The sequence below is a fragment of the Akebia trifoliata genome, chromosome 2 (genome assembly GCF_017979445.1).
Source record: "Akebia trifoliata isolate Shusen 1 chromosome 2, ASM1797944v1, whole genome shotgun sequence".
In the NCBI taxonomy this organism is placed as follows: domain Eukaryota; kingdom Viridiplantae; phylum Streptophyta; class Magnoliopsida; order Ranunculales; family Lardizabalaceae; genus Akebia; species Akebia trifoliata.
Window position 1 is genome coordinate 23,766,454 of NC_141376.1, and position 72,089 is coordinate 23,838,542.

Here is a 72,089-nt window from a genome sequence, read left to right on the forward strand (position 1 = left end):
ATTGAATGCTACTCATATATATGGGAACTGTTCAGCACCCTAAGTTTTACCACACACTTTAACAAACGTTTTTTGTCCTACATGGGTTAGAAGTTTTGGAATGGGCTGATTTTTGGTGAGGATGATCTCTATGATTAGAGAGATCATCCTCCCCAAAAATCAGGCCATTCCGAAATGTTTAGCCCCATGTTTACACGTTGAAAAATTGTGGACCGTCCATTTTTGTAAATCACTTTGATAGGGTTAGAAGTTTTGGAATGAGCTGATTTTGGTGAGGATGATCTCCTCACTATAGAGATCATCCTCACCAAAAATCAGCCATTCCAAAACTTCTAACCCATGTAAGACAAAACACATTTGTTAAAGTGTGTGGTAGAGCTTAGGGTGTTGAACGGGACCACTTCTAACCCTATCAAAAGTGAATTACAAAAAATGGACGGTCCACAATTTTTCAACGTGTAAACATGGGGCTAAACATTTCGGAATGGGCTGATTTTTGGGGAGGATGATCTTCTAATCATAGAGATCATCCTCACCAAAAATCAGCTCATTCCAAAATTTCTAACCCATGTAGGACAAAAAACGTTTGTTAAAGTGTGTGGTAAAACTTAGGGTGCTGAACATTTCCCATATATATGTTCAGCACCCTAAGTTTTACCACACACTTTAACAAACGTTTTTTGTCCTACATGGGTTAGAAGTTTTGGAATGAGCTGATTTTTGGTGAGGATGATCTCTATGATTAGAAGATCATCCTCCCCAAAAATCAGCCCATTCCGAAATGTTTAGCCCCATGTTTACACGTTGAAAAATCGTGGACCGTCCATTTTTTGTAAATCAATTTTGATGGGGTTAGAAGTTTTGGAATGAGCTGATTTTTGGTGAGGATGATCTCCTCACCATAGAGATCATCCTCACCAAAAATCAGCTCATTCCGAAACTTCTAACCCATGTAAGACAAAACGCGTTTGTTAAAGTGTGTGGTAAAACTAAGGGTGGCGAACGGGACCTATATATATATATAGGGTCCCTTTCAGCAACAAACATTTTGGCAAAACATTTTTCAAAACATGGGTTAGAGGTTTTGGAATCGGCTGATTTTTAGTGAGGATGATCTCTACGGTGAGGAGATCATCATCACCAAAAATCAGCCAATTCCAAAACTTCTAGCCCCATGTTTACAAGTTGAAAAATCGTGGACCGTCCATTTTTTGTAAACCATTTTTGATGGGTTAGAAGTTTTAGAATGGGTTGATTTTTGGTGATGATGATCTCCTTACCGTAGAGATTTTCCTCACCAAAAATCAGCCCATTCCAAAGCCTCTAACCCATATTTTGAAAAATGTTTTGCCAAAATGTTTGTCAAAATGTTTGTTGCTGAACATTTCCCATATATATATGGGGTCCCGTTCACTGGCCAATGGATTAGCCTACGCTTTAGCAAACGTATTAAAATCGTTGGATTAAACACGAGCGGACGGTTGAGATTAAACCTAAACGCGATCTGCGTTTAAGTTATAAACTATAGATTATTTAAAGCGCTGTCCTTATATTTTTAAATATTTAATGTTACCTCCCTGAGTTGAATTCAAAGACACAGAGAGTTATTCTCTCTCGCCTGAAACCCTCTCGACCCTCTTCTCACTCTCTCCTTCTCTATTGCTCTCGCTGCAACTTCCTCCCCTCAACCACCTCCCTCTCGTCCCTCTCTCTCATTCTCTCTCCGTATTCTCTCTCGCTCTCGCTGAAACCCTGTTCGAACGGCTTCGCAACTACCTCCCTCTCGACGAAGATAGGTACGCACGCTCTCTCTCTCTCTCTCTCTCTCTCTCTCCTCCCATCACTCTTTTATATTAATTTGATTTCCGATTTCATTTTTTTGGATTAATTTGATTAGGTTTTTAAAAAATATATATATTTAGGGTTTTTTATTCTGATTTGAGAATTATTTAGGACTTTTTTTTATTCCGATCATGAACTCTGTTTGAGGGCTGTCTATGCTCTCCATCGGCAGCAAAGTACTTTGGAGAAATCGAGGAAGGGTTAGGGTTCTTTGCATTCTAATAACCAAGGGTTTAACCAATTCGACACTCAGAGGTATGGAATAAGATGACTCTTTCTATTCTTTCATGTATTTAGGTTTACATATATGATTTGCTTTTTCTGCATTGTGAATTGTTTCAGTTCTTATTTTAAATTTTTTATTTTTTTTCATTTAATCATTCTTGATTGATTATGTGATTAAAAGCAGTGACTGTTACAAAATATTTCTGATTATTGCAATTAGGAGGAAAAATAGTGTAATACTCTTTAAAAAAAAAAACTAAAATATTCTGATTATTGCAATGTTGTTGATGTTAGTCAAGCCATAGTGGGTGGGTGACAAATAGTGTAATACTCTCTCATGCACTGCAACTTAAAATTGTCATCCTCTTTTTTTTTTTCCAGGGCCTTCCCGTTATTGCTGTTGGTGTAGGGCAGAGCACATTTGATAAAGCTTCTGTAAGGATTCTGATGTTTCCAAGTTCCTTTCATGTTTTTCTCTATATCTTAATTGAAAGGCAACTTGGTTTAATGTCTACATGGATATATCTTTCATGTTAGGTCCACTACTATGTCCAGTCACACATCCAAATCAATGGAATATAGAGATTGTGTTGTTTTGGAGAGTAGAATGGCTGCAGAGTGCATGCTCAGGAAATTCTTTGGATTGGGTCCATGTGGAGAGCTACAGTACCCAGCATATCCTGTAAAGCAGAGGTGGAGATATCCTGGCATTGGTGAATTCCAGGTTACCTTCTAAGTTAGTTTCTAGTGTCTCTCTCTCCTATTTATCTGGGTTCTTTTTCTTGGATTGTGTTATGTGTGTCTTATTTCTTGTGAGCATATTTTGTTGGGATTGGGGTGCAGCATAGGGAGCTTGGGGGCCAACCAAAGTTGATCATCACCAAACAGGGGCCAACCAAAGCTGATCATCACCAACCCCAAGCACAAAATATATATGTATTATATATGATGCTTACATAGTGTAATTATCCTTCCTTGCATCCTATGGTTAGAAGCTTAAAAACTATCAATTGACTGATTTTTGCTCAAATGGGAAAATTGTGGCAGAATAGACACATTGCGTTGAGGTGGGTTGAGTCTGAAATTTCAGCCACATTCTGAAATCTCAGCCCAAGCCTAACCCTGGGCTAGGAAAAGCTCAGCATGAGATCATGTTGAGGCTGGTCATGTTGCTTCCCTAAATTGTGAATCTTGGATTTAGTTTTTGTTGTCCATTTTGTTTTGTTCTGTACGCCATAATACTAAGCTGCGGTTAACAATGTTTGTGAAAGCGCCCTCGATCCGCGGGGTGCGCGGATCCGCTTTTGACCCTTGAGGTTTGGGAGTCGCCACCTAGTTTAGGTCTAGGAACCATAAATGACTCTACAATGGATAAAAAAGAACTAATCTGCATAGAAATCTGAATCCGGGGATCATGTTACGGGGTTGGAAGGTGTTAGGCACCAACCCCGCCCGGCCAATGCCGGTCTCTACTTATTCCAAATAGATCTACATCGCTAATGATAAACTAGATTTAAAAAAAATAATAAAAATTTACCTTTGATCTGCAAAGGTGCTATTCCCTCAGATCTGAAAATAAACAGTTCCTTGTACCGTACTCCTTGCTTCGTTTTGTCTCCGGATCTGATTCCTGATCTCCGAGGCAAGGTGTCTCTTACTTGGATCTGGATGCTTTGAATTTGTGGTGGATTTTTGGGGTGTTTTTGAGAGGTTTTTGGGTGTTTTTTAGGCTAAAATCGGAGAGTAGTAGGGGTGTTAGGGAAGGAGTTGGGGCTCCAAAATTAGGGTTTTGGGGAGGTTATGGAGGAGGCTTCTTCACCTACTTTTTCTAGGGTTTTTTCTTTGATACGAAAATAGGGTGTGGAGGCTCTTATTTATAAAGTTTTTAGAAGCATTTTAGGGTTTGATTAGGGTTTCTTTTAGGGTTTCAATTAGGGTTTTGACTTAGTCTTTAGGGTTTTAGGGTTTTGACTTTAGTCTTATGAGATTGACTTGATTAGTTTTATGTGTTTGAGTGGGTTTTCCTAAGCGTAATGCAGGCTCTAGAGTTGTTTTGATGTTAGGGGTATTTTGGTAATTTAGTGATTTTTATCGTGAAGCTTCTTTTTATTTGCAAGATGATGATTTCTATGTTTCTGGGGTCGTATTTTCCTACCTAGCGTAGCGTGGTTTCTAAGTTTTGTCAGTTCGAGATACCTCATCCGGATTTCTGAAACATATCTGGTAACAAAATAAAGCAACGAAATACACATCCATCATTGGGAATCCTTGTGATCGGGTTGACAAGTTGATTAATCAGGCGGATGCAAAAATGGGGTGTCTACAGTTTGTAATAATGTTATCAATGAGAAGCCACTAGATTAAAATATTAAATTTTGGATTTCAAATATGTAATCCAAAATATGCTTGTTGGGTATTAGGATCTGCTACAGGAGCTTATAACATGCTTGTGCGTGTATATAATCTTGGCAGTCTCAACACAAACAAACCTGGAATTTTTTGAATTTCAACAAGTCCATAGGTATATAAATTATCATCAGCACTTATCTCCAAAGAAAATATCCCTTTATCAAAGGATACCAACAGTCAACAAGGCATAAGACCATAATTGACTTTCCTTTGTTGCTACTTTAAATAATATAAAATCCCACCATAAAGAAGGTCTAGTTGCTTGGGGCTCTCCATCAACATAACCCTTACAATTTGAGAAAAAACACATATTTCATTGAGATAATTCCAATCTTCTAAGGATTAATACACTTTTCCAAGGAATCCTTGCATCCCAACAGTCATGCTGACAGAGCACGTCAACCTGTTAGTCAGGCTAGCATTTCCCTATTCAAATAAGCATTTGTTTCACTTGCAGTAACATGATTTTGTTCTTTCAGGATGAATTTTCCTCAAAAATGGATTAGGTGTAGACCACATGGAAGAAAAAGAGGCTTTGAATTAGAGTACAATACTAATGATATGTACGATAAATAAGCAAATGAGGCACGATCTTAATACAACATTGGGGCAAAAAACAATAATTCAAAGCCTTAACAAAGTTTCTCTCATTTCGACCACTTGCAATACACATAGAACCTTAATAAAGTTCCTTGAATTTATCAGGGTAATAATGAATGGAAGAGGAGAAAATGTAGTTGCCGTTCCATCCCAAAACAAATTAATACTGCAACCAAACACTTTTAACATTCACAACCCGAGGATCTTTGTTGTCAACCTGAACACTCCTTGCTATGCACTCAAAAGCTGCTTCCACATTGAAACCTTCTTTTGCAGAAGTCTCGAAGTAAGGGATATTTCCCTTGGAGGCATACCATGCCTTTGCCTTCTTCTCAAATACCTGAAAGTCAAGAATGTCATTGAGGTTCATACACATGTCTATATTAGCCTACTAATTCATAATTGGATACTTGCTTCCATTCCCACAGCTATGTTGACGAAAGCACGCCAAGTATAACAGTAAGATGGCAAGACATACTAACCTCTAGCTCATTTGAAATAATGTCCACATCAGCGGCATTGATCTTAACAGTGGGCAGTTCTTTCTCCTTGCAGGACACCCATTGAAAATGTGTTTGGAGCAGATTTACTAGAAACCGAAAGTTTGAGAGCTGCTATTGGCACCCCAACTTTTACTTATCACGCCCCAATTAAAGATATTAAAACACACAATTCAAGCATTACAAAAGTCTGGTTCAAGTTATTACCTCGACATTAAAAAGGATTATAACACTTTCAAACAACTCCAGCACTATAAAAGACTATCACTGTCCTACGACTCAAACAAAAAACTATTAAATAACTTCAATTGTTGCTACATTCCATCCTCAAACATTACAAAAGTTTGGTTCAAGTTACTGTATCACTTATTAAATTGAATTATCTGAAACTAAAATTTTATGCTATTCTAAAAAATCTAAAAAAGATAATTGGTAATTTTTTTATATTTTTATTACACTATTATTAAACTTGAAATTTTCCATAGAGCAAGTTTACTCACCGTCATAATGACCGCATCGAAAGATTGGTCTAGTGAATGTTCCTCATGGTTTGTCGACATTGAGTACCTGCCAAAGACAGAAAGACCAACAATGAAAGCTAGATGAAATATTCTCAAATCGGAATTGAAAAAAATCCTAAATAATTACGGATTTTTTATCTTCATCAAATCGGAAATCAAATTAATATAAAAGAGTGATGGGAGGAGAGAGAGAGAGAGAGAGCGTGCGTACCTGTCTTCGTCGAGAGGGAGGTAGTTGCGAAGCCGTTCAAACAGGATTTCAGCGAGAGCGAGAAAGAATACGGAGAGAGAATGAGAGAGTGAGAGAGAGGGACGAGAAGGAGTTGGTTGAGAGGAGGAAGTTGCAGCAAGAGCGATAGAGAATGAGAGAGTGAGAAGAAGGTCGAGAGGGTTTCAGGCGAGAGAGAATAACTCTCCCTCTTTGAATTCAGCTCAGGGAGGTAATATTAAATATTTAAAAATGTAAGGACGGCGCTGTAAATCATCTATAGTTTATAACTTAAACGCAGATCGCGTTTAGGTTCAATCTCAACCGTCTGATCGTATTTAATCCAACGATTTCAATACGTTTGCTAAAGCGTAGGCTAATCCGTTAGCCAGCGAACGTGACCCATATATATAGGGAAATGTTCAGCACCCTAAGTTTTACCACACACTTTAACAAACGTTTTTTGTCCTACATGGGTTAGAAGTTTTGGAATGAGCTGATTTTTGGTGAGGATGATCTCTATGATTAGAAGACCATCCTCCCCAAAAATCAGCCCATTCCGAAATGTTTAGCCCCATGTTTACACGTTGAAAAATCGTGGACCGTCCATTTTTTGTAAATAAATTTTGATGGGGTTAGAAGTTTTGGAATGAGCTGATTTTTGGTGAGAATGATCTCCTCACCATAGAGATCATCCTCACCAAAGATCAGCTCATTCCGAAACTTCTAACCCATGTAAGACAAAACGCGTTTGTTAAAGTGTGTGGTAAAACTTAGGGTGCCGAACGGGACCCATATATATATAGGGAAATGTTCAGCACCCTAAGTTTTACCACACACTTTAACAAACGTTTTTTGTCCTACATGGGTTAGAAGTTTTGGAATGAGCTGATTTTTGGTGAGGATGATCTCTATGATTAGAAGATCATCTTCCCCAAAAATCAGCCCATTCCGAAATGTTTAGCCCCATGTTTACACGTTGAAAAATCGTGGACCGTCCATTTTTTGTAAATCAATTTTGATGGGGTTAGAAGTTTTGGAATGAGCTGATTTTTGGTGAGGATGATCTCCTCACCATAGAGATCATCGTCACCAAATATCAGCTCATTCCAAAACTTCTAACCCATGTAAGACAAAACGCGTTTGTTAAAGTGTGTGGTAAAACTTAGGGTGCCGAACAGGACCCATATATATATATATATGTGTGTGTGTGGGAGGGGGGGTGCGGTTGGCAACCAATGTTAGGGAGCCAATGCCTTTGTCCTAGATGACTTAAAAGTTTCAGATCGGGATGTTGTTTTGTGAGGATGATCTCTGTAATGAGAAGATCATCCTCACAAAAAATGAGTCGAATCTGAAACTTTTAACCCCATCAAATTGGTTTAGAATTGTGGACTGTCAATTTTTTATTGTTAATTTGTAAATCACTTTTCATGGGTTAGAAGTTTCTGATTGAACTGATTTTTTTGTGAGGATTGTCTCCTCACCATATAGATCATAGATCATCCTCATGAAAATCAGCCCAATCCGAAACTTTTAACCCACATAAGACAAATTTTTGCTCCCTTAACATTGGTAGCCGAACACTACCCTTTACACATTGGGCTCATGATTTTGGATATTTGATTCAAGAAATCACTCAATTTTCGGGAAATTTTTTTTTTTTTTTGCAGATCTCCAATGAGAAATTACAAAGTTTAGAAGAAACGTGAGTAAAAGAGATTGAGAAGATCCTCAACAATCTGAGATGGATTAAAAAAAAAATTCCTCTAAAAATCCTATTTATCTTGAGCGATTGTGGTGCCAAAAGAACCTCATTTTTTCATCAATCGACGCACATATCATTCGATATTCAATAGGACAACCGGTTATGAATTTAAACTATTATTTTTAGAATATCTGTCAGATTCCAATTCGAATTCAGATATTAAATAATATTTTCGGATTCGGATTTAGTTTTATTCGAACAGATTGTTATCCATTGAAAACCCTAAATTTATATTAGCTTCAAGTTGATTTTGAGTTGATGTGGTGTGAAGGTAAATAAAGATTGAACCAAAGAAAATAACTACAAGAAGATAGAATAGAATTTTATGAATTTAGTTAGTCTATTTGGGATTACCTTTATGGGTTGCAAACTTTGTTGGTTGTGCCTATCATGTGTGGCCTCTTTAATATTTTTGGCATATTACTAACTGTTTGCACTTTTCTATCACAAACCACCTTTTAAGAATTACAATATTTTATGGAATAAATGTTTCAGACTCTATGATTTTCTAATATACTAAGAAATTAATCCAATTTTCCTTCTAGACTAGATAGAGCTACAAAGCCGAATTATTAGAATCATTAAAATTTAGTTTTATGCAGGCTGCTGATTTTTATACTTCTATGGAAAGCATGGATATGGATCGTCTTCTCCTCTCAAAGGATATCATCTACGCGATCCTATTGAGAGTCCCTGCAGAGTCTCTCATCAGATTCAAGACTATGCAAGTTTTGGTACCACTTAATATCAGATCAGAACTTTGCCCGTGCCCAACTCGCCCATCGTACAATGAATTTTCAGCCAAATGTGATCTTCACGTGGTTAAATAAATTCAAGTGTACAAACTTCTCTATCAACTTACAAGAGATAGTTGTGAGCCCAAAGAAATTCCAGTTTCACCTAAAAGACTACATGAATGATGTTAGTATACTATTTGAAGCATCTTTTAATGGTTTGCTCCTCTTTCGATGCCCATCAAATGATAACAAATTCTTCGTCTGTAATCCCCTCACTGGCCGGCATACTATGCTTCCTTATCCACCACATTGGAATTGTGTTTGGGATTTGTTCCATGATGCTTCTATTGAAAAGTATAAGGTGGTTGGATTCTCTAAGGATTCAATTTGCCAATGCTTTGGGCTTACGGTCGATAAGAAAGAGGACAATCGATCTTGGAAAGAGTTTATCACCCCACCATACAACGGACGATGTCTTCCAATAGAACCATCAATTTTCACAAACAAGGAGTTGCATCAGTTAATGGAAAAATCTACTAATCAAGAATCAGAGCAGATTGAATTGTGCCTTTATTCAATGGATGTTGCAAAAGAGAAAATCAGAGAGACAAAAGGTCCACCATCATCATGCAAAGGATATCACAAACTATTAGAGATGAAAGGATCGTTGTGGATCACAGATAGTATTTCGCATGACAAATTAGATATATGGGTTTTGGAAGACTTGAATAACTGCATATGGAGCAAGACTTGCAGCATTAGTCTTAGTTCCATGTTGAAACGACCTACTTCTCTTAAAAACTGGCAATTGTGTTCTTACCCTCTTTCCATACCAAAGAATCATGGTAACTTTTACGAGAGGAAAGTTCTCATCCAGTATGAGAATCAACTGTTTTTTTATGATTTAGCATTCGAAGAGTACAAAATCAATGGAGGGATGGCTTGCTATTCATACAATTTTCTTCATGTCCATAGTCTTGTAAGTTGGGAATGAGGGGCATTGGCATTGAAGTGTGGTTGCTCTACTATCAAATTTTTAACCAAGAACATCAACTATGAGGTAAGGTTCAGTTATTTATTCATCTAGACTAGATTGGTATCCTATTATTATGATCCCTTTATTAGCTTATTTTCATTTTGGTTTTTGTTTTAATTGTAGAACTCAAATTAATTTGACAACTCATTTGGTGAGAAATTTTGGCCTAATATATACTGTTTAATCCTCAGGCCTTGTTGTTTATCAATTTGCTTGTGTGTTTTAAGTCATTCTTAATGAGAGATCTCATTCACTTCTAGGTCAAATCTCATTGTTTAAAAATTTAATAATTTTTTTTTTCTTTTGTAATTTTGAGCATTCTATGGAACTCACTCGAATAGAGTGATTCTTCTTTGTGATTTGAAGAATTGATCCTAGTAGAGTATCATCAATGAGATTATACCCAAAGAAGATTTGATCCTAGTAGAGTATCACCACAGGATGTTTCAAGTATGTTTCTATTACAACAGCTTACACCCAAAGAAGATTTAAGCCTTCTGACCTAGACCTGGATTTCCCAATGAACTGCCATTGAAATTAACCTTGAGCCAACAAAACAAACTTCTTTTTATTTTTCTCCAACAAATCATTCTAGGCAACTGAACCTAAACATAAACATTTTTTTCAACAATTTCCAGGTAATACAAGCCTGATCTTCTTTCATATTATAGGGATTTTTTTTGGGACTGTAAAGAAATCAATTTCTCATACCCATGAGACCACCCTCTTTTTCTAGTGAGTTTGGAGACCCTACATTCCTAAATTACACGTGGACCGATGGGAATGTGAGATCTCAGGGGGGGGTCTACGAAATGCCGAGAACTCTTCTATTTTCCATACCTGTTTACTTACACCTTCAAATACGGCTAAATTCTCTGCCAAAAAAGCTCCTATAATATTAGCAACAAGACTTCAAATCTAAGCTAATCAACTTGAAATTTGCCACCAATTTTTTACTACATACCAATGAAATATTCCAATCACATGTGTTTTTTAATTTGAAAGATATTGGAAAAGAAGACCCACAATCTCTTTACCAATTTATATTTAAAAATAAATTCTAGATTGATTGATACTTCCACAACCAAGGACTGGTGTGTTGTAACTTGTAAGTAAAAAATTGGTGTGGCAATAGAATTTTTTCTTTTTTTAATAACCGTACCCATTTCCATTTTTCTCTTCCCAGCCGCTCCCTTCTGTTTTCATTTGTTTCATAATCCCTTTTGGTGTGTCTAAACTCCAACTAAAAACTATGTAGTCCAGTTTTCAGAATGAAACTGACACGAAATTAAGCTTATAGACAAAACCAATACTTCTATTATCATTCAACCAGAATGTAAAACAGAAAGGTTGTCAAAGAGAAGCCAACAATACCTGAAAACAGAACAAATGTACCGATCTCATTACCAATAATACAACAACAAAGCTTATCCCAAGGATTTGGGATCGTCTAAATGAATTATGTTCCTCGATTTCCACTCTGTCAAAAGCCAAGTTTTCTGTTATTGAGAATGACTTTATATTTGCTTTCACCGTCCCCATCCTGATTCTTTTGGGTCTTGCTCTCACTCTTTTAAGACCAGCTTGAATATTTCTTCTAACTAGGGCTCAACCAAAACTCTAGAACCAGAAAATTTCGCCAATCCTTTTGAAATTAACCGTACCCATTGTGGCGTTACCAACATCCAATACCCATAATTTACCAATCAGACTTGCAATCAATCATTAATGTACTTGACTACATGAACCACCAAAAAAGTTTATCTAATAGTGTTAGATCAAATGGCTGCAATTTACCAATCAGTATGATTTTAGTTGTAGTACCAAGCATAACAGTGATTAAGAATCGACCATCATATATGATGTAAAATGAACATCAATCATCACAAATGCCAATCAGTCTGAAGGAAAATGACTCATGAAAAACACATGATCCCAATAGGATATTATTTGTATCCCAGTAATATCTCAGAGTTACTTACCTAAGGGTAAATACCTATACATTTATAATCTATCATTAGTGGTGATGAGATTAAGAATGAAGGTGGAGACAAGCATCTTTTTCTTTAAGTCATCTCTTTGTGATTTTCTTTGAAATTGTAAAATTGAATAATATAGCAAATACAAAAGAAATATAACAAAAAATAACGTTGAATAGTCCAAAATTATCTGATCCGAATCAAGTAATTTGGTAAGTTCGGATTCGAATCCAAATTTACTGTAATTAATATGGTTCAGATATAGTTTTAACTAATAATATTCGAGTTGGATTTGGATACGGATCCGAATAAATTCTTAAGCTCGGAAATATTAAACATGGAAATTTCTTAGTCGAATTTAAATGAGAATTACAAAATTGATTCAGAGGTTTGCAAAAATTTGAAAGATAGTGTTTCGTAATGAAAAATCAGGATCAATAACCGAACAATAGATAAATTAGTTTAGGAAATTCAATGAAATAATCAAAATAAAATGAAAAATATACAAATCGAGATCCGAAGTACATTTTCACAATTAAATTCAAAGTTGAACAGAAGTGGATAAAAAAGAAAGATATTGAAATTGAAATGATGCAAAATAAGAATCTTCTACCAATTTGAATGATTTTCTTCTTCCTTTTTAATTGATGAGCAGAATATTTCAATTTTACAAGACTTTCCTCCATAATTATTCAAAGAATTCCTCTCAAAACTAGAGAGATATCTCCGGATCTCAACTCACTTCTCTTCTCTTCTTTTTATAAATAATGGACCTCTCTTTTTTTCTTTCTCTTCCCCTTCATTTATAGAATCATAAAGGGGAGGAGATTTACAAAATTCAATAAAAAATCCAAATTAAACAAACTTGAACTAACTATTGTCGTAACTGTTATTGGTCCTGCTTGATGTGTCTATCAGCTCAAAATCACCATTTGCTAAATCGTTATTTGAGTAGCGTTGTGAACACACCAAATCATTATATAGTGGTTTTGCTTCTTGTTTTTTGATTTTCTTTCATTTCTTCAAACTTGGGATCTTTATCTCCTTTGGTGATCATTTCATTAATCTAATTCTCGATTTTTCAATCTTTGACCACCTCCATCCCTCATCATCCTTGGCTTCATAAGCTTTTAATCGATAGATTAATACTCAATTATCAACTAGACAGTTTAAATTATGGACATGCCCATTTTGGGGTATAAAAATTGTGAGCGTGCCGAAGTATTAAGTGCCAAAGTTGAGTTTCATCCTTACTAGAATGTTCCTCTGTGAATATTGTAACTCCACTTAGAATTGTGTTCCTTGAAAGCTTGTAGAGGTTATTTGCAAACTTCCACTACAACATTTTTGATCTACAGCGGCGGATTTTTCCACCGCTACAAGGTAACTTTTCTGCTGGTAAAAGTTATTGCGGCGATGAGCAGTGGAATCAAAGATACGTCGTAGTTGCCTCCGTCGCTAACTATAGTAGCTTATAATATATTCTGCTGTTGCAGGTAGTACATTTAGCGGCGGTTCTCAATATCCGCTGCAATAGGTTAATTTTTTTAACTAGTAGCATATATTACATATAGCAGCGAATCTTACTAGCCGCTGCAATATGTCGATTTTTTTAATGAATAGAATATTCTACGTATAGCGGCGGATCCTAATATCCGCTACAATATATCAATTTTTAATTAATAAAATATACTACATATAGCATGGATTTTACTATCCGCTGCAAGAGATCCATTTTTAATCACTAAAATATTCTATATGTAGAAGCAGATCTTTATATCCGCTGCAATAGATTAACTGCCTATAGTGGCGGAACTTAATATCTGTTGCAATAAATCAGTTTTTAATTAATAAAATATACTACATATAGCGACGAATTTTACTATCCGCTACAATAGATCAGTTTTTAATTAATAAAATATACTACATATAGCAGCGGATATAAAGATCCGCTACAATAGATCAATTTTTAGAAAATAAAATATAATACTTATAGAGGCACATAATATCATCCGTTGCTGTAAGTTGTTTTTTTTTTTTTCCCCATATATATATATTTTACATTTAACTTATATCCTCCTACCTACATCCATTGAAAACTCAAACAGGAGAGAGCATGCATAAAACATAACAGAGAAATGTAAAAGCCATTAGTATAATAGATAATATATATATAATATTATCCGCTACGTACATCGATAGCTCTATCAGATCAAATTCTCTCTCAAATCGATAGAAGCCTTTAGTAAGGTTATTGCCCAGTGTTCGTATATGTAAAACAGCATGCATAGAGCAGAAAAGACATACAACAGTCAGCAAGAAAACAATTCAAAGTTTGATACACTACGTGAAAATTTTTAAAATCCGACAGTCCAAAACCGTCGAATTGGGCCTTGTCGTCGACCCTCGCTATAGAGGAAAAAACCTGTCGCAAATACATATAGCAACAGCCACCCGCGTCGGTATATGGACCTATAGCGACAACCGTTATTGGCCGTCACTATAGGGTATTAAAAAAAAAGACAGACTTTAAACCTTAGTACCTTGGAGCCAGTTGGCCTTAAGTCTTCCTTGTTGATCCTATAGTTTTGGACCTTTTGATTTGCCACTTAAGTTTTCAAGTTCTTTATATCCAAAACTGATGCCAAATCTACAACTCTGCTTAAGAGAAAGTTGTTCACACTTACATTGGTAAGGCATGCATACGTCCTCATAAGGTACAACCCTTGATTGATGGGAAATTGAAACTATAGATAAAATCAAAATCCCCATCTAATGCCTTGGATGATGGACTGGCATTTGTGTTTTGATGGGTGGTTTAGGGATTTCATGTTTGTTCACTTTCAAGGGCTCATGCCATGTGGTCTAGTTATCAAAACTTAAAAACTGCTATCAATTGTTGCATGAAAACTATTTATTTTAATTGTTTGAATAGAAGCAAAAACACTATGCACAGCTCTAATAGATATCAAAAATTTCATTCAGAATATTCAAAAAGAAAGATAAGAAAAAAAAAAAGTATCCCCTTGTTTTGAAGAGTTTCAACTTACTAAGTGTAACATGCTTCACATGAATACTACAAAGCATTGCATCTTCAAACATCTGAACCAAATAATCTTCAGCCGCCTACAGAAATGGTCACCCCATTGAATGTAACATGTCTTTATGTACATTTTAATAAGGTATAGCAATAGCATCTACCTACATCCAATCAATAATTCCAACATAAAAAATAAAAAAATTTGGAGGTTTTTGTGTACATAATGAAATGTTGTCATATGGCTTTTGAATGCAAAACTAAACCTGTAAAGTTCACCGAACACTACAAATTGTACCCGAATATAAAGCATATTAAGATGCTACACATACATTCAACAGATATACCTCTAAGAAATGATAAATGCCCATATATTTTCAAAAGAACTACGAATGCAACATATGTCTGACCTAAACTAAAAACGCAGTAGCAACAGCAAGCTATATAATGGAATCAAAGCCATGATTAGTCAAAATCAAAGCTTCAAGTAAAGATCAATGTTTGAGAATCAATCTTCTCTAAACAGAAGTTAGTTTTTTTTCCCCTTTTGCCTAACCAAGACTATGCTGCTTAGGTAGCACACAATAAATCAAGATTTTTTTGTCAATTTCATGGATTTCTATACCGACCATCGATTGCTCTTATGGGTCATGATTGCCATACTTATGTTTCAGAAATATCAGCCCATGTTCGGATGGTACCAAGTCTTGTCAGGATCATGAACAAGGACACAAAAATTAATTTTGAAAAAATCTAGAACATCTGGAAAATATTGAATTTACCATGGCAGAGATCCAAATCATATTAGCAGTTTGTTGAAAGCTACATGGTCATCCTCCTTTCATTAGAACTCATGCTGCAAAATCTACTAGTGGTTCAACATTACCAACTTAAGTTGAAACCCATGGTGCAAACCATAACTGAGCCATCTCAAGAGGGATCAAAATCAGAAAACAACAATGAGGAGGGGGTTTGGATAGAGCCGGGGGGGGGGGGGGCAGCTAAACTCTGGTTAGGTGGGAATAAGAAAATATTTACAATTACTAGTATCTACAACAAGGACACCTTGAAAGGGGCACAAGAAAGAGGGAGAATCTAAAAGAGAAAAAGAAAATGTATTACAAAATTTGGCGAGAAAAACAGTTGCTCTATTTTTCACGCACCAGCCATGAATAACTTCCAAAAGGTTGAAATTTTCTTCAAGGAAATAAGAATCTTGCAAGATTCAAGCATAAGTTCTAATGCTATTTCCATTGACCATTGATGCAAAAGTGACATAGGACAAGACAATCCTAATTTGAAATTTTATTTAAAAGATGTCTAAATCTCAATATGGACGATAGATTTGGAACAAGCATAAAAGCAAAGGCTATGGAGGTCCCAAGATGGTCATGAAAAATAGCAGCCCAATATAGGTCTAGTCAATCTTGTGGGTATATAATCATAGATTTGGGCATGATGTCCTAACATAGACCAAGGTGAATACCATTGAAAGTATGAAAAACCAAGACAAAGTTGTGTCAAGGTATGACATCCTGAACAGAAAGATACAACTGACTTACACATGATTAAGATTGAACGAATTCTTACCAACCCAAGCACAAATTTTACAACACTCCTTTGTTTTTTGAGTGTAAGATGAGGTTGAACCCACAACCTCATGGCTGCAATGTAGAAGGTCAATCAATTCATCTATAGGTTCAAACACATATTTGACATCAATTGCAGCATCCAATAACTTCTTGAACACCAAATTACTCTAAAGATATATGAAACAATTAAATAAAGCTAACTTCATTGACATATAAAGTACCAATATTACTCAACCATTCCATTTTTATTCAACTATAGTAACTGAAAACCACCAATAAAGAAGTCACACATATATCTTATTGCTTTAATACCTCTTGAAGTGCAACCAAAGCTTCAGCGGTCCAACGACTAACTACCCTGCTGAAGCCATTACTAATCTCCTTGACCTAAAATAAACAATAAGGATTTTTAAAATCAAAGTTATAAACACAGCACTATCGCCAAGATTAAAACTCTAAAAGTAAACAGAGTAACAGACACTGAATACTTTACAGCACATATGTTACCGAAGAACCAAATCCAAAATTTATTAACTAAATAACAAATACACCCAATGCTGCATTACTACTATCTCTATACCTAATCACAAGAACAAAATGGATGTAACTGAAATAAATGTTCTTCAAGAAAGTATTTGGTTTACAAGTTAACATGGCAAAGAATTTTGGGGTTCTATCTGATCTTAAGTAATTTGACTTGCTCTAGCTTAAATTAAGACTATAAGTCATAGTTCAAGTGTGATTAACACCTAGTAACTAACCCTAAAATTATATATCGAACTCTCTAATTAGATTATTCTACAAATAGTTCTGGTTTTGGATTCCAAATAAGCTTAAAACTCACAATTCTGATGAAAGGGGCTGCTGGTATGAGATGCTTCCAATTTTTCTGAAAATGTCGAATCTCACGAAGAGCCATTGTTCTTGGACGAAAGCGATGGGGTTTGCGTTTCCTTTGTGGTGGTGGTGGTGCCTGTAATTAATCATTCACCAAAAATGATCGATCGATTCCAAAAAATTGAGACAGAGAGAGAAAGAGATCAAAGTGAGGAGTTAAAACATGGTTGAGGCATTGGAAGTAATATATCTCAAAACATTTGAAACAAATTACAACATAAGTTGTTACCCAAAATCCAGTTATACTAAGGAATAAAAGTAGCATGGAGTATGTGAACCAGCTATGCAACTCATAGCCGCTGGACATTGCTAATCTTAGGAGGTTAGACCTGGAAAATGACACGAAGAGAAAGCAATTCACATTAGAAATAAGCTTATGTTTCAAAAACAAAAAAGCCATAGAAAATCCTAATCCACATTGTTTCTTATCTTTCATTAGCGTGTCGCTATAGCTCTTGGTTTTCTCCTAAACAAATCCTAATCCACATTGTTAATAAATCTGCCTTCTTTCCTTTATTTTGTCAGAAATTCTCTCACTTGGCCATGCTTATAGTACTAAGCATGTTATACAGAGGTGGAAAAAAAGGTAGCATTTATGAAAACATTAGCCTTGACATACTTTTTCTTACTAGGCAAGCAAATACCACTGACTTGGATACGAAGAACATCTTCACTCACTACAGTAACCACCAACTTTCTTCCCAAACATCAGCCTAGGGCTACATGGACACTAAGCTGGCTCATATCAGCAAGTATTCTAAGAATATATAAGTTAAAGTTGAAAACAGTTACAGCCGTACAAAATTCATACAACCTTAATTTAGTTAGTTATGCATCCAATCATTCACATATACCCATTAAAGCATCCATCTTGGTTTCACTCAAATCACCTAACATTCCCAAGTTGGTTATGATTGATGATGGTCCATGGATGATGAAATTCAAGAAGTTTCATATATGAATTTGTTCTACTACAGGGTTCAATGATGCTAGCCATTAATAAGCACAACTAACTATTTGATGATAATGCAAGCATGCAAAACTTGTCCCCCTCACCAACTATAACAAATTTCAGAAAGAAAAAAAAAACATGCTAGCAGCCAAACATATCCATGTTAAGTCTAAACTTGTGTGAAAATAACAACTATAAAATTTTGCTAATCAAACATACATGAATCTATAATGGCCAACCTCTTCAAAGAACAAATCTACTTAACTCGTTTTCGTTGCTTGTAAGGAAAACAAAAATGCCTCAATAAAAACAATACAAATTAATGAACATATCAAAATAGAGCATCATCACATGGAATAGTAGGTGTGGGTGTGGATGTGGAAGAAGTTTTCCCGTGATATTTCCGTAGTGTGTAATGCTCCATAATTCCATTAACGATGAGATGCTCCTGGACAACATCCTGTTTCAAGAGCTTAAAGTTGACACATTTCCTACATGCACATGAGATGAGACCGGTTGATGTATTGGCAAATGCGAAATCGAGGAATTTATTAACACCGTTTCTATATTCGCTACTCACCCTACATTAGAAAATAATGTAGAAGTTTTAAAAATAAATCCCATTGAGTTATAAACATTTACAATGGATCATAAGTAGTTGAGTCTACCTCGACTTTTTCATCCAACTCTTATCCATCACTTTCTTCCACACCTAAATTCAAAAATAACTGTAAGAAACAATACTATAACGTCTATAACAAATGTGAGGTTTTCTTTACAATCTAATTGGATTGAGAGAACATAAGAGAAGAGAAGAAAAAATATGCCATTTTCTCTTCATTTTTCCTGTTTGAATTGTTAAGTGGGGAGATAAGAGAAGAAAAATTGAGGGAAGAGAAGAGCAAAAACGTCAAATTTGGTTATTTTCAAAAGTTGAGATACGAGGAGGGAAGATAAGGAATGAAGTTTTACATTCCAAGTTTTTCCTCATTATTTTTTAATTTTCCAAAAATAGGTAATATTGGCAAGCCAGCTACTACTTACACCCCAAGTAAGCAAACATCCGATAGGCCATTGGGTAGGCCATCCAACAGACCATTGGACATGCCATCCGACATGCCGGGCAGGCCATCCAACAAGACATTGGGCAGGCCATCCAAGAGGCCATCCAACATGCCATCAGACAGGGCATTGGATAGGCCATCCAACAGGACATTGGGCAGGCCATCCAACAAGCCATTAGGCATGCCATCCAACAGGCCATCTAAGAGGCCATTGGGTAGGCCATCCAACATGCCATTAGACAGGTCATTGGATAGGCCATCCGACAGGTCATTGGATAGGCCATCTGACAAGCCATTGGGTTAACCTATCCGATCCATAGATCTTTTCATGCTTAGTTTTATTTCGCTAACCCAAGGCATACACCATAGAAACCTAAGTAATAGGTCATAATAATCATAAAATATGTATATTTGACACAATTCAATATTTTTTTATATTTTAAGATACACATATGTCACTATTGTGCTATATAGAGCTTTGAAAGTCCTATTGACGGAGCAACATGAGGGGGTGACGTGGGTAGCACCTTTTCCCAAGGATACGAGGGTGGAGCCACCAGTCCAAATATTATAAGGGGTTAGGAGAATAAATAATTTTCAAATTTATTTTCTAAACAATCATATAAGGTTAATAATCCTTCAAACGAAATCCAAGGTAAATTTGGTCCCAATGAGAACAAAGGTATGAGGAGGGAAACAAAAATAATAAGCAAATGTCATACCCAATTTGCGGTGAATCAATCTTCAATGGAATGTCACTGTGACTCCAACCCCTGCAATTACATGATGCAACCTCCGTTAGCGAAAACCATAGGTATTGGTGAAGTGCATAAAAGAAGCACTATTGTGGTTTATTTATGTCATTAAACCTTGGTTCATCTCAATTTTCATATTTGGAACTAATTTTTCAATTTGCATATTTGGAACAAATTTTTCAATTTGCAAATTGAATCTCAATTTGCATATTTGGAACCAAGTTTTCAATTTTGAATACTTCTTAGTTTCCTTTATGGGAATACATTAGTGTGTATTCAAATTAGTTAATAAAACATTAAACATCTTTCTAATCCTTAACCCCAATTAAGGTTTGAGAGCCATTGACATAGAAGAACGGAGTGACGTGGCAAACATAGGTATTTGTTTCGCATGAAACTCGACTCGGACATGACAGTTTATTTATGGAAAATGCTGGTATGACACAAATGGAGACAATCACGACTCATAAAAATAAGAAATTATATAACGACTAATTCATTAGTTTCAAAAGCAATGTATTAACCACCAACAAAGCAACGAATTCCCCACTTTTAAAAGTGGTGAATTCTCCATTGAATACATCTTCATGAAACACCCAAAATGCATATGCATTTGTGTTTGGATTGAAAGTCATACTCAAATGGAGGAACCAAATTTAAGGGTTCTGGTGCGAACATCTTGCGTACAATTGCAGGTGCTGGTGTGCTTGCTGGTTACGACGAGTTGCAGTTGATCATGTTTGGGAAGAAGTATGGATCCGGTGGTGGTGGCTAAGTTCAATCATGTGGCAGCAAAGATGATAATGACAATGATAATTTGGTACATTTCTTTTGAAGTTTTGAGTAATTTGACTAGTGGTTTTTCTTTTTAAAATTTTTCAACTCTAAAGCTTTTGATATGTTATCAATTCTTGAGAGGTTTTGAAGGTGATATAGTAGTGTCACCGTACCAAAATTTTAGGTGCTCGAGTTTGAAATGGTGTAGCTGCATCTGAGTTGTGCACAGTTTAGTTATAAGTTTGCTATTTTGGGAGAAAAGAATAAAAGAAGTATGTTCCAAACTAAGCTACTAAATAGTATTTGTTTTAGTAAAGAACAATTTTATGTGAATATATAGTTATTTTCTCTAATCAATATTTTACATAGATGTAGTCATAGTTCTCTATGATCTGGTGGTAGAACTTGTTTCGAGGTCTAGTTTCTTCATGCATTTCAGATATGTATTTTGTGTGTGTGTGGGGGGGGGGTCTGGGTCTGTAATGTAACATAGGTGGCGGTTCGGCCATTAGCGCAGACAGACAGTTACTGCCATTGTTTCAAAACATGGCTGGACAAATTTCAAACCAGGGTCCAGCAATCAGAGGGACTACAATTCCCTTTTTGAACAGCCAAGAAGTGACTCAAAAGATTACTTTTTGTGTCTGGCATATTTTTATTATAGCAACTATTAACTTAGCTTTAATAGGTTTTTTTTTTTTCCTGAAATTTAAGTTATAAGTATTGGCTGGTACAAATTTTTAATCAGTTGGCGAAGGTTTGTGAATAATATTGCAACTTAGTCATTTAATTTTTTACATCGATCATACACTGTTGTACACTCATCACCCTAACCTTGCTTGCAACATCAAAAGCTCCTAAAGCTGAGATCTAATACATCCATCACCCTCTCAAATCCTCATCAAGCAGTCCCATATAGACAACCACCTGGTTTCCTTATTTATTATCCCTTCAAAACAGCCCATCTCATCACACATTCATCCATTCAGAGTATCGTGACCTGATCCCAACCAAGACCTATTCATACACAATTTCTACCATACTATTAATGAATTTCAGAACATAGGTTATTGCTGAATGTTTGAGGGTAATGGATTTATGTTTCACTGAAAAACATGTCAATATCATTGTGTTTATCAACAAACTTAATGGCTATTACAACTCTGAAACTGTGCTTCAAAAAAATACTAAGGAATCGGAAAAATAAAGTTTAATTACAGACAAGTGTAACATCAGATTCTAAATGATAGATTAAGTGCCTAATCAAACCCGAATTGTTGTTAGTAGTTCATCGTGGGTTGTATTGTTCCACCATGTTCATTTGGGTACTTGAATGACTCATGACAAATAGAACCTCTAGCAAATCCTGTCACATTCAGCAACTCTAGCAGAACCTCGATTTTATTTTAAGGTATTGTATATCTCAAATATGTTTTCATTTCAACTAAGTAGTTAAGTACTATTACAGGATCATTTTTAGATGTCACAATAACTAACATCTTACCTATCAAAATAATGGCAAATCTCACTTAATAACACCTAACCATACAAAAGTCACTGAAATACAAATGAAAGGCTTATAACAAAAATATTAAATGAAAGGAAAAAAATGGTAACACATACCTGTCCACGATCAAACAGTGCTGCCAAGTTCAAACATCGGTTGTGTGATAATCATAAACATAGCTGCTTAGGCAAAAAAGTAGGGAAGCTCAAGAACCACCTATAAAATCAAGTTCATGTTAGCACAACAGATGGGAAGTATTAAAAATGCACAATGATGATGCTTACCTTGTATACACAATCATGAGGATGTAAGACCATCAAATTTGGATCAATGCATTCTTTCAAATGTATCATGTTCTTATAATCAGGATCCACCAACTTTAGTTTGCATTATAATTTAGGCCAATTCATTTGAAAATGTATTAAAATGGGGACTTGTTTAGTGATGAAACGACCTAACTGGTTTAAGTTGATAGTAACTTGGGAAAAAGCTCTTGTAGTTCAGTATCTCGGTTTAGCTGGTGAATCCTATAAAATAAAATGATTTTCAAGTCCAAATGATACATTGTCCACACATAATATTTCATCGTCAATATGTTTTTTTTGATAAATATATTTCATCATCAATATGTATAATTTCCATTCATGTGGAGGATTATTATTCATTGTAAAATAATAAAATATAGAAATGTTTAGGATTTTGTAATATTTTAGAGCACCTTGAGTCTACTTCTAAGTTCTAACTGAGATCAGGTTGTTTTCAAAATTCTTTTGTTGGTCCTGAATCTCAAACGTAACAACTTCATTTTCATATACTTAGTTTGGACATTAGGGTTGAATAAAGTATTCATCCACAAATTGGCTACTTGCAATATTAGGTTCTCTACTCAGTAAACACCACCAGTCCCATGTTATTGAATTTTTTTCAAAGTGATGAAGAGTGTGGGGGACTTGACCTGTTTTCAAAGTGATAAACAGGGAAATGCACATAGATAGATCTATTTTGACACTAGAAATTAGTAAGAGATTAATTATAATTAAAACCCAAACTTCAAATATAAGTAATTAAAGCCAAGTACAAGTTCTAATTTTGTAATATATTGTTTACTAGTTCAATTATATGTCATCTCTATCAACATATACTGATGAGGAAAAGTTTGTGTAAGTGTCATGTAATTAACCTCAAGTTATATATATATATATTCAAGCAAGGCGTAGATCGTTCATGAACACCCCATATATGATTTTTCCACACCTAGAGACAAAATCATAAAAATGGATAGCATAAATATAGAGATTGTTGGATGACCAACAAATACATAGTTATCTTGGCCTTCTACGCCATAGAGTTGAAAGCCTCCATATGATACATTTTTGGTACAAATCACCATGTAAGCAGGAAAGGTGAAAGCCTCCACATGATACATTTTTTATGAACAAGTGAAGGTGGAGTTTTGGTCACACTTCTCTGGTACTACTCACAGAAATGTATTACTAAACCAAACACCAACTTATGGGACTAATCCAATACATTCCAACATGCTGAATGTAGTATAACTATGTAGCAAAATCATAACACAAATGAAGGCCACCTTAGACATTATAATGATAATTAACTCACATTTCAGTACAAAATACCGGCCAAACAATCCATAATAGTCTAAGATAGAGATAAGATAATCAATAATAGTCTAAGATAGAGATAAGATAAGACCAAGAAAGCTGAAATGAGACATTTATGAAGTAGGAGCAAAAAAAAAAGCCGTTTACGGCAGCCAATCATATTTACAATTAAGATAAAAGGGAGATATAGAAAATTAGTAACATATACAGAGAAACAAACCCACTAGTCCTATGGACTATATGATAAATATGGGGGGTGGATGGCTTAACATGCAACTCCACAAGGTAGTTTCAAGTATTCTTCTAATCTATCCCTCATTAGCTTAATTCTCTCTAATTCTCTGTCTTTCCTTCCTCACAAGTTTCCCATCTTCAGCACTCTCTTTACAATTCTTTCAACCTCTTATATGAAAACCATTTGCCTATAAATCATTAAATCCCCAGTCAGTCGTCCTTTATTTCCTGAAACTGTAGAGATCTATAACCATCTCCTCTCTCCACCTAATTCCTCACATCATTTCTGAACTTTTTTTCATAGGTAAGCAAGATTATTGGTTAGTAATTAGTTGGTGAAGGTGGTTTATGAACACAGATCGCGGTACCAATCTCAAAGACTTAAAACCAAATTAGTATTAACAATGTTTAAGCAGTAGTTGAAGTAATTTTCTGAACAAAATTCAAAAAAAGGAAAGTGAGCTACATTGATGGTCTTTTATGTTACACATGCTATAAAATGGCGAGCTCTTATTGCCTACAGTCACCTTCGTCATCAATTGAAGGAACTGATCCCTTTATTGCCCATGTTTGTTTTGGGGTCTTTAGGTCACCCTAGCAACATTGATGGTCTTTTATTGAAGAAATACCAAAGATATACAGTTAGGATCACATTGACATACTACAATGCATAAAGCTGAAAATAGGACTACGGGGAAATATTTCTCCAACGTCAAACTTTTCAAAAAGCTGTAAAATGAAGATGGAACTGATCTTTTAATGAATTTGAGTTTGTTATAAGGATATCCATGTTGGCATTCAATTGGAATTCATGACCTCATAAAAGTGATGGTAACAACCATAATCAACATTGAACGAAATTGAAAAACAAATAGCCAAGACGTGGCAAGTTCAATTCATGGTAAATTTGCTGGATGAAACCAAACTCGTTCAATTCAAGTTTGGGGGCTCCCAAACAGAAAAGTTATTAACAATGACTAAAATAAGTCAAAAACAGATAAGTTGGTTTTGAGTTGGCCTAGTGAGCATTGAAAAGAGAGACCTTGTGAATTCAATATAAGGTAAATGTGGAATTACTAAGAAATAAGAATTGAATTTCTAGTACACCAAGTAACACATATTGAATTATAGTTAATGTTTACGTGAGCCAAAAGTACAATTATGTTCACTACAATAAAATATCAGAACATGTTGCCTCTATTGATGTTTTTAAAAGTCATATAAGGTGGTTAAAATATCACTAAAAAATCAATCCCTCAACTTAAAATCTATTACTCTTATTCTCGAGTCGCTCTTATGGAAAATTTCTTTATCAGTAGAAAGATTTATTGAAGAGGCATAAAAAATAAATTTTTTTAAAAAAGATACGAAGAAATCAAAGTAAGATTACGGATAGAGAGTCTCAAGGAGCAATGGCTTTAGTACATCCAAGACTCAATTACTAATTCAAAGATATGGGTATCAGTATGTGTTTGAACTGATTGATTAACTCAATGAGGCCCCGTTCAGAATTTAACTCGACCCTATCGAAGTAATTTCAGTGCACTTAAAATGGAAGTAGAAATCACATAAATCCAAAAACATATATAGATCAGATTGCTACATTTTATTCAAATACATGAAGAAAGCATATAAATCCAATTAAAAGAAGATCATCTTCTATTTATTTATTGAGAAAAAAAATTTTGAAATCTAAAATCCTAAAATTTTCAACAAGTACATTAAAAAAAACATGAATAACAAAAAATAAATTGAAATAGAAACTATTAATGAAAGATGAAATTATTCCTAAACATAAAGAAAACCTCTCTTAAAATGGTGACCTTGCCATGAGAGAACAGAGAATCGCATCTAAAAACCTAAATCATCAATCCAAATCCGAAGATATCAGATAAAAAACCTAAATCGCCAATCCAAACCCTAAACAAACCAATTTCTTGAACTTGTAAGAATACTTACCATTGCAAACTTGTAATCTAAACACAATCATCTAAAATCCAAAAAAATTTCATACATGAAAAGAAAAATAAAACTCTTCAACTCTCATTCCTCGCCAAATCTGCCATTAATGAGGAGAGGATGTGGTGAATCGACCACACATGTGCATATATATTCATAGAGAGAAAGATAAACAAAGAGAAAAAGAGACTTACCAGCTGAGGTTTAGGGTGGCGAAAAATGTCGACCTGGATCAGCGAATCCCCCTCGTCAACCCTTACAACAGCCACCACGAAATAGGTGCTACACAAAACGATGCAATCAGGGGCCGAATGAAGCTTCTAAAAAGAAGGGTCAATCGAAACTCAAATCGAGACTCAAATGATTAGCACAAATCGTTAAAACTCTAGGGATTTCAAAGAGATAGAGAGAATGCGAAGAAGAGGAGAGAAAATGACAGAGAGAGAATGAGAACGAAGCTTGTCTAAAATCCCCACGAAAAATTTGCGTGAATGGAGTGTGCGGGTTTAATTTTGATATGGAAATCTACTCTACAGCTGCGGAAACGCTCCTCCGCTGCTATAGTCACTTAAAAAAAAAAACCAAGGTGAACCCACGAAAATATAACTTTTTATATATATTAAAAATTGATTTTTACTAGCGGATAAATATATCTGCTGTTATATTTAATTTTTTGAAATACATATATATATATATATATATTAAAATTTGATTTTTAGTAGGGGATAAATATATCCGCTACTATATGTAATTAAAAAAAATTATTGATAAAAAGAACTCATTAAATTTTATATAAAAAAATTAATTTTTAGTGGCGGATATATTGATCCGCTGCCATATTCAATTAAAAAAATTGAAAAAGCGAACTCACTAAATATAATTTTTTATATATTAAAAAAATTGATTTATATCAGCGGATATATTAATCCGCTGCTATATTCACTTTAAAAATAAAAAAATTATATAAAAATTTGATTTTATAGTAGAGGATATATTAATCCGCTACGATATTCAATTTTAAAAAACAATTGATAAAGAGAACTCACTAAATAGAATTTTTTATATTTAAAAAAAATTTACTTTTTTAGTGGCGGATGTACTCTTCCGCTGTTATATTCAATTTAAAATTTTTTTGGCAAAGAGAACTCACTAAACCGAACTTTTTCTATAAAAAAAAAAAAAAAAAAAACCAGCTAATTATGGAGATGTGTTTGGTCCCAATAGTGGCGGATATAATTATCCGCTGCAAAAAATCTACCTATATGGACGAATAATCTTATCCGCTATAACAAATGAATATATAGCGGTGGATGAAACCATCCGCTGTTATAAACCGCCGATGTGCATCAGAAATGTTGTAGTGTTCACACCTCTAATAATCATCATGGCTCCTTTAGATACCTTTAGTGCTCCATCCTTTATTGAAAATGAACACCCATTTAAGTCGAATGTGCCCAAGAATTTCAAATTTTTCTTGAGTGCTGACACATGCCTCACACTACCCAAGGTTCTAACAACCTCATCATACATTCTTATATTCATGGTACCCATTCTAATGATTTTGCATACTATATCATTACCCATTATAACATCTCCACCGTCATGAGATTCATAAAAGTAAAACCAATTACGATTGGAATACATATGAAAAGTACATCTGGAATCTAAAATCTTAGAGTTAGATGTGAAATTATCTAAAGACGTCATTAATAGCTCTCTATCACTTTTTAATGCTAAACTTGTCATGGAGTTTGACTCGGCTTCTCCCTTTCTTTTACCTCTGCTTTGTACTTTCTACAATCTCTTTTGTAATGTCCCTTCTTCTCGCAATGATAATATTTCACTTCTTTCTTACTTCTAGATTTGGATCAAGATTTCTTCCTTTCGAATTTTTATCTCTCCTTTGATCAGCTGCAATTACTTAAACCCTTTACAATGAATCCTTCCCCTTGATCATACTTCTCACTTGACTTGCTCATGATACCGTGAAAGACAAAGTCTTAAAAGCACCTCCTCAAACTTGGAGGTCTCATTGCCAAACATGAGTACGCTAGTAAAAAAAAGATACTAGACGTCGGTTTAAATTCCATCATATATGACACTGATGTCTAAGTTTGATGTTTAGACATCGGTTTAATACCAATCGCTATAGTAGTAAGTAACCGACGTCTATAGGTTAAAATTGTTTTGAAAATCTCTTGTCCAAACTTGTTTTTTTTGTTTTCTGTTTTTTTTTATTTTTTATTATTTGCATACGCATCCATAATAGACCCAAAAGAATGATATTCAACATTCTCAGAAGAAACATCTCATTCTTTAACAAATCATTCTCAACAATGATCTTTTACAATAAAAGGCCAATTAGTAAATTTAAAGCCATTGTTCTACACAAAATGATCTTTTACAATAAGTCTCCATTTCTAGATTCTCTTATTCTTTCTTCATGAAAAGTGCTTTGGACGACTCTTGCTCTCCCAACCTGAGTGTTCGACTTCATATCAAACTAGAGTTATTTGTGAAAATGAGGTCCCCTCCTTTACCCTACTTTTCACCATCACGGACAAGAGAGGTGTCCCCTCCTATTCTTTTGTTATAGATCCCTCAATCTCATTGAGTGAAGGTTTACAATTAACAAAATCAACAAGAAACCAAAATAACCGTCGACCTGTAATAGGAGAATTGTGACCATAAGTACAAAAGACCTATAGTTCTCAAATCACAAAATCTATTTTAGAGAAGTAACTATTACATTCCGAGTGGTGTTGCATGAATTTATATATGATGACTGCACCCTTTATTGGCATCACTTTCAATGTTTTATTCCACATTATGTGTCCATTTAGGATGATTGTTACTGTTGCTGACTGCCAAAATAATACAAATAAAAGGCCATAAAAAAACCCAATATCTCCCATTAAAGCGATATAAGATCAAGATCAAGTAGAAACATAGAAGAACAAAGAAAGAAGAAGAGATTTGATTGCTTTGCTGCTATGGTGGTGATTGTCGTGAGAAGAGAAGAAACTCATTTTTCTTTCAACAATTAAATTCAAGAACTTCCTCATTTTTTAGTTACATTGAACCAAGGAGTTGAGTAATTGGTATATTTTATAGACAATGTGATGATGATCTGACTAAATTTTACTATTCAAAAGTTGACAGTCACTATTTTGTTTCTCCTTCAACATATCATTAATTCCCAAGCCTTTAACATCTATATTAAAGTGTGCCCAAACAAGTCATTTCCATAAATACTATTAGAGTTGTGAGCTAAAGTTCCAAGTTTGGTGTCTCTAAATCCACAAAGTTGAATCTATGGGTGCAAATCCCAAGGACCATATGTGCCATAAGATTCTAGTACCCTTATAGTTTTAAAATTGGACTCCTCCCACGTGAATCCAACGTAGACCAGCACAAAACATGTTTCAAATTGCCCTGCTAAGTGCGTAATTCAGTCAGTTCAGATTGGTTTAGGTGTTTCTCTTTCGTATCTATATTAAGGATCACCAACAATAAAATGTTTTTATGTTTTTCTTTCCTAAACTAAATCATCACTTAGATGTATCTATATTAAGGATCACCAACAATAAAATGCTTTTATGTTTTTCTTTCCTAATCTAAATCATCACTTAGACGTATCTATATTAAGGATCACCAACAATAAAATGTTTTTATGTTTTTCTTTCCTATCTAAATCATCACTTAGAAACAATTATATAAATTAAGCTACTTCTAAATTCTGAAATGAGGTCTAATTTAAAATTGAGACAAACAAGATATTTTTTGCTAAAGCTATGCAGAAGTTGCATAAACATTCATTTCGAGTTACACAACGGGATCATTGATATTCAATAATCACAGGGTCAGGTCATCATCATCCATTGACCCATTCGCTTGGCAATTTGTTCTGAATTTTGAAAGATGAAAGGAAAGAATAACTAGAGAATTTCACTAAGAATAACCACAATTCAATATAAGAGAAAAAAGTCATCCTCGAGTATTCCCTCCAAAACCCCAAAGAAAGAATGTCTGCCTTTATGGATGTATCAGTTTTAAAAAGAGGGTAATCTGATGTTTTCATGGATGCTTTAATTTCAAAATTCAAATAGGAACTAAAAACCAATTGCTATGAAAACTAAAAAAAGCAATATGTACAAAAGGCAGTTGAGATGAACAGCCTTGCAACAAATTAAGAACAAAAAAACTAAAAGACATACCGCCACGCAAGTTCGAAAACAAGCTCTTCAGGAGCATCAGGGAGGACCTACACATTTTGGATCACCCAAGTGAGATTTGACTATTCATTCACATATAGAATCACTAAAGGAAAAGATAATCCAAATAGTTTAGGAGTCACCTCTTCTTCGTATGGATTGCAAGGATCTTTATACCACGGCCTCAAGAACTCATGATCACTATTCATTTGTCAGTAATTTGTTGCTAACTCATCAAGGGCGCCCCCTTAACCAAGAAAGCAAAAAAAACCTAAAGCACATAGTAAACACAAAACCAACAAATACAATCATGCAGCAGTAAAAAAAAAAAAATTGACACAATAGCCCAGGTCATTCAACCAAACCACACTTACTACATTCAGCCACAATTCATATTCAAAAAGCATAAAACGAGCTACTTAACAGGTAAAACAGACCTTATCAACATTTTCAAGTTCCAGACCACTCTTAAAGCGTTCCTCATAAGAATTGTGTAATCCAATATCTGCTTGAATCAGGGGTATGCACCTAAAAATTAACATAAGAGTATTAAAATAACAATTATAAATAATAAGATTATTGTTTAATCTCAGATAGAGATTTTTTTTTATGGTCTGAATTGGATGGTGATGGCCTTGCAGTAGAGGGTCTTCATCAAGTTTTAGAAGCCCTAGCATCATATTTATGGTCAGGAACTGATTCATCATGAGGTTGGAGTATGGTCAGAGAACCAACTACTAGAAATGCTCTTCAAGAAATCAATCCAGGCCATTCAATACATGGGCCACCAATTGGATTGGATGGAACGTATCGTATCATCTACAAGTTCTAGTTTCCAAAACCCAAGACATGATTACTAATCATACCGTGGGATTTGACTTTAATCAACTGGGTTCCTTCCACACAAAAAAAAAAAAAAAAAAAAAAAAAAAACTAATGACTATGTTTCATGTTATTCATATTTATGGAAAATTCACTTTTGGATTCAACAAAACACCGTTTACTTCTTTCCATTTTTTTTTTTTTTTTGGTTTGTTTTGGTAGTCTGAAATCTGAATGACTATTCAAACACTAGTCAGATTGAGCAAATTTATTCAATTGTTGGTGAGGTCTATGAGGTACTGGTTCTCAAAGTAAATATAACAACCGTGTTTATAAGACCACACATGACACTGTTAACATAGCTCTGGACCATGGTTCGGTGGTGTCACCAACAAGCCAACATGGTGACCCAAGTTCTCAGGTTATCTTATCCCAAAAAATCTAACTTTATAAAGCTGCCCTTTTTATAAAAAAAAATTCTCACAAATTGAGCAAAAATAAAATTTAACTAAAGCTCCTGATCACAGACATAATAACATCCCCCACTAGTTGCCTCACATTATAAGTAGCAAGTCTCTTACGTCCATTGTGAGAGTCAGGTACTCACAATGTTGCTTTTTCTTATATTACACTGTAACACCTACTGAAATTTCTTCAAGATCTACCATACTAATGGCACATGGTGATGCAATTTAACATGTATGGACAGTGGAACATTGGTCAAAAAGGCAATATATTATAACAGAAACTATAGGAAGTTCAAGGATTTTATTACAACCAAAAGTCTTGATAGCTGTACATATGTAAAGGTGGGACTTCACTTAAAAATATATAGGCCCAACATTGTCTTTACACTATCAATCTATTACATTTTTTCTTGGGTGCTACCACAGTGATGGGTAACAACAATCATGGATACTGTAGATACGTGGTTTTCGTCAGTACGACGGCCACATCTATTATGGTTTGGAGTCGCCACCATTCATGTTGTAAGTGGGTGTGAATGGTAGTCCGATGTACATTTTCCAAAAATGACATTTTTGGTATTTTAGTGACTCACGATGGATAAGGGGTTAATCAAACCTAGAGATCGAGGTAAGCGGCTCGGTTGGAGAAAAGGGAAGGTGTTAGGCACCCTTTTCTCCCCGCCAAGTGGCGGTAACCTCAAAGACCTCGGTCATTTGATAATAAAAAATTGGAAAAAGAAAGTACCACGTGTCGTGCATTTGTACCCTAGATAAGGGTTTGCTTTTGGCTCGATCATTAGGATCATCTCATTGATGGAGATGATCCTTATGGATCCTTAGCCTTGAGGACCACACATTCTAAAAACAAGATGAAGAGAAGAAGGGGATAATAGGAGAGGGAGGAAGAGAGGATAGAGAAAGAGAGGGGGGGTATTTGTTGCACCCACCTTGAAGTCTCACAATGATTCTTCTTTCTTTCTCATTCTTCTTCTTTGAGTCTTCTTGAGTTCTTAGTAGAGTATGGAAGTATATTCTTTCTTTTCTTCTAGAAAATTGATGGTGAGAGTAATGGAGAGAAGAGTAGAGTAATAGTTATTTCTCTTAAGACTTGGTGAAACTTGGTAACCATTTTTCGAAGGAGGAGAGGGGTATTTATAGATGTTTGGGGGTGCTTACGGGTATAATGGGGTTAAAGGTTTGGAGAATGGGTAATGGCATTCTTTTTTTAAAGATGGGGATATGAGATTTGGAGTAGGATTGAGGGTAGTTTTGTAATGAATGAAAATGGGTGAGGTTTTGATCTAAATGGTTTGGATCCTACCCAAATCCATTTGGGTAGAATGTTTGGTGGGATAAGATGAGTGATGGTTGATGGGGGGAATGGGGGTGTAAGGGAGTTGTTTGGAGAATGAGTGTTAGGTTGGTTGAAGAGATGAGGTGTGTAGATTTATGAGAATGAGTTATTTTTTGGGAGGATTAAGAGGGTGATGACATGTGGCAAATGTGATGAGAGAGTGAGGTGATGAGATTGGTTGATTGGTTGATGGGGGTTGTTTGTGTAAAACCCCGAATTTTTAATTCGTATCTCGAGGAAAAAATAAATAGTGGAATTTTAAGAAAATCTTGAAAGTGGGACTTAGGGTAAAACTGTGGGACCTTATTTTGATCATTTTAATAGAATCTGACCTCACCATTAGATTCAAAATGATCGAAAAACATAGTTTAGCCTGTAAGCACGCTCAAATGCGAGTCTAAATATAAAAGTTGAAAAATCCTCGATTACTGGGTCGGACCAGGCTAAAACAGTAACTTTTTGTTGGAGTAATAATTTTTAAAATTCGATCATACCATTGATTTCATAACAAAAAATTATTCAACATAGACTATTTATTTGTCATTTTTGGAGATCAGGAAGTTGAATTATCGCCAAAAACGAAAACGACATCAAGTTTATGGGTCACGTCAGGCCAAAAATGTAAATTTTTGATGGAGACATAATTTGTAGAAATTGACTATACCATTAGATCCGGAATGAAAAATTAGGCGAAATAGAGTATTCGTTTGTCAGTTTTGGAGACCGAATGACCAAGTTATCGTCGATCAAAACAATAGGCGAAATACCGAATTCGTCCCAAATATTATATAAATAATATTAAATTTTTTTTTAATCTCATCTTCCCCACTCGTCCAAACAGTGCGAAAAAAAAAAAAAAAAAAAAAAAACGAAAAAAAAAAGAAATTTGTTTTTCCTCCGATTTTTCTACTTCAGATCTCTCGCAAACGGTCCACTTTCGACGATCGCCGCAGAAGAGAAAAAGGTCCGCAGCTTCGTTCTCTACAAAACCCACCCAACCTATCTTCATTTCACTTTCTATTTCACCTGATTTCGTCAAAAATCAGTCGTATTTGGATACGAAAATTTCGAAACTTTGACATCGGATTTCGTCCGTTTCGGGGTCAAATCGCTTTCCGACGCAGAAGGGAGAAACGTCCGCAACCTCATTCTCTACATAACTCAACCAAGTTCCTTCCGTTTTCTCATCTTTTTCACCCCGTATAGTCAAAAATCAGCCGTATTTTTATACGGAGATTTCGTAACTTCAACCTCGATTTTCATCAATTTCGGGGTCAAACCGTCTTTCATCGTAGAAGGGAGAAGAGACGAGCACATCGAGATCTTCAAAACCACCGGGCCGGTTTCAAAAATCAGCCTCTTCGAAGTTCGGTCTGTCTCGATTTCCGCGCCGTTCGCCTCGATTTCCGCGCACGTGCTTCAATTCCGTCGCCTAGTGATAGTAAGGAACTCTCAATTTCTATTAGTAATCGTAGATTGTGAAAATTGCATTTAGGATTTTATTAAAAATTTGTGGTGAGTTTCCAAAATATAGAATTCTTATGTTATTTAAAAATTCACGCCAGAAATTGCATGTTTGATATGTTTAATTGTATTTTTAACAAATTATACGTGGGTAGGATATTTTATCGAGTTATTTCTGCCAGTTGGGTCCTGTGCACCGCTCGGACCTTGTTTTAATATAAGTTTTGTATTTTTTTTGAGATTTTTAATAGAAATGAATTTCATAGTTAGAAAAACGATTTACTATTCAATTAACTCATGTTGAGTTGATGAATATCAGAAAATGGATGTTTTATTGAAGAGATTGAAAATTGTAAAAATCGGAAAAAGGGAAAAAGGGTATGAAACGGTAAAATGTCAGAGTCACACCCGAGGGGTGATGTCTGCATTTTATGTTGTTGTGTTGCGTGTAGGTTGGTGAACAGATATCCAGGGATAATATTATTGGTTGCATGTTTATTTCCTTTCTGTTAGCGCAAGGCGCTGTTTACATTTCCGTTATGTTATTTATTTTAGGTCGGGTGGCCACACTTGCATGGTAGGAAACTGGATATCTATTCTCAACCTTGTATTGTTAATTTTTCTTTTGTTTTCAAATGAAAATAATATACATATGTAGCTATTTTGTGAGTTGTTAAAGAGTTTGTGAATGCCTGAAGGGATAGTGCGTCATATCATCCGGAGTGGTGTACTATCCTGGGATGTACGGTAGGGACCACCAAGCTCATACGTGGTATGGTACGCGTATGAAAATGGAGTCACAACTGGAATCCGGTTTTATTCCTCTTTATCTTTACCAGTGAACTTGTAATGTAAAGGTGGTCGTATACGAATGATTTGTATATTTGGGAATCACATGCACGCCTGATAGGCATAGACGAAGATGATTGGTCAGTGATCACTAACAATATATAGTAGTCGAACGTTCTGACACATCGAAAAGAGACCCATTGCTTACGGTCACGTCAAACGGCCAGCCTGAGCCGGATAAATGGTCAACCAAATGTGGTAAGTACAGCGACCGGCCACAAAATCAGGAACTAAAAGCCAGAGAGAAATTGTAACATCATGTCCCGACAGGGAGCGATCCAGTCGTGAATCCCAACACTCTAATTCCAATACTCCACCATTGTGTATTATGTATCTGTTGCTTATTTTGACATATAAAATGAAATGCATGTTTATTGTTTCCATTTGATCAATTAGATTTGTATAAAAAGAGAATGTTATAGTGAGTACTGCTGATCGATGTAATGTGAGTTTTAAAATGTTTAGTTGCTCATCCCTAGCTATATGTACCAGTTAATCGTAGTTTTCTTCTGTAAAACTTTGTTTATTTTAAAATGATTCAGTATGTTTATTCGTTCATGTTAGGAGAGGTTATTGGCAGAAATTGTTGCTTCCTTACTGGGTAACCATTGTTACTCACCCTTTCCTTCTCCATTTTTTTTTAGTTTCAGATCTGAAGCTTGGCGAAACAATTGTAGAAAACGAATGAGGATCATCTGGTTGGTCAGATAGACAACTAGAGTCCGTCACCTGGTAAGTACTAGGACTATACCCCCTAGTGGTGTCAGTTTCTCCAAGTAGTCTTATGGATTTGTCTTGAGTGTTAGGAATTCTGTTAAAGTGAGGAATTTTGTATAATCCTGTATATAATTTTTCTTCTTCCGCACTCTTATCTATCGAACATTATTAGACGTATATAGGCTTCCGCTAGTATTATATTTTGTTTGTTATATGCAGGATTGTATGTCGTTTATCAGGTGCAGGTTGAATCGCCTTGGAATGCTAACATAAACAGAGGAGACCATGCCGAAATTTCGAGGTGCCACCTCGTACCTTGAAATCTGACATGGGGATTTGTGTTAGCGTTCGGCGGGGCGCCACAGTTTGATCAGAGAGAAGGGTATGAGTTAGTTGATTGATGATGAAGGAAGTATGGGTTGAGGTGATTTTGTTGGAATGTTTTAAGGGAAAGTGATGGGAGATGTAAGAGATATGGGTGGTGATGTGGGTGGTTAATGATGTTAGAGAATGGTGATGGATTAGGGTGTGGGTTGAGGTGTGGGTGGTTGATGATGTTAGAGAATGGTGATGGATTAGGGTGTGGGTTGAGGTGTGGGTGGTTGATGATGTTAGAGAATGGGGATAGGTTATGTTAGGGTAGGGTATGGGTCGAGGTGATTTTGGAGGGAAAAGTGATGTGATTGGTTGATTTTTTAAGAATGATGATGGAGGTAGGTGATTAGATGAGGGATGTGAAAGAGGATGATGACATGTGTCACCTTTTGATGTTGAGAGGGTGATTGATTGATGTGGGTAGTGGTTAATGGGTTAGGTTTGTGAGTTGGATAGTGAATGGGGTATGGATAGTGGTTTGTGGGATTTTAATGTATTGGGCTTAGGTTTAAGAGGGTAGTGGGTTATTTTGGATTGGGTAAGGTTTATTTTGGATTGGATTTTGAGAGTGAGTAGATTTTAGGGTTTAGGTGACATGGGGTTAATTTTAGGTTAGGGTGTAAGGTGGGAAACCGATTTTTTTGGATAATTAAGGGTTTATGGGTTTTGAATGGGCTTAAAACGTTTGGGGACTTTGTGGCCGAGCAGTGGAGGTTAGACGAAGGATAGGTATTCCAAGTCTCACATTTTTGTTTAGTTTATCATTTTTTTGAGATTTTTGCAATCATTGATTCAATAAAAAATACCACGTGTTGGCAAATGGGGCCTTTTAGGCCCGTTGGAGAATTTTATCAATTTTTGGATGGAGCGGTGAAGGTTGGGACAGTGTAGGATGAGTCTGGTCCCTTTGGTAGGTCCCTTAGACCATTGTGAGGTCTTAGGGCCTCGATTAAATCAAATTGTCATTTTTCGAAGATTTGGGCCCTTGAGGCCCGTTGGCTAATTTTGTCGAAGGATCAGTATTTTGAGTGGAGCGGAGCATGCTGAGCTTCTTTGGTGGGTCTACTAACCTGTTGAGAGGTTTTAGGCGCTTTGATTTGCTAAAAATGCCAGATTTTAATGCTTCGGGCTTTTGAGGTCCCGTTGGCCAATATTCATTGGAAAATTACTGTTTTTGGGCCCTTTCGAGTGAAGGCCCGTTCAATTGGGGTGTCTACAGATACCTTTCCTTGAATACATTCAAGTAAGGACTCTATGGTCTAAAAATTATTTGAGGAAATAGCATTGCTAATGAATCATGCCAACTTTTAATTTTGCAGCAAATGCAGGTGCAATGCAATTTTTCTATGCAGTACCTTGGGTTACTCTTAGCTTGTGTTTTGATGTGTGGGTTTTTTTAAAAAGTAGTAAAATAGATTGTCGTGATCTTTGTAGTCAGGGGAGGAGTTTGATGCACCCCTGCTTGTTCCTAAATCAATGAGAGTAGATGATGTCCCTAAAGCCATCAGGGTAGGGATGCATGGATAGATGACATGGAGGAAATTTGAGGGGTTGTTTAAGTTCGATAAACTCAATGTCACTTACTTGGTAGTAAATGACATTCTGCCATGGGTTGTTGAAAGCAAGTAATTAGCAATCTTCACATCATAAAAATATCCTAGCAATAAGTGTTTCTATAGAGATAGACGATTGACCAAAATAATTAGTGATTCTCATAAATCATAATGCACAAAGAACATTTCCAAAATACAATAAAGTCTAAATCTTTGTTACTTTTTTCAGATTCTATAGAGAAACTTTAGTCTAAATTCACATTGATCACAATCCTTATTTTAGGTAAAAAACTAGAAAATGAAGTACAAAAGTAAAGGCATGTTTATTAAGATCTATATGCATTTGCCTCAGAATGATTAGGATAGAATTCCAAATACATACCTAAAACAAGTTTGAACCCAATCTAAACGACGAGTTGGTCTTCAATCCTTGACAGTTTGGAAGGGCTGCTAACACACAAGTAAAGACAATTTTAAATATCAAGGAACAAATTGAGTTGATAAACATGAAATAGAATCCGAGCTAGAACCCTAATACGATGTTGAACATAGACCAAATCATAGACAAACAAATATTTAACCGAAAGTTCAAGACTAATAAACAGAGATCAAGGTAATCAAATTATATCTAGAGGTCCACTACACAAAATAGATATAGTTTACATTTAACAGTTGGAAACTTAAAGAAATCAAATAAAAGCAAAAAAAAAAAAAAAAAACAAAAAGAGAGACTAAATATGGAAAATATTAGGGCCAATAAGAATTAAAAAACTGCAACAACCCCAAAGAAGAAGAATTTCAAGGAAACACACATCGAAAAACATCTTTAAAAAAAAAACCCAATAATTTGGTAACAAACCCCCATCCCCACTACTTTACCTTACATCTTAAAGAAAGTTAAAAAAACAAAAAACAAAATACGCATGTTGTGTTGTAGAGTTTGTTATGTAAATAAATGATTAACCGATCTTAAGAGATTGTATTCCTCTTAAGTAAATTAAAATGAGTGAGTATTGATACAACAACTTGGGTTCAAACATTGTTTTCACCCATTAATTACTGACCACTAATCTGGCTTACCAAACAAATAAAACAAAAATCAAAGAAATGTATACTTCACTTTTGCAATAAAATAGAAAAATCAAATAAGATGTCATCCAAGTTAATGACGAGGGAATTATTGTTCTTTTAAGTACATCATTTTTTGTATTATACGTAAGAAGTTCAATATACACTAGAAGCTACACCATTTTTTTTCTAAAGTCTGCTTCATTTTATGGTAAGACATTGACACAGTCCCCACCATTGTTTATTCTTGTAATACCCTGAGTTTTTTACTCGTATCTCAAGGGAACCTGATAATAAAATTGTGGGAAAACCCTAAGGGAAAAACTTAGATTAAAATACTCGGATATTGTATGTTTATTTTCAATGGAAATCGACTTCGTCATTGGATTTAAAAAAGTCAAAATATATACTTTAGCCTGTAAACAAGTTCAAATTCAAGTTCGGATAGAAAATTTATAAAATCCTCAAATTTCGTGTTGAGTGGAATCTAAAATAGTGAAATTTCGTTAGACCAAAAATCAAGAAAATTCAATGTCACCATTAGGTTCACAATGAAATATTATTTGAAATTGAATACTCATTTGTCATTTTTCAAGTCCAAATGGTCAAGTTATCACAACAAATCTAAACGAAGGAAAAATATAAAAATGCCCTCCAGCTTCTTATAAAAAGAATTAAGTCATTTTTATTTCATTTCTCTCCTCTGTAACTGACAAAGAATCAACTCTTTCCAATACAAGGGTTTTGACTCATTATCCTCAAGACCCGTTGAGAAGGAGGCCGAGTTGAACCTCGACAAAAAAGGCAAAGTTATCGGTTACAATGAGAGCTACAACCTCACCATCTTTGTTTGCCCATTCTCGTTCGTCTTCCCTATCCTCCATAAAAAACCAGCCGGGTAGTTCGAGTGAACCTCAACGCACTCCATCTGAAGGTTTCATCGAGTTAGAAGTTAGATCTATCTTTCAGTATAGAAGAGAAGGAGAGCGTCGTCGTTAGATGCTTTACAAACCTTCGTTCATTTTGTACTCAACTCAGTCCAACCTCGACTATGCCATCCAATGTTGATTCTCGTGTGAACTCATCACCTTTGGCATCCACAAACTTCGGTAAGGGACTTTAAATTGTTTAATTGCTCATCCTTGGCTATATGTACCAGTTAATCGTAGTTTTATTTGTAAAGCTTGCATGTTTCGACATGATTCAATATGATTACTCGATCACGTTAGGTGAGGTTATTAGTAGGAATTGTTTGTGGACCTATTGGGTAACCATTGTTACTTACCCTTTACTTCCTAATTTTTTAGCTTTAGAGCCTACAATCGGGGAGGTAGTCGTAGAACCATCAAGCGATGATTATCTAGTGGGTCATACCGACGACCAAAGTCCATTACCCGATGAGCATTAGGACTACTTCCCCTAGGAGCCTGCGCGTCCCAAGAGGTGTATGTAATTTTTGGGTTGAGAGATCAGGTCCATGTTAGAGTGAGAATTTTTGTAATCTTGTATATTGTTATCTTTTGCGCAACTCTGATATATTTTTATGTTGTTTGTAAGTTATCATTTTCCACACCTTGTATACTTTTGGCATATGTTTTATACAGGCTTTGTTGGATTTTGATTTATTTGATTTTCAAGTTCCATGGAACGCTAACGTAAATAAAGGGAGCCATGTCAAAATTTTGAGGTGCCACCTAATACCTTGAGATTTGTATTAGCATTTGGCGAGGCATCACAGATGGTATCAGAGCTCATTAGTATCGAATTAGACCCCCGATTCGATAGCACAGCTAATGTTGTCTATGGGACAGATGTCTGAGTCCCAAAATAAATTTAGAGAGGAGATGCTCGAGTCACAGACTAGACTAAACCTAAAGGTGGCTGAGTTGAGGGAGCGCCAAGCTTCTTCACAAGGGACCATCCCTATTCTACCCCGAGAGCCACCTCGCGAACCACGACCACAAGAACTCCCCCACCCTAGGCACAGACAGATCTGGGGATGTGGTTACAAAACTTCCAACGACTACGTCCACCAAGATTTGTAGGTTTTTCCGACCCGACTGAGGTCGAAGAGTGGGTTTTGAAGACCCGAGAGATCTTGAGTACCATGCAATGCCCAAGAGAACAGTGGGTACCAATGGCTGAATTCCAATTTGACGTGGATACCAACCATTGGTGGCGTTTCAAGAGGAATGTTTTGGGGGATGGACCTTTCAAGTGGTCTGATTTTAAGAGGATGTTCCTAGATAGATTCATATCCGAAATAGCTTGAGAGATTAAACATCAGGAAATTTTAGGGTTTGCGCAAGGCAATCTATCCATTACGGATTATGAACTGAAGCTTACTAGATTGTCATGATATGCACCCGAGCTCATTTCGATCGATCTACAGAAGGCCCATAGATTTTTCAGAGGACTGCAACCCTACCTAAGGGCTAGGATGTTAATGATTGAGACCACCAGCTATAGAGAGGGTTGAGCGAGGGAGATGGAACTGTAGATTTCGAGGGGGCAGACCAATCAACCCCGAACTTCTTTTCCTCCTAGAGTTGATCCGGCCAAGAAGCTGATATTTTCGAGACCGAGTACTTTTGTACCCACATATTTGCAATATCAAGCTCCTACACCGCCGAGATATGAATAAGTTGGGGCTCTAGTGAGGCCAGCAAGGCCAAGAGGACCGACCAGACAGATTCCAAAACCACCCACCCCACAGAGACCTATATAGATGGGACCATTAGCATGCTTTGGGTGTGGGCAGATGGGGCGTATCAAGAGAAACTGCCTTTTATCACAGCCATAGTAAGGGATGATTCCTAGACTTGGCAGGATTTATCATATGACTCAAAAGGAGATACCAATTTCAGACGAGGTATTAGAAGGTACAATTTTGATTTTCAATATTAAGATTCAAGTTTTGTTTGATATCGATTTTTCTAGATCGTAATATTCCACTGAGATTGCACGGTTGTTAGAATTACAGATTTCTGACACAGACTGGGTAATGAAACTATCTACGTCGTTGGGAGATCGACAGATAGCTCAAAAATTATGTCAAAACTATGTAATTAGGATAGAGGACCAGGAGATGAGTATTGACCTCATGACATTAGATTGTTCTGACTTTGATGTCATTTTGGGGATGGATTGGCTAGTACAGAACCATGCCCATGTTGATTGTTTCGCGAGATTAGTATTATTTAAATGGTCGGGATATCCGAAAGTCAAGGTTCGAGGATCCAAGTATAGAAGAGACGGTCTTTTATACAACCAGTTGGGAACTTTGAGTATATCGGAGCTAGAGACATCATCGGATATGGTAGAGGTAGTCAGGGAATTTGGGGATGTTTTTCCAGACGAGTTATCGGGTTTGCCTCAATGTCGTGAGATAGAGTTTTCTATCGATTTGGTGCCAGGCACAGGACCTATCTCTGTTCGAGCAGTAGATGATGATAAAATAATGAACAAAAGAAAACCTTGGCAAGTAAGGGTCGAATCCAGAGACAACGTTAATCCAAAGTAAATTTCTTCAAATCCAATTCAAGTTTTCGAAAAAATTTTAAAAATAGTTTGCAAGAGATTATTTATCTAAAATAAACAACTAAAATAGAATAAACTTAAGAATATGAGAGAGAAGTGCAGATCAATTGGATCCACCTTCACAAGTTTTATCAGTGAATTCTGGTTCTCTATTTATTTCGATCAACTAAACAAAACTAATGTTTGTGGATCGAAAAATTAAATAGTTATAATATAAAAAAAAATTAAAAGTATGAAATAGTTTAGGCCGAGATTATTAGGTAAACATTAACTATTCTCTGTAAAGCATGGATCTTCTTGAACTTATCAAAGAAAAAGACCATCAAAACTTTGAAAATAATTAATATTCAACCAATAGTAAATACCTATGCTATCACAATAAACTATTAAATCATTATGAGAATCGTAAAACACTAACAAAATTTGTTCAGGCTTCCTCAACCAATCTATCGAAGATTTAGCCAATAGTCATCGTAAGAACAATAAAGCAAAAATAAAATAAAGAAAATATGAAGAGAAAAGAAAGATGGAAGAAAGAAGTTATCTTTATTGCTTGACTTCAAAGCGGCGGAGCCTCCTTACAACTTTCATAAAACTCAGAAAATAAAGAAAATAAAACACTAATCTAATTCTTTGAAATCTATCCTCAAACTAACTCTCTCTCCCCTTTCAACTCTTGGTCTAGTCTTCTATTTATAGAGAGACCAGATTAGGGTTTTCTATCAAAATTAGGATTTCGGAGACCTTCCGTATTTACATAAAATACTAAAAATAATCTACTGCGAATGGTATCCAGCCGCCAAGCTTCAGTACAAATTTTGAGGTTTGACTTTCTTAGTTGATCGTGCAGCCGTAGTTGACCATAGAGCCGTCGTGAAGTTTTAGTCAATTGACTGGACTTTTGATCTATGGTCTTCTTTTGGATCCTAGATCATAGTGGTAACTTCGATTTTTCCTGATTAGTCTTGAAACTTTGTGAATAATTCTTGTTACACGTAAATAATCGTAATTAGTTCCGAATTACATAATTAAATGGAAAACTCGAATTATTATGGACTAACAATGAACTATATGCAATTAGAGGGTTTAGTGTATAATTTATTGATAAAGTCTATGTAATTAGGGTTCTAGAAATGACTTTCTAGACCTTGATCACACCCCCAAACCTAGATTTTACTAGTCCTGAGCAAAAATAAATTAAAAACTAAGTCATAATCCACTTTTGTAGGTTACACGACTGCATTTAGCGAATGTAGCATGCCCTTAAACCCCTAGGTTACCCCTTGTGGACGAGTTTGACTCGTGAGGGTTTGTAGTGAATATACCCACAAAATTCTAATACTTTTAAAAAATATCAAAGTCGAACTCAATGGATGTAAGGCAAACATAACGATATTTCACAAATCAGTCAAAGGTCCATACGTTTAAGCAAAGTTCTAGTTTTCACTCCTCAATTTAGAAAATTTCAAAGATAACTAGAGTGATCGTGCAATTTTTCTGATTTTTCTTTAAAAAGTAACATCTTTTGTTGGAACAAGATTTCACCTCCTTAGTGTTAAGAATGGTCGGTTCTTCCTCAATTCTAACTCAAAACTAAGCATCCTGTCTGGGATTGTGAGAGGTATGGATGTTCACTTTAATACCTCTAAGGGGTTTTATCTGTGATATTCCAGTTTACTCATGTTTTTACCATTGACGGCATTCATCCTACTGTAGACACCCCATTTTTGCATCCGCCTGATTAATCAACTCGTCAACCCGATCGCAATGATTCCCAATGATGGATGTGTATTCCATTACTTTATTTTGTAACCAGATGGGTTTCAGAAATCCGGATGAGGTATCTCGAATTGACAAAACCTTAGAAACCACGCTACGCTAGAAAAATACGACTCCAGAAACATAGAAATCATCATCTTGCAGATCAAAAAGAAGTTTCACGATAAAAATCACTAAAAATTGACCAAATTACCAAAATACCCCTAACCTCAAAACAACCCTAGAGCCTACGTTAAGCTTAGGAAAACCCATTCAAACACATAAAATAATAAATCGAAATCAAATAAATCATTTTGCCAATTTTAACAGAATTCAAAAAAATTACGAAAATGCCCCTCATAAAGTTCACGACCATTTCACACAAAAAATTTCATAAATAACACAAACTAATATTTTCATTGAATTCCTTACGAAAAATTGATTTTAAAACATCCTAGAACATTAAAAACCAACTTAAAACGTGAAAAGTCCTCTCCGGGGGGCAAAACGGTAATTTCACAATTTTCATAATTAAAATTTTTGAAATTAATAAATAAAAACATTAAATAATAAAAGTGAAACATTAATGAAATTAGTTTAAAAATTAGACCTAAAAAAATCGATCAATCGAACTTTCAAGTAAAATTGTTGAGGGTTCGTGGGATATTTCTTTAAGGACCCCTCCATTTGGGGGTCCAAAGAATTAAAGATATTTTAGAGGGGGGTTCTCCAAAAATTAAAAGTAAATTAAGAAAGACTGAAGTCAAGGTATTAAAGTCAATCAAGTGAAACTGAAGTCAAAATTAAAGTCAATTAAGCAAGACTGAAGTCAAAATATTAAAAGTCAATCAATTAAGACTAAAGTCAAAACATTAAAAGTCAATCAAATAAGACCAAAAGTCATAATAGAGTTCTAATTAAAAAATAACTCTATCTAATAGAGTTCTAACTTAAAAATAATTGTACCTAAAACAATTCTAATTAAAACACAATTCTACCTAAAACAAGTCTAACTAAAACACAACTCTAATTAAAAGAACTCTAATTAAATACTAACTCTATCCAAATCAACCCCTAAAAACATCTATAAATAGAGGTGCTCACACCCTATTTTCGTATCAAATCATAAACCCTAAGAGAAGTAGGTCTAGAAGCCCCTATAGCCTCCCATAAACCCTAGTTTTGGAGTCCCAACTCCTTACCTAACATCCCTCCTTCAATTTTAGCCTAGAAAACACTTAAAAGCCCTCCAAAAACACCCCCAAATCCGCAGCAAACTTGAAGAGTTCAGATCCAAAAACAAGGAGATACCTTAATCTCGGAGATCCGAAATCAAATCCGGAGACAGAACAAAGCAAGGAAGTACGGTAGAAGGAGCTATTTTTGTCAGATCTGAGGGAGTAAAATCCTTGCTATTGGAAAGGTATAAAATTTTTTATTTTTATTTTTATCTAGGTTTTTAGCAATTTGATTTATTTGGGAAGTTTGTAGAGACCGGCTTTGGCCGGGCGAGTTTGGTGCCTAACACCTTCCAACCCCGTAACGTGATCCCCGGACTATTTTTCTCTTTCGTAGATTAGTTTCCTTTTTTTAGAGTCAGTTTGATTCCTAGACCTTAATAACTAGGTGGTGACTCCCAAACCTCAAGGGTCAAAAGCGGATCCGCGCACCCCGCGGATTGAGGGCGCTTTCAGTTGCGACTCCACTGGGGACATTGATGATCAAACTTGAAAAACCCCAAGTATGGGAACATTGCCAATAACTTAGTTTTTATTTTATTTGATTCTATTTAATTTTTAGTTAGTTTTTTTATTATTGTTCGGTTATTGTTGTTTTGATATATTTGTGAGTCCAATCATTAAGTTCGGTTCAATTTTGGGCATATTGTTACTCTTATATAGTTCAATCGAGAGTCACTTAAGGTGACTCTAAATAATACAAAATCCCAAAGGACAATGTTGTTGAGGGTGGAATAGTGATCATTGAGGATGGAATAAATAATCAAGCGAAAAGGATTTTTTTTTATTTTTCCTATCAAGGTATGCCGATCTATTTTTGACAACAAGAGATTTAAAAAAAAAAATGGTTGATATGTTGTTTGATAGCGTTTTAAAAAAAAAAAAAAAAAGAAATTTTTTATTTTTGTTCTCGTTTAGGTATTCATCTTTTAGGCATGCTGCCCATTGACAGCATATAGAGTAAAAAAAACAAAAAAAAAAACAAAAAAAAAAATTGACATTTTCTTAGGTTCTGTCGAAGTGACAACATGTTGTTGGGTGGTGTGCCGTGAGTAATATCGATTTTTCTTTGTCTCACACCCACTTGACAGCAACAATAATGTTGATGTGTGAAGTATGTCATGCATAAAACAAAGATTGTCTGTTTTGCGCACCATCTTCTTTAAGGAATCCACCTTATTTCAACGTCCTTTAACAGAGAAGACGAACATGTCTCTCTGTTTAATCGGCTGAAAACTCAGCCCGATCGTTTGCAACCCATGATATAAATCGCTGATTTCGAGTTTGGAACCATCGGTTCCTGTCAAAACCAACTCAAATTAGGTGGTCTCATCGACCTCTCTTCTCTCGATCGAATAGAAATTCAGAGTTCAGTGGTTTATATTGTTAAAAACGCAGAGATTTAAGTGGCTATTGGTCGAGAGATCAAGCTTAAAGTTATCCCGAAACGATTCTTACTCGCACCTTAAAGGAGTTTGAACAGATATGTTCAGTCCCATCTGTGTTTTCGCTGCTTTGTTCGACTGAATCATGAGCTCATTCGGTCCAAGATCGGTAGTAAACGTTTTGAGAGTCTTGCGTTTTTTTCCTGATCTTAACGTGCTGGATTTTCCAAGTTCTATCGATAGTGTAATTTAGGAACTTCAAAGGAACGTCCAAATAGAACTTCAAACGATTTTTATTTTAGATCCCATGTGAAAGTGCCCTCGATCCGCGGGGTGCGCAGATCCGCTTTTGACCCTTGAGGTTTGGGAATCGCCACCTAGTTATTGTGGTCTAGGAACCAAACTGACTCTAAAATGGATAAAAACTACTCTACTACAGAAAAATCTGAATCCGGGGATCATGTTACGGGGTTGGAAGGTGTTAGGCACCAACCCCGCCCGGCCATTGCCGATCTCTACTTATCCCAAATAAATCTACATCGCTAATGACAAACCTAGATAAAAATAAAAAATAAAAAAAACTTACCTTCGATCTGCAAAAGTGTTATTCCTTCAGATCTGGCGAAAACGGCTCCTTGTATCGTATTCCTTACTTCGTTCTATCTCCGGATCTGATTTCTGATCTTCGAGGTAAGGTATCTCCTTCTTGGATCTGGGTGCTTCGAATTTGTTGTGGATTTTTGAGATGTTTTTGAGAGGTTTTTGGGTGTTTTTTAGGCTAAAATCGGAGTAGGGGTGTTAGGGAAGGAGTTGGGGCTCCAAAATTAGGGTTTTGGAGAGGTTGTGGAGGCTTCTTCACCTATTTTTTCTAGGGTTTTTTCTTTGATACGAAAATAGGGTGTGGAGGCTCCTATTTATAAAGTTTTTAGAAGCATTAGGGTTTGATTAGACTTTCTTTTAGAGTTTTAATTAGGGTTTAGACTTTGGTCTCATGAGATGGACTTAGTCTTTAGGGTTTTGACTTAGCGTTTTGACTTTAGTCTTATGAGATTGACTTGATATGTTTAGATTAGGGTTTTGATTTAGGGTTTTGACTTTAATCTTATGAGATTGACTTGATTAGTTTAGATTAGGATTTTGATTTAGGGTTTTGACTTTAGTCTTATGAGATTGACTTTAATACTTGACTTTAGTCTTACTTAATTGACTTTAATTTTGACTTTAGTCTTATTTAATTGACTTTAATATCTTGACCTTAGTCTTTCTTGATTGACTTTAAATTTTTGGAGAACCCCCCTCTATTATATCTTTAATTCTTTGGACCCCCGAATGGAGGGGTCCTTAAAGAAATATCTTGCGAACCCTCAACAATTTTGCTTGAAAACCTGATTGATAAATTTTTTGGTTTAAATTTTAATAATTAATTTCATTAATGTTTCACTTTACATTATTTAATGATTTATTTATTAATTTTGAAAATTTTAATTATTAAAATTGTGAAATTACCATTTTACCCTCGGAGAGGATTTTTTACGTTTTAAGTCGTTTTTCAATGTTCCAGGATGTTTTGAAATCATTTTTTCGTAAGGAATTCAATGGGAATGTTGGTTTTTGTCATTTATGAAAATTTTTGTGTGAAATGGTCGTGAATTTTATGAGGGGTATTTTCGTAATTTTGTCAAATTTTGTGAAAATTGGCGAAATGATTTATTTGGTTTCAATTAGTCATTTTATGTATTTCAACGGATTTTCCTAAGCGTAATGTAGGCTCTAAGGTTGTTTTGATGTTAAGGGTGAAGCTTCTTTTTGGCTTGCAGGATGATGATTTCTATGTTTCTGGGGTAGTATTTTCCTAGCGTAGCGTGGTTTCTAAGTTTTGTCAGTTCGAGATACCTCATCTGGATTTCTGAAACATATCTGGTAACAAAATAAAGCATTGGAATAGACATCCATCATTGGGAACCTTTGCGATCGGGTTGACGACTTGATTAATCAGGCGGATGCAAAAATGGGGTGTCTACAGATGCCCCTCTTTGGCAAAGGGTTGAAGCAAACTAGATAGCAAATCTATTTTGGTAGATAGTGCGATATCCGAATGCCAAAGCTAGTGACAGTTCATTTTACAGCCTGATTTAACAATTCGTCGAGGTATTCAGATCATTGAGCGTAAAACTCTCCCCGAACTAGAAAAATGTCAGGTCCTTGAGCGCGAGCTCTCACTGGCAGTGTCAGATCCTTGAATTTTTAAAAAATTCTCCTTGACTGATGTAACAACTGTGCAAGTGTGTGGGCTCAAAATCTGAGATAGATTTCAAAGAGTTTGAGTTGGAAATGAGTCAAATCAGAGCATAATTCCAAGAAAACCCTCGGCGGTAACTGAGCATAGTTCCGAGAAAACCCTCGGCGGCATCTGAGCATAATTCCAAGAAAACCCTTGGTGGCATCTGAGCATAGTTCCAAGAAAACCCTTGGCGGCATCTGAGCATAGTTCCGAGAAAACCCTCGGCGACATCTGAGCATAATTCCAAGAAAACCCTTGGCGGCATTTGAGCATAATTCCAAGAAAACCCTTAGCGGCATCTGAGCATAGTTCCGAGAAAACCCTCGGTGATATCTGAGCATAATTCCAAGAAAACCCTTGGCGGCATCTGAGCGTAGTTCCGAGAAAACCCTCAGCGGCATCTGAGCATAATTCCAAGAAAACCCTTGGCGGCATCTGAGCATAATTCCAAGAAAACCCTTGGCGGCATCTGAGCATAGTTCCGAGAAAACCCTCGGCGGTATCTGAGCATAATTCCAAGAAAACCCTCGGCGGCATCTGAGCATAGTTCCGAGAAAACCCTCGGCGGCATCTGAGCATAATTCCAAGAAAACCCTCGGCGGCATCTGAACATAATTTCAAGAAAACCCTTGGCGGCATCTGAGCATAGTTCCGAGAAAACCCTCGGCGGTATCTGAGCATAATTCCAAGAAAACTCTTGGCGGCATCTGAGCATAATTCCAAGAAAACCCTTGGTGGCATCTGAGCATAGTTCCGAGAAAACCCTCGGCGGTATCTGAGCATAATTCCAAGAAAACCCTTGGCGGCATCTGAGCATAGTTCCGAGAAAACCCTCGGCGGCATCTGAGCATAATTCCAAGAAAACCCTTGGCGGCATCTGAGCATAATTCCAAGAAAACCCTTGGTGGCATCTGAGCATAGTTCCGAGAAAATCCTCGGCGGTATCTGAGCAAAATCCAAGATAACCGTTGGCGGCAACTGAGCAAAATCCAAGATAACCCTTGGCGGAAACTGAGCAAAATCCAAGATAACCCTTGGCGGTATCTGAGGAAAATTGGTGAAGGAATGAAGGACTTTTGGGAAAGAATGAATGAATTTGGAAAAGACTGATCAGAGTGAATTGAATAAATCTGGAAGATACTGAATCTGGAAGAGAAATGATCGAATCCAAGAATGATTGGATCTAGGAATGAAAAAATACCATATTAGTTGATCTCTGGGCACAGTCAAATGTGAGATCCGAAATGCTTTTGTTTGAACCTCAAGGATTTATCCAAAAGTTTTATGAATTTAAAACCTGAGTTTGAATCTCAAGAGTTTTTTCGAAAAACTACTATCAAGAGGGTAACCTTAAATTTGAAGTTCTCATTATTTTTTTTTTAGGATTAACATTGCTCAAAAACAAAATGTCCCTAGTTTGACAATGGCATTGAAAATAATTGAACACATCATTAAAAAATGCCCCTGGTATAAGGGGGGAAATTACATATCTAGAGGAAAAAGAAAAAATGCCCCTTGTATGAAAGTTTGAAATATTTGATTACCACAAGCGCAATAAAGATCCAACTTTTAATTTTGATTAATTTTATTAAAGTTTTTAAGTCAAGCTCAAGAGAACAAAATATTTTCTTTTGAGACTCATCATAGAATTCACCCTTCTATCCATTGGTTCACTTGGGGAAGTAAGAATTTTCAGATCGATCATAGACAAGATACTTGTGGCTTCTGAATCTATGCCTAGTTTAAGCTGAGTATTGAACTTGATGATTCGAACTTCTGATGTTTCAACTCGGGCCGCTTTCAGCATGGGATTTTCTTCTATTTTTTTTATTGCTCTAACTTTTGCCTAGATCGCCTTTTTAGGTTTTCAATCTAGCGAGCTTGCTCTAGCTTTTGCCCAGATCGCCTTTTTAGGTTTTCGATCTAGCGAGCTCTTTCTTTTTTCTTTGCTCTGATTGTTGTCAAAGTTGTCCTTTCAGATTTTCAACCTTGCGAGCTTGCCTTAATTTTTGCCTAAGTCGCTTTTTCCAGATTTTCAACTTAGCAGGCTTCTTCATTTTTTTTTATCTTTTTCTTCTCTTCTGAAGTTCTAGAATTATCATGCTTCGCTACCCTCCTTGACTTTTTCACACGGTACTTAGGAGGACTTTTATAGGTAGGCTTGGGACTAGGCATAAAAAGAAAGGAATTTTGAGGCTCAAAAACCCAAATGCCCCTTGTGTGGCATTTCATTTAAAATTTTTTCTTGAACTTTCTTCCTATTTTGGATGATATTTCTTTTTCTTTTGAATTTTTTCTTTTTAGATTTTTCCTTTGTCGGGGAATCTATTTTTTTTATTTTGATGTGGTCGGGCCTGAAGTAACTTCTCAGGTTGCCTACGTACCCCAAATTTTTGGGATCAAACCAAAACGTAGTTCAGATATTCCCTCCCCTAGGTTAGGTGATCGGGCTAAGAAATAAAAGGCACAATTTTTCTCTTTTTGAACAGGCTGCAAAAGGGGTTGAGAAAGGAGAATAAAGAACTAGGTAATAGAAAAATTGATTCAGCCAAAAATGGCCTCCTTAAATGTAGTACCGTTTGATTTGGTCAAGGTTAGTTGGTTCTGGTAACTCGATTCCATCATGATCTTGAAGTCTGACAGCTTTTCCTGACAGTATTTCCTTAATGAATGAATTTCTCCAATTGGGTTCAGACTTTCTCCTATAGTCGAGGAGGAGTGTTCAATTTTCTTTGAAGTCTGATAGTTAAATCCTTGACTTGTAAATGATGAGATTTGACCTTTTTGTCAAATGCACGGGTGACTCTTCTTAGATAAACTTGCACATGATACAGGGCTTTAACTCGTTTTCTTCGATCAAGTTTAATTCTTCATACTGCTGTCGAACCCAATCTGTTTCTAACAAATGATTTTCCAACAAGACCCTGAGAGACGAAATTTCCATTTCAACTGGCAAGACTACTTCCATGCCATACACTAAGGAGTAGGGAGTAGCTCCAGTAAAGGATCGAATTGAAGTTCGATATGTCCATAGCGTGAATGATAATTTTTCTGACCAATCTCGATGTGATTGACATATTTTCCTTATGATAGTCTTGAGACTCTTACCAACTGCTTCAACCGTTCCATTGATCTGAGGACGGTAGGGGGATGATTTGTGCTTCCGGATCTTCAACTTTAAACATAGAGTAATGATTTATGCTTTGAAGTACGACCCATTATCAGAGATCAGTTCAAAAGGTACCCCCATATCGACTGATAATATGTGATTTGAAACTCAAGATGTAGTAAAGATAGTGCTGATACATTTTATAACATCTTCTTTGATTCCATCGATATAGACGAGTATCTATTCCGTGTTGAACAATACCCAAGCTTGTACCTAACATACCCTCATATGATCACACGAACAAGTCTTTTGAAATTTCTGAGTAAATTCATTATCCCCTGGTGTTCCTTTAGAGATAAGATGGTTTCTATTTGAATCTCTTTAAGAATTATTTTTTGTTTCAAGGTCAAAGACCTTTCCTTTCTCGATTAAAGGTTGAGCCCGACTCTTATCTTCTTGTTCAGAAATGAAATCTATCAAATTATTAGTTAATTCGTTAATGCGCTCGAGGTATTCAAAAATTTTCTTTATTTGATCAATTTCAGATGGGACAACAGACACCTCTATAGACTCGATGAACTAACTTGACTCAATAGGAAATAGTAGACTCAATCTAAGGAAGACATGACCTTGCTGGAAAAAGGGACTCGAGCTAACCCAAATGACTCTTGAAAACTCAAGATAAGTACTCACACGAGTTTGATTAGGACTGAGGACTGAGATATTGCTTATAACCGGTAGGATTGAAGCACTATGATCTTTAAAGAACAACTGGACGATGTTGAGAAATTTTGAGGTCATTTCTGACTGTTTGACTTGATATTGACGTTTACTCTAACTGACCGGATTTACAGCCCTAGCTAGACGATGGGCGATTGAGCTTACATACAATGATAACCCTTAAAACCTCTTTGAAGGTGAAATTAACCAATTTCAGTGTCACCCCCTTGATAACATTTTAAATGAACCCTGAGATTTTATTGAATTTTGTACACCAATCCGTTAAACAATTCATCCATTCAATGATTATTCAGAAGAAAAATAATTTTATTGCACTCTTGAAAATAATGTTTTTATTGAATAACAATTTTCAAAATAATGTTGATCTTGATTGTATCCATATGATTCGAATGGTTTTGGTTTTGATTAAATTTCTATATAATCTAATGTATGATGGTATGATCAGGGCCATGGGCCCATTTGTTTGAAAGAGGCCCCGGGCACACCCCACCCTGTTTTGCACACACCACATGCACGTTTACTGTTTTGAGCACTTACACGTCCCACATAGCCAACGTGGCACTAGTGCGTGGCCCGATCTCTTCGGAGATGCGACGTCATTCATGAAAATCACAACTCCAGTCACGTACCTTAGGGTATATCGAACTGGGGCATCAATATCGTCTGATCAGGTGATTCTGAGAAGTATATTGATGCACCCAGGCTGGAGCGACCTGAGCCTTTGACCTATTGTAAGCCACACAGTCACATGTCCCGATTGCCAACGTAGTAATAATATGTGGTCGGTCCCCTCGTGGGATGCCAAACCATTTATGAAAGCTACAACTCTTGACTCATACCCATAGGTATAAAAGATAATCTAAGTATATCAATTGCACTTCTTGGTCAAAACCGGTGCCTAAGCAAGATCTTGCCCCGCTGTACCCTACTATACGAGGGGGATAGACTACGTCTATTCTAGACAAGAGGTATTTAAGTGAGCCCTTGCTCAGCATTGTGCGCCACTTCTCAACTAGAGATCAAACTGGCTATTTTTGGCTTCAGAGAAGTGAATTGAGATTTTAGACTATCACCTATACGGTATATCAAACCAAGTCACCACGTATCGAAAGGTATATAGGTGTGCTTGGGCAAGGGTGACCAGATAAAAGTGCATTACACGTAGTAAGCTTAGAGTCTAGAAACCTTCCCAGTAGGTCACAACTCGAACTTATCGTGGGTGTTCCCGGGTTGTTTATTGAATGAATGCATGTGATTGATGAATGTATGTGAGTGATGTGAATGATGAGATCAAAGTGTATGATTGCCCTCAAGGATCAAAAATTATTTTTGAAAATTAAAATGGGTGCACCAACCTAATAAAGAACCCATTCTTTTACAATAATGACGCAGTCCACCTCGATCCAACAATCACAATGGACCGGGCCAGTTAAATCAAAATGGAAATCGAATTTTCAAAGAAGAAAAAGAAAATATTTTTCAGAAAAGATTATTTTCCAAAAGAAGTGTTCTTTAGAAGAAATGTTTTCCAGAAAAAAATATTTTCCAGAGAATATTTTCCATAAGAATAAGATTTTTCAAAAGAAAATAAATTGATCTTTTACATGGACCATTGGAAGAGTACTAAAATACCCTTTTGTGTCAAACCAGGATGTTAGCCGCCGGCGATAACCCAATCGATCAGTTAGTCAAAACAACCGTCATAGGAATGCACCCTGTAGAGAAGATCAATTTTGGGGGATTCATGTTGAGGAGTGCTCTTTACTTCCACGAATTTGAGATAGATTGGAACCTCTTACATGCTATGGCTAAGCGATGGAACCCCTACCTCCACATATTCCATATGGGGTATATGCATTTATGCCCTATTCACGATGATTATTGTGGCATCATGAGGATATCCACTTTAGGACCTCTAGTCAAGCTCTCATTGAAGACCGGATATTCCAGTGAACTCGCCACAGGACTAAACATTTCCAAGGAAGAAGCCAAGGTCTTAGTCAATAACGGGAGATTGAACTTAGTACCTTTACTGGGCCCGTATCACTCCTGCAGTCACCCAATCAATTTAAAACCCGAAGCCTGGCGAGCTACTAGAGATTATCGATTGTGCCTAGGAATTCTAGCCCAATACATACTGACCTCCAATAGTGATGGCCAAACTATCCCAGAATCCTTCATAGATATAACCTCTCAATTCTCAAAGAAAGCCAACCCAGTACCTCTCATCCTAGCCGAAACCTTCTCAGGGTTAGATGCCATAAAAAATGGTGAGCGGGAAAGCTTTAAGGGAAGCCCTTACTTACTCTATATGTGGCTTTGTAACCGTCTCAAAATCGTAGAGGTTCCCTCAAACCTCGAATATGGGCTAGAACATTTTTCCAAGAGAAACCTGTTAGTGCGTGACAACTCAGTCAAAGCTTGGAGCAAATGGTTAGACTCTCGCCTCGCCTGTCATATTGATTTTAGGTGCCCTTGGTGGATGACTGATCCCCCTGTTCTAGGAACCAAAGGATCCTACTATGTCCGTCTGATTGATTTAGAAGAAACATCTTTCTACCATCCTAATCTGATCTCAGAACAGTACGATGTACCTACAGAGTTATCCTTACCTCAGCACAAAGCTTTCTTTTCCCCCGAGCCTTTGACTGAAAAGTTAGTACACCTCATTGAGAAAGCTTGGAACAAGCGCACCTTAGGGTATCCAGACGGACTAGCAGAATTCAGAGAGCCAGTTGTTAGAGCCAAGAGGGTCAAGCCTGACAATAATCCTAATGACCATCAAGACAAAGCCAAGCGTCTATGTAAAAATAGTTCAAAACAAATTTGTTGAAAGACGTTTTAATAAGAACGTATTGTTTATCATTTTCAATAAAACTATCTTTCTTTTTGAATAAATATTTATTTTCTTTTCAAATACTCATTGTGTGAATGGATTGGTGCACAAACCTCAATAAAATGATTCTTAAAAATGTTATCAAGGGGGTAATACTGAAATTGACTAAATCTACCTTTGATGGGGTCATATAGGATTATCATTGCGCCCAAACTCAAGCGTCCACCTCCTAGTTGGAGTAGTAAGTCCAGTCGGTTAGAAAGAACTGCAGTACCAAGTCAACAAGTAGAGATGACTTCAGAATCTGAGCTCACAGAGATCTGTAAGATCTTGGCAGTCTTTGCCAATGATATCAGCAATATAAAGGGTAAAGTGGAAATGTTGGAATAGACCTCGGAATCGACGGGAATTCCTTCAGATGACCCAAAAGGGAAAAAAGTTGAAGAGAAATGTCCACATGAAGTCTTCGAGCTCGACGGAGATGAAGAGTATGTTGATGAAAATCCGACATTATCTAATAGAATGTCTCAATTGGAGTCAGCGATGAAGAGTATAAAGGGTATTGATGAAATTGCAGCAGGCATTGAAGCTTTGAATCGCATCCCTAGAATCCATTTGCCAGAAAAGTTTGTGATGCCTGAAATGGACAAGTTCAGTGGGACAAGGTGTGCGAAAACACATCTTAAGGTGTATGTTACCAACATGCGCACTATAGGGCTCAGTGACGAACAGATGACATTGTTGTTCTAAAGAACTATATCAGGATCAGCACTACGTTGGTTAATGTCTCAAGATCCAGTTACTGTGGGTACGTGGGAAAACATGTCAAAGGCCTTCTGGCATCAGTATAAGTACAGTACCGAGATTGAGACTTCAAGAAGGGATTGGAAGCAACTAACAAAAAAATGGAGAGACATTCACTGATTTCATTAGTCGCTGGAGGGCCAAGGCTTCTCAAATGTGGGATAGACCTTCGGAGAAGGAACAAGTAGCAATTATCCTAAAGAACCTCTCTCAAGGATATGCTCAACACCTAGTGGCCCAATACCTCCCTACTTTTGAATCCTTGTTGCAAGCCGGGAGCCAACTTGAGGATGCATTTGCCTCTGGGATCCTTTCTAACCCCTCAGATAACAAGCCTAAGAAACCATATGTTCCCAAACCCATCATCAACCATACTTACATCGCCAATACCTCAGTTACCCCAGCTCAACCCCTAGCCCAGACTAATAACCAGGTTCACCCAAGTCAACCTCGAACTCTATGCCAATTTACCAATTTAGGGATGACCCTTACCGTAGCTTTGCAAAAACTATTGAAAAAAGGGTTGCTTACCCTGATCCAACCCCGACCTTTACCAAATCCCTTGCCAGCCGGACACAACCCCAACTTATTCTGTGAATTTCATCAAAATCCTGGCCATCACACGGATCGATGTATCACCCTGCGCCATGCCATTCAAAACATTATTGATAACAAAAAGATCACGATTCCTAACCCACCAAATGTCACCACTAATCCATTACCTACCTATCAAATTCCACCAATCCTAAATATGGTTTCTCATACCTCATTGCCATTCGATCCCATCTCTCTTATCCATCCAATCCAGGTCAAACCGCCTAGTTACCCCCTTGCCGGGATAGCTTTCACTGATGAGGTTTTCACTACGAACTATGAACCATTTGATCTAACCTCGGATGACTCATATTGTTTATCCCCGCCTCGTTACAATAGTCCCGCGTTCACTAGTTACTTGTTGGCCCAAATGAATCTAAAAAGCACTGTACCTTTGACAGACGAAGATCCATACTTGTTGACTGAAGAAGATGAGCCTTTTCCCCTTTTTTGTGATGAAGTTAGACATATGACTCGAGGGGGAAGAGTTTTTAAGCCACAAGAACTTTGTGTTGAAAATCTTGCAGTCCTGGTAAGAAAAGAATGAGAAGATCCCACTAAGGAAAGCATCGAAGAAGATAACTTCGTGATCAAACAGTTGAAAAAATCAGGGGCCAATATCTCAGTATAGGATTTACTCATGGCTTCCACTGCTCATAGGGAGGCTGTTCTCAAAGCACTAAACACAGCCCAAGTTTCCCTTGATACTTCTCCAGATCAGCTGGCCAGTATAGTGGGGGCAACTTACGTGGAGAATATCCTATCCTTCTCAGACTCAGATCTCCCAAAAGAAGGGGCAAGCCATACTAAGCCGTTGCACATTACAGTTGACTGTAACGGAATGAGGGTACCTTTGGTTTTGATTGATAACGGGAGTGCACTGAACGTTTGCCCGCTGAAAACGGTTACTTGTCTCGGATTTAAGGCTGAAGATCTCAAACCTACTAATCAAGGTGTTAGAGCCTATGATAACACCAAGAGGGATGTACTGGGAATTTTGCACCTTCGACTGTCCACAGGCATAGCTGAATTTCCTGTAGAATTTTAGGTCATTGACATCCAGTCTTCTTTCAATTTACTGTTAGGGAGACCATGGTTACACCAGATCAAAGCCATCCCTTCTACGCTACACCAGAAGGTCAAATTTATCAAGGATGGGCTAGTAATTACTCTTCATGGAGATGCTGAAATTGTAGGAATCATAAATAATACTGAGGCTAAGGATAAGCCGTTGCTTGAGATTCAACCAGAACAACAGGGAGTAGAGCTCAATGGGTTCGAATTTGAAAAGATATGCTCAGTCCAATGGGATCAAGCCATGAAAGAGCATTTTCCAATGGAAAATATCTCTAATTGCTGTATGGCCAATATATTCAAGAAAATGAGATTCTTCCCTGGTATGGGCTTAGGTCGCAAGCAGCAAGGTATTAAAGAGGCCATTGGCACATTCGGACTAGGATATAAGCCTACTAAGGAAGATTGGGCCCAATACTGGAAAACAAAACGGGATAAGGCCATCGTTAAAAGGCAAAGGCGTACCGCAGATCTCATCAAAATGAAGCCCTATCGAAAGACTCTCAATGGTTATTTTGCTAAAGAAGGAGAAGACTTCCGTTACTATGGGTTCCCAGAGCCTTTCATCGATCACATCACTGGTACTCGACTGCCGGGGTTTGAAATCTTCTTTGGCATGGAATGGCTTGAAAAGGAAGCAAGCACAGAAGTTAAAGAGAAAAGAGTTGAAGACTGGCAGCTCGATCTGGACTCCCTCAACATCGATCAGCTATTCATTGAAGACCATAGTGTTTTAGTATTGTCGATTGAGAAAGGGATCCCAAATCCTCAGTCTATAATCAAATCCGCTGTTGGGGCTCTATCAAATTATCATGTAATCAGTCCTGTGTTGCATGTCAAGGCTGGGTCTGTCGGTCCCATTAGTCCTGTTCAGTCTGACATGCCAGTTGAGTCATTTATTTCTTTTGAGTCGAGTAAGTTAGTTACTGGGTCTATTGCTTCTAGGGAGTCTATTTTTCCTGCTGAGTCAAGTGAGTCAGTCAAGTCTGCAATGAATCCTGTTATCCCATCTATTTTTAATGAAATGAAAGAAATTTTTGATTACCCTGAGCGCAATAATAATTCAACTAATAATCTGGCTTCGGAGGGAGAGTCTTCTAACGAAGAACCTCCCCCTGAAATAATCAAATTACTTGAACAAGAAGAGGAACGTCAGGCTCAACCTCTAATAGAGGAAGTAGAGGTTAACAACCTCGGAACAAAAGAAAGTCCTCAAGAAATTCGTATAGGGGTCATTTTATCTCCTGATGAACGCAAAGGGATAGTAGACTTGCTCAGAAAGTTCAAAGACGTGTTCGCGTGGTCTTACGAGGATATGCCGGGGGTAAGCACATATATTGTCCAACATCGGATTCCGTTATACCCTGATGCTCGACCAATCAAATAGAAACTTCGACGTATGAAGCCGGAATGGACTTTGAAAATCAAAGAAGAAGTTACAAAGCAGATTAACACTGGATTTTTGGAAGTAGTAGAATACCCTGAGTAGATTGCCAATGTCGTCCCAATGCCGAAAAAGGATGGAAAAGTTATAATGTGTGTGGATTTTAGAGACTTAAATAAAGCAAGCCCAAAGGATAGTTTCCCTTTACCACACATAGATGTTCTAGTGGACAGTACAACAGGGCACGCTTTATTATCCTTCATGGATGAATTTTCAGGATACAATCAAATAAAAATGGATCCTCGAGATATGCAAAAAACGTCGTTCATCACGCAGTGGGGGAACTTTTGCTACAAGGTCATGCCTTTTGATTTGAAGAACGCTGGAACTACCTATCAAAAAGCAGCCACGACTTTACTACATGACATGATACACAAGGAAGTCGAAGTCTATGTTGACGATATGATAGTCAAATCCAAAAAACGACTAGGGCATGTTACTGCGTTAGAAAAGTTTCTCACAAGGATTCAAAAAAAATATTTATTCGGAGTAACTTCTGGAAAGCTGTTGGGATTTGTATTCAGTCAGAGAGGAATCAAAGTAGACCCTGTAAAGATTAAAGCTATCCAAGAGATGCCGCTACCCGAGATTGAAAAGCAGATTCGAGGTTTTCTGGGCAGAATCCAGTATGTTAGTAGGTTCGTTGCTCAACTCACCAACGTCTGCGAACCTATTTTCAAGCTTCTCGAAAAGAATGAATCAACAGTTTGGAATGAGCAATGTCAAAAGGCTTTCGACCAAGTCAAGGAGTATCTTTCAAACCCACCTATTTTGGTTCCACCTACACCGGGTGAACCACTTCTTCTTTATCTGTCAATCACAGAAGAAGCTATGGGATGCATGCTTGCACAGTATGACAAAGATACTCGTAAAGAAAGGGCCATCTACTACATCAGTAAGAAGATGTTAGAGTATGAACGAAAATATTCATCCTTGGAGAAAACCTGCTTAGCACTGGTATGGGCCACTCAGAGACTCCGGCACTATATGTTGTCTCACTCAATTATCCTGTTATCTCGGATGGATCCTCTCAAGTATCTTTTCGAGAAATCGACATTGACAGGGAGAACCGCAAGATGGTTATTGTTGCTATCAGTGTTTGACATCACGCATGTTACACAGAAATCTATCAAAGGGAGAGCTGTAGCAGAATACTTGGCAGATCACCCTGTAATAGAAGGAATAAGGCCTGTCGATCAATTCCCATATGAGAACATCTTGCACATTAAAGAAGAACCGCAGAACCAAACATGGCAATTGTACTTTGATGGAGCCGCCAATCAAAATGGGTATGAAATAGGGGCAGTTCTGTTTTCTCCGGAAGGGTGCCATATTCCTATCGCTATTAAGTTAGCCTTTTCGAACACTAACAACACGGCTGAATATGAGGCGTGCATCGCGGGACTCGAAGCTGCTTTGAACCTGGGCATTTCAGAAATTGAAGTTTTTGGGGATTTAGCCTTGGTCATACATCAGTCATTGGAAGAATGGAAGACTAGGGATGAAAAGTTGAAACCCTATCATGAGTATTTGCTAAACTTAGTCAGTAAGTTTAAAGCTATCCTGTTCCAACACTTGTCAAGGGAGGATAACAGATTTGCTGACTCTTTAGCAACTTTATCTTCAATGATCCATTTGCCCCCTGGCATGGAATTGAGATCGATCACTGTTGAAGTTAAAGACAAACCCGCATACTGTCATCAGATCAACATTGCTACTCGACTACCCGATGGAAAGCCATGGTACACAGACGTAAAGAAAGTGTTGGAAAAACAAGAATTCCTGGAAGAAGCATCTAGAAAGGAACGACAGACCCTACTAAGATTAGCATCGCAATTTATCCTGTGCGCAAGAAGTTTATACAAAAGGTTTTATGATGGGATTCATTTGTCGTGTGTTGATGAAGATCAAACTGAACAGATAATGATTGAACTACATTCAGGAAAATGTGGCCCTCACATGAGTGGGAAAATGTTAGCTAAGAAGATTATGAGACAAGGATACTATTGGCCCACGATGGAAACAGATTGTCATCACATGGTCAAAACCTATCATAAGTGCCAAATACAAGTGAACCTGATACATGTGCCGCCATCTCAATTAGTGGGTCTGACTTCACCATGGCCATTCTCAATCTGGGGAATTGACATTATTGGTAAAATATCGCCTAAGGCAACGGACACGAATACATTCTGGTTGCCATCGATTATTTTATCAAATGGGTCGAAGCTGCCTCTTATGTTGTCCTCACTGCGTCTCGAGTTAGAAAGTTTATTCAAACAAACATCATCAATCGATACGGGATACCTTCAGAATTGATCTCTGATAACGGGTCACACTTCAAACCTGAGATTATCAAATTGTATTCAAAGTTCAAAATCTCACACCATAAATCATCTTCTTACCGCCCTCAGACTGACGGAGCAGTCGAAGCGGCTAATAAGAATATTAAGACTATCCTTAGAAAAATGTGTCAATCACATCGAGATTGGTCAGAAAAACTGCCATTTGCATTATGGGCATATCGAAACTCAATTCGATCCTCCACCGGAGCTACTCCCTACTCCTTAGTGTATGGCATGGAAGCAGTCTTGCCAGTTGAAATGGAGATTCCGTCTCTCAGGGTTCTCTTAGAAAGTCAGTTGTCAGAAGCAGATTGGGTTCGCCAACGGTATGAAGAATTGAATTTGATTGAAGAAAAATGACTAAGAGCATTGTATCACGTGCAAGCGTATCAAAGAAGAGTCGCCCGTGCGTTTGACAAGAAAATCAAGGCCCGTCACTTACAAGTCAGGGATTTAGTACTCAAAGAGAACAGGGCACCTATTTTTGATCCCAGGGGGAAGTTCAAACCAAATTGGGGAGGTCCGTTCATCGTCAAGAAAATATTACCAGGAAAAGCTGTCAGACTTTAAGATCATGATGGAATCGAATTACCAGAACCAACCAACCTTGACCAAATCAAACGGTACTACATTTAAGGAGGCCATCTTTGGCCGAATCAATCCTCATATTACCCAGTTACCCAGTCCAACATATCCTTTCTCAACCCCTTTGCAGCCTTTTCAAAAAGAAAAATTATGCCTTTTTCTTTCTCAGCCCGATCACCTAACCTAGGGGAGGGAAGCTTCGAACTACGTTTTGGTCTGATCCCAAAATTCTGGGGTACGTAGGCAACCTAAGAAGTTACTTCAGGCCTGACCACATCACATCAAAAAAAAAAAGCTATTTCCTCACACAATAAAAAATGAAAAAAAATTCAAAAGGAAAAGAAATCCAAAATGGGGAAGAAAATTTAAGGAAAAAGAAAACAATTTAAATGAAATGCCACACAAGGGGCATTTGGGTTTTTGAGCCTCAAAATCCCTTTCTTTTTATACCCAGTCCTAAGCCTACCCATGAAAGTCCTCCTAAGTACCGCATGAAAAGTCAAGGAAGATAGCAAAGCATGATCAGACAGTAACTCTAGAAGTTCAGAAGAAAAGAAAAAGATAAAAAATGATGAAGCCTGCTAAGTTGAAAATCCGAAAAGGGCGACTTAGGCAAAAATTAAGGCAAGCTCGCAAGGTTGAAAATCTGAAAGGACAACTTTGGCAACAATCATAGCAAAGAAGAAAAGAGAAGAGCTCGCTAAATCGAAAACCTGAAAAGGCAATATAGGCAAAAGCTAGAGCAAGCTCGTTAGATTGAAAACCTAAAAAAGCGATCTAGGCAAAAGTTAGAGCAACAAAGAAAAATAGAAGAAAATCCCAAGCTGAGAGCGGTCCGAGCTGAAACATCAGAAGTCCGAATAATCAAATTCAATACTTAGTTTAAACCAGGCATAGACTCAGAAGCCACAAGTATCTTGTCTACGATCGATTTGAAAATGTTTACTTCCCCGAGTGAACCAATGGAGAAAATGGTGAATTCTGTGATGAGTCCCAAAAGGAAATATTTTGTTCTCTTGAGCCTGACTCAAAATCTTTAATAAAATTTATCAAAATTAAAAGTTGAATCTTTATTGCGCTTGTGGTAATCAAATATTTCAAACCTTCATACAAGGGGCATTTTCTTTCTTGTAACTTTTCCCCCTTATACCAGGGGCATTTTTTTTTTATGATGTGTTCAATTATTTTCAAGGCCATGGTCATCGTCAAACTAGAGGCATTTTGCTTTTGAGCAATGTTAATCCTAAAAGATAATGAGAACCCCAAATTTAAAGTAACCCTCTTGATAACAGTTTTTCAAAAAACTCTTGAGGTTCAAAAGAAATAAAAACTCAGGTTTTAAAACTTTTTGATAAATCCTTGAGGTTCAAACAAAAGTATTTTGATCTCACATAAAGAGATATGGCATTCTTTCGTTCTCCAGATTCTTTTCAGATCCGATCATTCTTGGAATCGATTATTTCTATTCCAGATTCATTATCTTCCAGATTTATTCGTTCTCCGGTTCGTTCTAATCAGTTTTCTCCAAATTCGTTCATTTTTTCCCAAAATTCATTCATTCCTCTCCCAGTTTTGCTCAGTTTCCGCCTAGGGTTAACTTGGATTTTGCTCAGTTGCCGCCAAGGGTTATCTTGGATTTTGCTCAGTTGCCGCCAAGGGTTATCTTGGATTTTGCTCAGTTTTCGCCAAGGGTTATCTTAGATTTTGCTCAGTTTCCACCAAGGGTTATCTTGGATTTTGCTCAGATGCCGCCAAGGGTTATCTTGGATTTTGCTCAGTTTTCGTCAAGGGTTAACTTGGATTTTGCTCAGATGCCGCCAAGGGTTATCTTGGATTTTGCTTAGTTGCCGCCAAGGGTTATCTTGGATTTTGCTCAGTTGCCGCCAAGGGTTAACTTGGATTTTGCTCAGATGCCGCCAAGGATTATCTTGGATTTTGCTCAGTTACCGTCGAGGGTTTTCTCGAAGTTATGCTCAGTTTTACTCAATTATGCTCAGTTTATACTCAAATTATGCTAAAATTATACTCAGATTTTACTCAGTTTCACACAGTGTACACACCTACACATTTGCACTTTTTAATCAGGGAGAATTCTTTAAAATTCAAGGATCTGACACTGTTAGTAAGAGTTTGCGCTCAAGGACCTGACAACCTTTTAATTCGGGGAGAGTTTACGCTCAAGGATCCGAACACCCCGACGAATTGCTAAATCAGGCTGCAAAATGAACTGTCACTAGCTTTGGCATTCAGATATCGCACTATCTACAAAAATAGATTTGCTATCTAGTTTGCTTCAACCCTCTGCCAAAGAGGGGCATCTGTAGACACTCCATTTTTGCATCCGCCTGATTAATCAACTCGTCAACCCGATCGCAATGATTCCCAATGATGGATGTGTATTCCATTGCTTTATTTTGTTATTAGATGGGTTTCAGAAATCCGGATGAGGTATCTCGAATTGATAAAACCTTAGAAACCACGCTACGCTAGGAAAATACGACTTCAGAAACATAGAAATCATCATCTTGCAGACCAAAAAGAAGTTTCACGATAAAAATCACTAAAAATTGACCAAATTACCAAAATACCCCTAACCTCAAAACAACACTAGAGCTTACGTTACGCTTAGGAAAACCCATTCAAACACATAAAATAACAAATCGAAATCAAATAAATCATTTCACCAATTTCAACAGAATTCGACAAAATTACGAAAATGCCCCTCATAAAGTTCACGACCATTTCACACAAAAAATTTCATAAATAACACAAACTAATATTTCCATTGAATTCCTTACGAAAAATTGATTCTAAAACATCCTAGAACATTAAAAACCAACTTAAAACGTGAAAACTCCTCTCCGGGGCTAAAACGGTAATTTCACATTTTTCGTAATTAAAAATTTCAAAATTAATAAATAAAAATATTAAATAATTAAAGTGAAACATTAATGAAATTAATTTAAAAATTGGACTTAAAAAAATCGATCAATCGGACTTTCAAGTAAAATTGTTGAGGGTTCGTGGGATATTTCTTTAAGGACCCCTCCATTTGGGGGTCCAAAGAATTAAAGATATTTTAGAAAGGGGTTCTTCAAAAATTAAAAGTAAATTAAGCAAGACTGAAGTCAAGGTATTAAAGTCAATCAAGTGAAACTGAAGTCAAAATTAAAGTCAATTAAGCAAGACTGAAGTCAAGATATTAAAAGTCAATCAATTAAGACTAAAGTCAAAACATTAAAAGTCAATCAAATAAGACCAAAAGTTATAATAGAGTTCTAATTAAAAAATAACTCTATCTAATAGAGTTCTAACTTAAAAATAATTCTACTTAAAATAATTCTAATTAAAACACAATTCTACCTAAAACAAGTCTAACTAAAACACAACTCTAATTAAAAGAACTCTAATTAAATACTAACTCTATCCAAATCAACCCCTAAAAACATCTATAAATAGAGGTACTCACACCCTATTTTGGTATCAAATCATAAACCCTAAGAGAAGTAGGTCTAGAAGCCCCCATAGCCTCCCATAAACCCTAGTTTTGGAGTCCCAACTCCTTACCTAACATCCCTCCTTCAATTTTAGCCTATAAAATACTTAAAAGCCCTCGAAAAACACCCCCAAATCCACAACAAACTTGAAGAGTTCAGATCCAAAAACAAGGAGATACCTTAATCTCAGAGATCCGAAATTAAATCCGGAGACAGAACGAAGAAAGGGAGTACGGTAAAAGGAGCTATTTTTGTCAGATCTGAGGGAGCAAAATCCTTACTATTGGAAAGGTATAAAATTTTTTATTTTTATTTTTATCTAGGTTTTTAGCAATGTGATTTATTTGGGAAGTTAGTAGAGACCGGCTTTGGCCGGGCGGGGTTGGTGCCTAACACCTTCCAACCCCGTAACGTGATCCCCAGACTCTTCTTTTCTTTCGTAGATTAGTTTGTTTTTTTTAGAGTCAGTTTGGTTCCTAGACCTTAACAACTAGGTGACGACTCCCAAACCTCAAGGGTCAAAAGCAGATCAGCGCACCCTGCGGATTGAGGGCGTTTTCACCTACTGACTACTTTATTTGCCCACATTCGACTCTTTTCCTCTTTGCACTTATTTAGCTCAAGTATTTTTATTATATATTTTGGCTTTTTCTTTTCTCAACTTCACCACTTTTCTAATTTTTTTTTCAACTTCTGCACATGTCACCATTTTCTAGTATTCTTTTTACAAAAAGCAGGTAGCCCTTTTCAAGGTACCCAATCTAATCATATGGTTGCTGTCCAAGTCATATTATCTCCAGTTCTGTTTTTCTTCTAACCAGCTAACCAAAAAACAAGGAAGTTATAGCTCACTAGATTCGATTTCCCCTAACATCCTAGACAGAGAAGAGGGTCAACACTTGTTCCATAAAACTTTATTTTTACTCAATCAGAAGTGTCATGAATTTTTCAAAATATTCTTTTGATTTTCTTTATGAGGAATATGAACAAAAACTTATGATCAAAAATTAGGACATAATTCACTTGAAATTCATAAGCTAAATATATATATATATATATATATATATATATATATATATTATTTTTTATTTTTTTATTTTTTGGAAACAAGAAACTAAACTGGCAATGAATTAAATATGAAACTAAAATATCAATGCAATGCAATTGTGAGCTAACCTAGTACCCTCAAACCTAAATGTCATATTGCCTTCAATATGCAAGCAATAATGAAAGAAAGAGAAGGGTTAGATCACACCTGAATCAATTTTGGCATTAATGAACAAATTCTTACTACAACTAATCTGAAAAGATTGAGAGTTATAACAATTATAAGTTGTGAAACAGGGTTGCATAAAATCCTACCTAAAAATTGAAAAATAACCTAACTAAGAAAGTAAAAACATCATAATTGAAATAAAACTCATCATAATCCTAATCTGAATCTGAACTCTCAGCGGCCCGTGCACTTGCACGTGCCTTCTTCTCTGCAATGTAGGCCAGAATCTGCTGTTGACCAGTTTGCAGATCTTTGCAACGCTGGTTGACATTCTTGAGTCCTTGAAAAATTTTCCCAAAGGCATTGCGGTGCCCTATCTGTGGTATCTGTTCTAGTCAGGAAAATAAATTTTCCAAGAAAATATCGCAATAAATTTATGCAAAATTTAAAAAAAAAAAAAAACCTAACTACTAATCTAATTAAAAATATTCTATTCTAAAGAAGGAAATCCTAACAAATAAGAATACATGGGTTGCCTCCCAAGCAGCGCTAAGTTTATTGTCGTCAGCAAGACAACGACATTAGGCTAATCCTGATACACAGGATTCCTCATATAGGAATTTTTTTCTTGGGGTGGTAGTTTGAGAAGTGGCTTGAGTTGTTAACCATTGACTTGGAAAATACTACCATCCGTTGTATTAAGTATCTCAATGTTGCCATAGGAATTAATTTTATGGACCACAAAGGGTCCTATCCAGCGAGATTTCAATTTTTCGGGAAATAGGTGGAAGCGAGATTTATAGAGTAATACCTGCTGACTTATATGGAAAGACTTTCGTTGAATGTATTTGTCATGCCAGGCCTTTGTACGTTCCTTGTATAGTCGAGCACTATCGTATGCATCATTACGTAGTTCTTCTAACTCAGAGAGTTGAAGTTTTCTGTGCTTTCCTGCTTTGACGAGATCAAAGTTAAGATGTTTTATAGCCCAATATGCACGGTGTTCGAGTTCTACTAGGAGATGACAGGCTTTTCCAAAGATGAGACGATAAGGGGATATGCCAATCGAAGTTTTGAAAGCAGTCTGATATGCTCACAATGCGTCATTTAATCGCAAAGCCCAATCATTTCGTGAGGGATTGACTGTTTTTTCAAGAATGATCTTGACTTCGTGATTAGAGATTTCGACCTGTCTACTCGTTTGAAGGTGATATGGAGTGGTGACCTTGTGAGTAATAGCATATTAACGCGTGAGACTTTCGAAAATTCGATTACAAAAATGCTTACCTCCATCGCTAATGATCGCTTTTGGGGTATTGAAACGAGCATATATAGTGTTTTTAAGGAAGTTGATAACGACTTTGTGATCGTTGGTCCGACACGCTGTTGCTTCTACCCATTTATATACATAATTGACTGCGACTAAAATAAATTGGAATCCATACGAAATGGGGAAGGGTCCCATGAAATCAATGCCTCAAACATCGAAAATTTCAATGATCAAAATGGGTTGTTGAGGCATTTCATTCCTTCGATTAATCTTTCCTAAACGTTGGCATCGATCATACGATTTCGCGAAGATGTGGGCATCATGAAAAAGCGTTGGCCAGTAAAAACCGCATTGCAACACCTTTGATGTTGTTTTCTTGTCTCTAAAGTGTCCACCACAGGCGTAGTTGTGGCAGAAATCGAGTATATATTTTTGATCATGGTCAGAAATACACCGACGAATTATTTGATCTGGGTAGTACTTAAATAAGTACGGGTCATCCCAAAAGAACCATTTAGCTTGGACGAGAAATCTACGTCGCTCTTGTTTTTTCCATGAGGTCGGTGTTTGTCTAGTCACCAGGTAATTGACAATGTCAGCGTACCAAGGTGTATCCATATTGGAGATAGACATCAGTTGTTCATCTGGAAAGTTCTAAGAGATTGGGAGGGAGTCAGAACTTGTTTCAACTACGAGTCTGGATAAATGATTGGCAACCACATTCTCGCATCCTTTCTTATCTCGGATTTTCAGATCAAATTCTTGTAGTAAAAGAACCCATCGGATTAACCTTACTTTTGCATCCTTCTTAGAAAGAAGATATTTCAGCGATGCATGATCAGTAAAGATTATCACCTTGGATCCTATTAAGTAGGAGCAAAATTTTTCCAGAGCAAAGACTACTGCTAGTAGCTCTTTTTTCAGTTGTTAAATAGTTAAGTTGGGCATCGTTCAATGTTTTACTTTCATACTGGATAACATGGGGGAGTTTGTCAACTCGTTGTCCTAGTACAACACCTATTGCATAGTCTGAAGCATCACACATCATCTCAAAGGGCAAATTCCAATTTGGTAGTTGGATGATAAGTGTTGTTGTCAACTCAATTTTGAGTTTGTCAAAAGCGTTTAGACAGGTGATAGAGAGTTCAAAGTTTGCATCTCTGGATAATAAGTCGCATAGAGGCTTGGAAATCTTTCCAAAATCCTTAATAAAGTGCCTGTAAAAACCTGCATGCCCTAGGAAAGAATAGACTTCCTTCACAGTTTTAGGGAGAGGTAGACTAACGATAAGGTCAATTTTTACCTTATCTACCTCAATTCCCTTGTGGGATATGATGTCTCCCAAATAAATCCCGGAAGTGACCATGAAATGACACTTCTCCCAGTTTAACACTAGATTCTTTTCACGACATATAGCTAAGACTAACTTTAAGTGATGTAGGCAATTGCCAAAGCTAGATCTGAAAACTAAAAAGTCATCCATGAAGACTTCAAGAAATTTTTTGATCATATCGGAGAAAATGTTCAACATACATCGTTGAAAATTTGCAGGAGCATTGCAAAGCCCAAATGGCATGCGTCGATAGGCAAAAGTCCCGAAGGGACACGTGAAAGTTGTTTTTTCTTGATCTTTAGGGGCAATCGGGATCTGATTGTACCCCGAATATCCATCAAGAAAGTAGTAGTAAGCATGTCCAGCTAGGCGTTCGAGCATTTGATCTATGAATGGAAGAGGGAAGTGATCTTTTCGTGTCATAGAGTTCAATTTCCTGTAGTCTATACAAACTCGCCACCCAGTTTGGATATGAGTTGGTACTAGTTCATTGTCCTTGTTGGTCACAACGGTGACACCAGATTTCTTTGGGACCACTTGAACAGGACTTACCCATTTAATGTCTGAGATGGGGTATATAATACCCTCATCTAGAGGACTTCTCCTCGGACAACCTCTTGTAAGATCAGATTCAATCTCTTTTGTGGTTATCTCGATGATTTGTAGTTATCCTCGAGGTGTATTTGGTGCATAACCACAGGGGGATTCATGTCCTTGATATCAGCTATGGTCCAACCAATAGCTTCCTTATGTTCTCGAAGGACTTCTAATAACTCTCTTCTTGGGACTTTTCTAAGTCAGGTGATATGATTACAGGGAAGGTTTCAGGTTTCCCTAAGAAAGCATATTTCAACATGTTAGGCAACTAATTGAGTTCAGGTTTAGGAGTCTCTTCAATTGAAGGTTGGGATGAAGATGTGGGGAGACTCTCTATTTTAGGTTGCCAATTTGTGAAGTCCATCTCGGGGACGGATTTTAGGAGGGCATTTACCTCCTTGATGGACTGTTCTTCATCAAACTCGAGGTCAAATTGACTTAAGTATTCTTTTAGCGGGTCAATGTTCTCCGCTTCCTGGAATGTTCTGCTGACCAATGTATCAATCATATTGACCTCCCCCATATCATCCATGTTAATGGATTGACACTTGTTGTGGAAGACATTCAATTTTACTTTCATGTCTTCAAAGGCGAAGGTCATGATCCCGTTTCTGCATAAGATCACAATATCAGATGTAGCTAAGAATGGTCGACCCAAGATTACTAGAACATGATTGTCTGGGTTTATGACGGGTTCAGTGTCAAGTACCACAAAATCAACGGGAAAATAAAAGTCTTTAACCTTAATTATTACATCCTCCACTATTCCTTTGGGAATCTTGATTGATCTGTCTGCCAAACTGAGAGTGATATCTGTAGGTTTGAGTTCCCTCAAACCTAGTTGTTTGTAGATAGAAAATTGTAGAAGATTCACACTGGCCCCTAGATCTAGTAGACATTTCTCAATCATTGTTTTTCCTATATGCACAGAGATTGTTGGATAGCCTGGATCCTTAAATTTAGGCACAATTGTCTGTTGAATCAGACAAGATGATTGAGCTGTCATTATAGCCTCTTTAGGTTCTTTTCACTGTAGTGAGATCTTTAAGGAACTTAGCATATGAAGGAATTTGACGGATAGCGTCCAAAAAAGAAATGTTAATCTGAACATTCTTGAAAACTTCAAGAATACCTTTTAATTGCTTTCCATTTTTATTTTCTGCTAATCTATGTGGAAATAGGGCATTGGGAATGGTAATTTCTTTTTCCATTTGAGTAGGAGTTTCTTTTTGTTGGTTTTCTTCCTCTGTTGAAAGTGCATTTTGGATGTCTTCTGGTATAGGGACCTCATTGGGCATGTGCACTTGGTTATCCACTAACTTACCAGAACGTAGTGTG

The 72,089-nt window shown here is 36.6% G+C and overlaps 1 protein-coding gene, 3 long non-coding RNA genes and 1 pseudogene across 17 annotated transcripts; 1 reads left to right on the forward strand and 4 right to left on the reverse strand.

The window, feature by feature from the left end:
• The first annotated feature begins 1,621 nt into the window (after positions 1-1,621).
• On the forward strand, positions 1,622-8,807 carry LOC147409931 (uncharacterized). Of its 5 annotated transcripts, none has more exons than XR_015175483.1 (5): positions 1,622-1,796; positions 1,954-2,097; positions 2,449-2,502; positions 2,605-2,803; positions 8,676-8,797. It is a non-coding gene; the product is annotated as an uncharacterized LOC147409931 (long non-coding RNA). The 5 variants fall into 5 exon arrangements; XR_015175484.1 differs by lacking the exon at positions 8,676-8,797 and adding an exon at positions 7,979-8,274 and having other exon boundaries at positions 2,605-2,791; XR_015175482.1 differs by having other exon boundaries at positions 1,623-1,796; positions 2,605-2,791; positions 8,676-8,807.
• On the reverse strand, positions 4,999-6,472 carry LOC147409932 (uncharacterized). 2 transcript variants are annotated; one of them, XR_015183255.1, is made up of 4 exons: positions 6,309-6,472; positions 5,784-6,143; positions 5,559-5,687; positions 4,999-5,416 (listed from the first exon to the last, which is right to left on the reverse strand). It is a non-coding gene; the product is annotated as an uncharacterized LOC147409932 (long non-coding RNA). The 2 variants fall into 2 exon arrangements; XR_015183250.1 differs by lacking the exon at positions 6,309-6,472 and having other exon boundaries at positions 5,009-5,416; positions 5,784-6,277.
• Positions 8,808-9,148: 341 nt separating the features above from the next.
• Positions 9,149-26,790, reverse strand: LOC147409933 (uncharacterized). Of its 9 annotated transcripts, none has more exons than XR_015175479.1 (9): positions 26,416-26,790; positions 22,523-22,622; positions 20,090-20,140; positions 18,972-19,015; positions 17,581-18,884; positions 17,299-17,427; positions 16,767-16,841; positions 14,876-15,026; positions 9,149-9,285 (listed from the first exon to the last, which is right to left on the reverse strand). XR_015175479.1 is itself a non-coding variant. In XM_086432115.1 (9 exons), the coding sequence occupies exons 5-9, from the start codon at positions 17,785-17,787 to the stop codon at positions 9,260-9,262; spliced, it is 513 nt and encodes a 170-aa protein (XP_086288241.1). In that variant the 5' UTR covers positions 17,788-18,884; positions 18,972-19,015; positions 20,090-20,140; positions 22,523-22,622; positions 26,416-26,790; the 3' UTR covers positions 9,149-9,259. The 9 variants fall into 9 exon arrangements, 8 of the variants coding, with proteins under 8 accessions (XP_086288241.1, XP_086288245.1, XP_086288244.1 ...); XM_086432115.1 differs by having other exon boundaries at positions 14,876-14,951; XM_086432119.1 differs by lacking the exon at positions 9,149-9,285 and having other exon boundaries at positions 9,293-14,951; positions 17,581-17,680; positions 18,655-18,884.
• Positions 26,791-28,974: 2,184 nt separating this feature from the next.
• On the reverse strand, positions 28,975-30,695 carry LOC147409934 (uncharacterized). The gene is made up of 3 exons (XR_015170597.1): positions 30,579-30,695; positions 30,439-30,485; positions 28,975-29,085 (listed from the first exon to the last, which is right to left on the reverse strand). It is a non-coding gene; the product is annotated as an uncharacterized LOC147409934 (long non-coding RNA).
• A 37,071-nt stretch (positions 30,696-67,766) lies between these two features.
• On the reverse strand, positions 67,767-72,049 carry LOC147409935 (uncharacterized; annotated as a pseudogene).
• Positions 72,050-72,089: the final 40 nt, after the last annotated feature.

Bases quoted from the DNA above. Each gene is read 5' to 3' on its own strand.
- LOC147409933 (XM_086432113.1), bottom strand. From the start codon at position 17,787: ATGAAAGATAAGAAACAATGTGGATTAGGATTTTCTATGGCTTTTTTG. The intron at 17,428-17,580 runs GTAACAACTTAT...GATTAATTACAG, and splicing joins TTAGTATAACTGGATTTTGG to GCACCACCACCACCACAAAG. The intron at 16,842-17,298 runs GTGAGTTTTAAG...TGTTTATTTTAG, and splicing joins CAGCCCCTTTCATCAGAATT to GTCAAGGAGATTAGTAATGG.